The sequence below is a fragment of the Phyllobates terribilis genome, unplaced genomic scaffold, assembly GCF_046119375.1.
Source record: "Phyllobates terribilis strain yellow unplaced genomic scaffold, ASM4611937v1 Scaffold_7__3_contigs__length_470593459, whole genome shotgun sequence".
Classification (NCBI taxonomy): domain Eukaryota; kingdom Metazoa; phylum Chordata; class Amphibia; order Anura; family Dendrobatidae; genus Phyllobates; species Phyllobates terribilis.
In genome coordinates, this window is record NW_027362767.1 from 298,204,310 (window position 1) to 298,265,257 (window position 60,948).

Consider the following 60,948-nt stretch of genomic DNA (forward strand, 5'->3'; position numbering starts at 1 on the left):
CTGCCATCCCAGACAGGGGCGCAGCCCCCCGGAATATCCAGAGCGCCATCCTCTGCCAGGTGTCGATGGGAATGGTACCCCACGCAACCCCGCCATCGTCCTCAGAGCGTTGGTGGGCCTGCAATGCCAGATAGGGGCGCAGTCCCACTGCAGTCCGGATCAGTCCAGGGGCAGCCCCCCCCCCCAGGTGGAGGCACAGACCTGGCAGTAGCAAGAGATGATAGGGTTGCAACCCCAGATAGGGGCACAGCTCCCACTGCTATCCGGTGCAAAAAAAGATGCTGGGCATTCCCCAGATAGGGGTGCCCTCACATAGCCGACGCTGGAGCTGTCGATCCCAGATAGGGGCACTGCTTGACAGCCGTCGCCACATTCAGCTTCGTACAGAGATCTTTCATGAGCCTGCTATAGGTTCCTCCATCAAGGACAGGAAACCAAACTGAGGCGAGAGGGCCGCCCCTTTTAAGCCTGAAGGTTTCCTGTCCTTGGTGGGCAGATCCCCTCTCTCATGGTGCGGTCATGGTCGACCGATAAAGTATAATAGAAGCATGTTACCACTTCTGTATTTATCACCCACTCCTGGTTTTGCCTTACAAATCCCAATGTAAAATACTGATAAAATACAGAACGAGTGAACGTGGCCTAAGAGGATATATCTCGTATATTTGTCTTACTAATTAAAAACATAGGAAGTAATGGTATATACTAAGTCAGATGCCAACTTATGTTGCAGGGTGAAGAACTGAGCACCGTACCCAGCAGATGCTGGCTGTGGTAAACAGCCTGTAACAGCAGTGATTAGAGCCAGGCTTTGATTGCTGCTGCTGCTGTTAACGCTTTATATGCAGCTGTTAATGTGTTTCCAGGCGGTTTGGGTGGGATGTGATGTTCCAAATGTCCATCCTCTCTCACAGTCTTGAGAGATTTAATGGGTTGCCATTGCAATAGGGTCCGGTTGAAGTACTCATATAAAACCCAGCTACAGGCTCTACTTCAAAGGAGACCATAATTTTAGTGATATACAGCAATACTATAGTATTTCAGTGTGCAGAACAAGCACACAGATGATTGCATATCTAAGTCCCCTAAAGGGACTAAAAAATAAACAAAAATGTTTTAAAAAATATAAAAATTAAAACCACCTACAATTCTGCCACTTCAAATATAGTAATAAATAAAGAATAAAAATGTAAAAAACTAAAACATATTTAGTGTGGACACCATCGTACATCGGACCATAATCGTACTAACCTGGAGAATTAAGTTTCCAGGTCATTTTTACCACACAATGACCACCTTGATGACGAAACAAAAAAAAAAAAAAAGGCCAAATTGTATTTTTTTTCTCCATTTCGCCATACATGGAATTTCTTTCTGGTTTCCCAGGACATTGTATGATAAAAAGAATTCTGAAATTCAAAACTACAACCGTCCTGAAAACAAACATACAGCTGTGTGGAGAGAAATGGGGGAATAAAACTGAATGCACAAGAAGCAGCTTTTTTATATACAAGAACCAACATTTTATATCACTCACTACTTAAGATGTGGACATTTCTCATGTGTGAAGGAATTTAGCATATATTGGCTGAAAAATACAAGAAAACCAAAAACATCCACTTAAGTGCTGGATCAAATGATTTCTCTTTGAGTATGAAGATGCTGCCACTCTATTAAATGAATCAGCATAAGACTCAATAAGAGCAGAGGGACGAGGATTGTGATCTTCATTATCCATTTATAGAACTACACAGGCTCATAGGCTCAAGTGCTTTATTTCTGCTCCTCTTCCATTGGACAGCGATATATTGTAACATTGAAGCATGCATCAAAAACCCACAGATAGAAAAGAAAAATGAGCAAATATGGCTGTGGATTCAGGTCTGCCGAGTGAAGTCCAAGATCCTCCAACGTCCAACATCTGTATGAAGAGGTTTCGGCATGCCCCATTCAGATAAAGGGGTCAGTCGCTGGAAGTATGTGAGGCTGGGACTACATGAAGACGTGCCATATGACAGCAATTCTCAGACAAGTCAGGCAAATGAAAATGTGTGCACCGTGTCTGTAACTTTCCATAGCGTAAGGGGTAACGTTTCTCCTTGTGGAGAGTGACATACCGGTCCTGGCTTGCCAGTGTAAGGAGGCTTATTCTCCGTGCAATGCTCCTCTGGGAAATTTAAGCCAAATTAGATCTCATACTTTGCACTGACGAGGGGCAAATATCCCGAAACACTGTGTCTACAAATGGAGATTCTGATTTGGCTTTTATCCTAAGTCATATTGCACGACTTGTTAAAGGGTTGATTGTGACTTGTAGGATTGCTGCTACCAATAGGTGGCGCTATAGAGTTCTAGTCCGCTTCCTCTCTGAAGAGGCAATTTGCATATTACAATAGTGTAAACATTGTTGAGCTGTGATTTTGATGCAAGAAACACATCCAATTTGCAGACTAGATGCATTTGAGACGCAACGAGAGAGAAAAATCTGACAAATTTGGAAATATCAGCCCCTCAATCGTAGGAAGATGCAGGTTGGAATACACGCTGTGATCTCAGTGTGGCATAACACGTTGCTGTGCAGCGCTGCAGCCATTCACTGAGGTCAGCCGTTTGAGCCGTCTATACAGGCAGAGCCACTGAGATCAAAGATTGTCTGCAGCGCTGTAGACATGACACTGCAGTCAACAACAGACACGAGGTCAGCGACGGATCCGGGGAGGGAGAGTCCAGCACAGTTTGTTCTTTGTTTATTAAAACAGAAACAAAAAAGAATTGTGCCTAAGGACAAAAGTTTTCTGAAAAGTTTGCTTTTATTGAGCTGCGATGTAGCAGCCATGCCTAGCAAATTTTGGCTGCACGAGTTTTGTCGTGGCATAAGTCACATACCAAGATACATACAGTATATAGTAACTTTGTATTTTGATTTATGCCAATTATTAGAAATATGAAGAGGATATGGTTTGAAGGGACTGTCAGCAGGATTTCACCCCCCCCAAACTATTTATATACACGAGTAGCTCTTTCAAAAACAAGACCAGCAAAATCTTCTGTTCCTCCATTACTCAGAAATCAGTGTTTAAATTGATATGTAAATGAGGCTGAAGAACTATTTGTAGATCTGAAGCCTCTGTCACTCCAGCTCTAATCCCCACCCAGCGCCGCTTCCTCCTGCTTGACAGTCAAATGCCTCTCTCTGAAGTCACTCAGCATAGAAGCTGTCATAAGTAGGAGGAGGCAGCGGCACTGGGCGGGGAATAGAGCTGGAGTGACAAAGGTTTCAGATTTACAAATAGCTGTTCAGCCTCATTTTACATAGCAATTCAAACAATGATTTCTGAGTAATGGGGGAACTGAGTGGCCATGTAAAGAGATTGCTGGACTTGTTTTTGAAAGAGTCACATTCACATATAAATAGTTTGGGGGGTGAAATCCTGCTGACAGATTCCCTTTAACCCCATAAAGATGTATCTACCTGTTAGAAAAACACATATAACACATCCAGGTGAAAGCCATAATATTAACGGTGCTGTATGCCGGCTAATTATATTACATTTCTATAATTTTGTCTATTTTACTACCTTTACATAATGAAAACCAGTATTGTGTTCTCACAATCTAAGAGCCTTGTAAGGGCTTATTTTCTGTGGGACAAGTTTGGGTTTTTATTTGTACCATTATATTTTAGTTCATTGGACGTGAGAGTTTTACTTTGTAATACAGTATCTCTATATCGCAAAATCTACCTGTAAGTGTTAAACAGGCAGAGCCCAGAATGCTTACACACGGCAGACCAGAGGGGGTCCTCTAGGCCACTATGGCATGCTGTGTTTGGGAGAAAAAAAAAGTTAAAAATGGAAATAACCTACATAAAATATACAGTGTGCAGCACTTTTTATATCTCCCCTTACAGGTGGCCACAATGTTCTTTCTGTCACTAAAGAATCCTAAAAACCTTAGGATGATGACAGTAGTGCGGCGCTCTTCTGAAAAACATCATGCCAAGGCATCCAATAGATTAAAGAATGTGGCCCTGAGTGATGCACAATTCATGTAAGAAAGGCAGCTCTTGATGGTTGTCTGTCTGCTTTCAACCCTGGTGAAACCACTGAATAAGGAATCATTCAGACATCAGTAATTTTTCTGGCATGGAAAAAATAACCAATTTTCATCAGTGTGGTGGATCAGATTTTCATCTATTCCCTGAACATTCCCTTGAGAAAGCAGTGACGAGAAACGCGCGTCGGGTCGCAAAGAGGGTGTTTCTGGTCTAGGGACATCATGGCTAAGCAGCATTTATCTCTATTCTGACACTCTATCCTAATAACTGTATTTCATCGTGGGGAACCAGATTTACACATTTATGTGTTTGATGTAAACAATAGTGTTATACATGTGTTGGGGTCCCCATGCACTGCTCCAAAATCCCATACTTTGACCCTAGCCTCCTTTTTGTGTATGTTTTTCATGTTTCCTCCTTATGAGACCTCAATATTGTTATGGTCTATATATTTTTTTTAAAGGATTTTCAATAAATTTGCTATTTTTATCTCTACTGCTGTCAGGAACACCATTGTTCTAACAGATTTTCATCTATGTCTGGTCTGTGTGTCCATTTCTACCAGCAGTATTCTATCTTTCTTTTGCATTTCAGAAGGTTTCCCAAGCTTCTATTAAACAAACATAAAATTGGGAAAAAACTAGGATGCAACTAGGATGGCGTCAGATTGCAGTCTGATTTTTTCCCCTAGACTTCCATTGCCGACTTTGATCTATGACATGGATCAAAATTGGACATGTCTCCGTGGTTTGGTGCGGACCACTGGGTGGGGTCTGCTGCAAATTGTGAAAACTCTATACTGGGTGTATACATGGCCAGTTTGCAATTGTCAAGTATGTAATCTGCAGGACAAACTGGATGTATCCAAAATGCACATGTGATCGCTCCCTAAAGAGGCTGCTAAATTGTGGTCAAGTCTCAGCAGATGTCCCTATCTAAACCCATAGGGTTAACCTGTTCCTCACCGTGCTCCATTCATCATGATCATATCATGTGGTCAAACACCCACTCACTGCACTTACAGATGTGGCAGAGCAGAGTTTACCACGTTGTGGCATCACCATGTGTGGTCAATGGTTTGCATATGACCGTCAGTAAATCTAAAGATGCGATTAGACTGTGTGATGCCGGTCAGTAATCCTCTAATATCCTATTTACACAGGCCGACCCCGCTTCAGAACGATTGGTAATATATCGCTCAGTGCGCATAGGCTGCCATTATTCAGCATGAATTCTGTTTACACAAAACGATGCGCTGCTGAGAATTTTTTTTGTGCAAACCAAAAGATAATTTTGCCCGACGAACAAGCGTTTTACTTGCTCATCTGGTGATCAGCAGCCTGTTCATGTTGCGAGATTGTCATGCACAAGCATTTCTAGACTCACGATAATCGTGCAGTGTAAATGGACCTGATACCTGCAATGTGACAGATGCAGAACTGCTGCCGCTATTTCCAGTGCACACTGCACTATGAAATGTCTTATCAGATTCCCTCTGATCAAGCTAAAGTGGGAAGATCGCTCTTTATGCGCTGCCTGGGTCTTCCGTGGCTGCATACTCCTGAGCCCGTCCTAGACTGAAGATCCGGTGAGGTGCCTCATTGGGGACAGTCCTGTCATGAGATGTCTGGTCCCTGTACGTCCAGTCCAGCTACCAGTTATGCCATCTTCTCTGCCAGGTCTATCAACCACTAGTTGGCATTGTGCCGACGTCTTCAATGGGAAGGAAGAGACAACCTTGCCTCCGCACGATGGTTCTTATTGACCTGTCTCCTCTCCCTCTCAAGAATGTACCATCCCAGAACCCGAATTGAAGATGGACCCAGAGAAGGTATCTTCAATTCTTTCTCTAGAACAGGTCTTCTCCCCTACTCCTGTGTTCCTGAGGCCTCTTTATAGTGCCGATCTGGCAGTAAGAAGTGGTAGATGATATTCGTACAGCTCTGATTGCCGACACAAGGGTTAACTTGCGGCACTTGTCAGTGGCCAAATGAAAGCATTGTGTGGGATGCGAGTTCAATAGAAGAGGAAGAGTAATGAATTCCTATTGTAAAAGAAGTGGGATGGTTAAGTGTTTGTGCTGCTGAAGATAAAGCTGTGCAGCGTCTTCAGTGTTTGCTCAACCCTAGACACAGATCTGCAGCATTCACATCAAGTGGCCAAACAAATCTACGTCAAGTCAGATGTGCAGCAGAAGCCGGCATCTGCCGTAATGGCACAAATATGACTGTAAGAGTCCGAAAAAGGCATAATAAAGCCCACCTAGCCAGCACATATGCCGGATTCAGACCAGAGCACACAAATACTAGAATCTGGCTGCTATGAACAATACAGACATTTCCTTTTAAACAGTTGCATGCATAAGTGCCAGCACCTGCGACACCCTATAGCATAACTAATACATGGCACAGTCTGGCCAGCCTCTGTATAAAGCATAATCCTTTCTTATACTGTCCTTTATGTAATCGGTCTTTCTTAGTTAATAAGGCATTAAACTCGTCACTGCAGCAAACAGTGTATTGGCATAAATCTCCCTAGTGTGTTGGATGCGTCTCAGTCGTGTATGGACTTGTCAGAGTGAAACAAGCAGTGCGAGGCTCAAGCCCCGGGGACTCGTGCCTCATTGTACAGCTCATTACTACGCCACAAAGCAAAAGGAAGAAACACAAGGCAAATATCTGAGAAAAAAACGCAATTATATTAGTAAATCTAAAATTAAATACATATAAACATCAGTATACAGACATCACAAACCAGATGGGAAGACACCTGGGCAAGAATGTACACCCTGCAATTTCAATGTCAACCACAAGAAGGCAGTGTATGACCACAAGTAAAAAGAAAAAAAAAATTTATAAATATATATATATATAATTATCAAGCTGTCAAGGAGAAATATGACAAATAACTAGAGGCTCATATCACCTGGCTTTACTTTAACTCCAAAAACACGTGGAGTCCCAAAATAAGCCTACTAAAAGGCTGATGACAGTAGCAAAAGGGTAGTAAACACCCTTTGAAGGAAGAACATAAGCAAACAACGACTTACCCTGGGAATTCAGTCAAAGTGACATAAGGTAGATCATCAGGGACCCACCGCACCCAACCAGTATTTAACTTGGAAAGCTTCATCAGAAGTTGGAAAGCATGTAAAGCTTACCCCAGGATAAAGCTTTTCAGGCGAAACGCACATCAAGTTCAATGGGTCGCTGACTCCGCTGTTTTACCTTTATGTCACTCTGACTGTATTACTAAGTGATAACTCTTAAGTGCCTCCTTCAAGGGCTGTTTTCTCTTTTTGCTAGCAGTAACAGCCTTTATGGGAGGCCTATTTTGGAACCACACACGTTTGTGGAGTCAATTAGCAGTTTATGCCCTCGGCTCCACTTTATTTTCCATGTTGTTTCTCAATGACAGCATGCAACTATTTTTGGGGGTCTTATGCGTATACACTGCCATCTTGTGGTAAATATTGAAATTGCAGGGCAAACATTCTTATCCAGGTGTTCTCCTATCCGGTTTGTCAGTTCATGTGTTGCCTCTATACCAATACAGTTTGTGCCTTTTATTGTGGTTTTCTCTCAGATATTGGCCTTGCACTTCATACTTTTGATGCATGTAGCCTTCTATGGTGCTGCAGGCTGATACATGTAGGTACATGGATGGTATAGGCTTACTACACCAGCCAGGTAAAAACTCTGCTTAAATAGGTTTTTCCATATTGAACATGCATAGGATATGCCATATATCTGACGGATATTGGCCCCAGACACAAATCTATCTTTTGTCTATTCTTTTCATGGTTATGTTTTCAAATATTCAATTTACTGTTTGGTCCACATATAGCTGAGCAGGCAGATCAGAGACTATACAGACTGACGTGTAGCAGAAGTGACGGCCTATGATAGGGCTAAATGTACAATCGCTGAGCCCTTCCGCACGACCCATACCAACACCACTGATTGTATGGCAGTGTGCTTTGTTTTAGGCAGCTCTCTACAATGAATATGCTGCCCTTGATTTAATAACCAGGAGGGGTGCCCTCATACTTCGGCCATATAGTGTAATCAGAGATTAAGGGCTCATTCAGACGTCTGAACAAATCAGTCCAATCACGGCCTGCAATGCACGGACTGGCCGCAGCTCTCCTGCCAGCCTCACAGAAATATACGCAGCTGTCCTGCTCCGGTCCGGAGCTCTGCGGCCAGATCGGATGTCTGAATAAGCAGTTAGAAATCCATGTAGAAGCAGAGAGGAGCACACACCAAACCATTGGGGTGTTTAGGATTTGTCTGATGACAGATTATCTTTAGAGCACAGATTTTCTGCTGCGGAATTTCAGGAGGATTTACGACAAACTTGCATCCAAATCTGTGAGCGCTGACGTAAATAAATTGACAGGCTGCAGCTGTTAAATCTGCCCTGCAGTTTAAAAGGAATCGGTCTCCAGGTTTTCGCTACCCCATCTCAGAGCAGCATGATGTAGGGGCAGAGACCCTGATTCTGCTTGGACCAAGATACACATACTTCTGCATGAGCCTGAAGTGACACATCGCTGAAATCAGGGTCTTTGTCCCTACATCATTCTGCTTTCAGATTATGTATCAAAAACAGTGACAGATGGCCTTTCATATCTATTTTAAGAATGTGGTGAAAAATGAAAAAGTCGTCATGTTGATCTCCAGTTTAGCGAATAAGGTGTTTAGAGAGCCCTCTACATGAGGCATAAATACTTCAAAAAAATTGCCAAACATTTTTAACAGTTTTCAAGGACTTTTAAAAATTTGTCAAAGTGAAAGGATCATTATAAAATAAAGAAAAAATATTACTTACTATTCCACCCCCTGCCATGCCAGCAACAGAACTCCAGTGTTCTTGGCCCATCGCTGGCCTCTGCTGACAGGTGCCTAATGGATGGGATGTGATCACTTCTGGCCTTGGTAGAGACCACCAGAGCAGCTGCACTGAATCGATAAGGGTGATGGCAATTCCTACGTCTTGCTTCATGTGCCAAAAATGCCAACCGCTGCGATGCCCAACGTCAGCATGACTGTGAAAGCAAATGGTGCAGCTATTGGGCATCGCAGTTGGGCTGAGTTTTTAACATATGCCACAAAGCGCAATCAGCCTAAGAGATCGGAGTGGCAACAATTCTTTATTTCTCAACAATCCCTTTACTGTAAATCCCCCTTAAGGGATAGAGGAAATTTACTGCATAAAATAGACTATGATTAGTGCAAACCTTCAGTACCAAGTAGGAAATCTCACCATGTAGTATCACAGGAGTGGCAATAGCTCAGAGGTCAAAGACAGGGTGAATTGGCACAAACATTACACTCAACTCCGAGTAAGGATAAATGGGTTACTTTATTTAGAGGATTTTACACTATAAACCTTCATCACCTGTCTCGTTATATCTGAGGTTTATGGACAGCAATTGCAAAAAGCCTAGAGAGCAAGGACTCTGGAATCCAGCAGTAAACTTTTTTTCAGGACCGAATGACAGGAGCATGACTGACAATACCGGAAAAAAAAAAATCTCCCTGTGACTTGATCCTGAAAAATCCCAAAAAGGAGTTCATGATTGCAGGCAGAAACCCTTTAACAGTTTTGCACTCTTGTCAGTCTATGTCCATCTCTGCAGTAGTATTTTCAGAGGACAAATTGATCAATTAAAAAAGGTGCTAAAATTCAAAAAAAATATATATATATTGAAAAGAAAAAATTAAATAACAAAAAATAAAAAAATAACAAGTGATCCCATTATTTAGTGTGAAGTACAGCAGCTTCTTAACACTCACTACAAGGAGCGTTACAGCAAAACGTCTGGAAAGTAGGAATCACCGAAGATGGTGCAGGGACGTGTGATATGAAACGATGATTCCTTCTGATGAATATCATTTTTCTCAAATGGTGACATTTCTGATTGAGAATGAACTGAGCATCAAACCACGGCTGTCCTCTGTCTTACAAAGTGCTATCTTCTTAGCTTGGGTCTGGCAGACTCATTACTGTCAATGGACACCAGTCTTCTCTTCAGTATACAATTCCTCTTCATCCCACAGAGACTTTGGAAAGTTTAGACTTTTGGGTAATGGAAACCCCTACACCTGGGTATGAGAGGACAGATTAAAGTGGAGGAGATCTGCTTTGTACGGCAGAAAGCAAAATCATCCGGGAACTGAAAGTGGATATTGGCGGCAGCCGTTATGAAGGTCTCCCCTCATCTCCATACAGGACATTGATCCCTCGTCCACTGTCCAACAGTTCGTCCTTCATGAATAGGAATTTTCGTTAACCCGATTCTGGGGTTCAGTCTCTTGATTGGTAGAACAGGATATATCCTGACTCTGAGTTTTTGGAAATGTCTGATGTTAAACCGTAGAACTCTTCAATGGCTTGGGCGTCAATTTTCTATTGGCAAAAGGGGAGAAAACCCATGCATAAAATATTAGATGACGATTATCAAATGTAAATCTGTGTGTAATATCTCATATCTGCATTATCCCCAAAATGTGATAAAATCAAAATCAGTATAGAGAGTGAAGATGCATAGCCAATTAATGCTTTGTATATACCCGTCATAAGTGCAGGCAATGTAAAGCTCCATGATGGATATAGGTCATGCTGATCGGGCTCATACAGATCAGATGCAGGACCCCAAATGATAACAAAGCAGCGATCTGTCTGACGTTACGGGGATCAGTGAGAACATCCCACATTCTCCAGAAAAAGCCCAGGATCCATCTGCCATGCTGCCAGCATTTCTGGTGTAGGCTTATATACATGTCATCCATATATCTATCCCCATAGCTTTCTATCCAGCATTTCCCTATGGCTACATTCTGGCGCCCATGCACGTTCTGGCTCAACAGTGGCTCTAATGTCCATTATTACAAAGAAATAAGCCCTCGGCTGTAAACACTGTGGCTCTCCGCTCTGACCACGGCATTGCCACTAGACTTTTCACAGGCCGCAACACTCATTGAAAATGGCAAATTTTTTAATTTATTTTTTTAAAATATATAAAATATATCCCCCCGCCACACCCCCCCCCCCAAAAAAAATGTTAAGAAAAAGCAAGACAAAACCCAACAAACCTCTACAATGTCATCGTCAAACAGCAGCCAGAATCCATGACTCTTCACGATGGTGATGTAGTGTCCACGGTTCGGGCCACTGTGTTAAAACGGAAATTGTAAAATGTTATTCTCTTGGTTTTGGGAATAAAGCGCTGCGCTCCTTACATGAGGAAGCTGGTAACTGTATAGTAACAGGACAAACTTGTAAAACAATGAAGGTCCCTAATACATGACAGGAGGCAATGATCTCAAGAGCTATAAAAACCGATCCAAAAAAATGTTCTCAGTGGAATAAGGAACAGGTGTTACCCAAGAGGCACATGTCTATGGCAATTCAACTATTACAGGGGTCAATCCAGAATTACCTGTGAGGCCATTTCCCATTTACATCGCATGTAATCTAAAAGTATAGTCTGATTTGGGAGCGCTGACCGACTGTACTAAGTCCCAGGTTTGTATCAGTAAGGGCTCATTCACACGTCAGTCATTTTTGATCAGTGGTTCTGATCAGTTTAGTCAGTGTCAGTTATCACCATCAGAGTTTGGTCAGAAATTCATCAATTTTTCTAGGATGAACTGATGGAGGTTTCTCAAGTTTCTCCTGTCAGACGGCAGAAAGGTGGCCTCCAAGTGATGTCTGATTTAACGGATCCATAGACTTGCATTGGAGAGTTTTATCCAACACTTGGATCAATATCGGACCAATCTCTGTGCTTTTGTGCAGATCTCTTAGGAATGAATAAAAGAAAAATTAGACATCTGAACAACCCCACATTATCATAGGTACGAGTGCCATCTGTAAAAAACATGGATCGCATTCGCACAAGAAAAAGTGACGTGTGAATGAGCCATAAAGTGAGGACTCTAAGAGGAAGACTTAGAAGAAGGCCATTTGGGAATACGGCATTACTGTGCCGTTAACAGGGGGCTGTAAAGGAGGGATCCATCCTAGAATTTCTGCTATAAAACTTAACTCTTGCATCGTTTACCTCTTTTTTGCAGAACCCTCTTCTTCCTCCAACATTGCATTTTGATTCTGTTGTGGGATTTTAGCCTCAAAGGCTGACAAAGGTAAGGGAACACTGAGAAGCCTTTGCTATCCAATAACACAGTGACTAGCCCAGTCTATTTCAAGGATGACTGGAGGTGAGGCCATGATTTTATTAATTTTCCAATACTACGTGTTATCGAGGGTTAAAGGTATAACATATCCCATAGATGTCTGCTGATAGTCTTCTACCAGTCATATGAATTGACCTGACATTTACCCACCTGCCACAGTGAACCACCACCGCTACGAGGTCATACATTCGGTCAGGGTTAGTGGCATCCCCAGAAGTGTTGAAGAGCCGCAGTTCAAGTGGAAAGACCACGCGGTAGGAGAGTTTGGTATATCGGTGCAGCTGGTCCATGTATTTAAACCTTTTCAAGTGCAGGGCTAAGATCATAGGCAACTTCTTCACTCTCATCCTGCCAACAGAGTTGAAGCACACTTAGCAAGCACTTCATGGGATTACTCAATAATAGTTTTCGGAAAAAAAGGAGAAGGTCACCGACACAAAACTTGAAAAGAAATTAAAAGAAACAAAACTGAATCCTCCTCAAGCACCAAGTACAAGCGCAGCAATGTAATAGACTCCCTGCTGTGCGGTTGGAGACACAAGAAATGGCTTGTCTGCTCAGATAGAACAAAATGTGAGAAATGCAGTGTTTTATAATAAAGATTCACAGCAACGTCCTCAGAATAATGAGTGACAAGTTAAAATACATAGAAGACGTACAGTCATAATTAGAAAGGGTAACGCATTTTCCCATTTTTGTTACAAAGTGAATTATGTCTCCCCCATGCAGCAACCTGTTGCCAACCGCACATCTAAATCTATGTGTATGAGGCGCACAGCTTAGCACACTGTGGAGCTAATCCATGGAAGAACTGGGTGTTCCAGCCTTATTTTTGCCATTTCATTATGATATTATGCCAATGGAAGATTAAAAAACCTTAAAAGGGCTTCTCTGGCGCCTCTCACTTCTGCATTGATGACGTCTCGGATGCATGCACGATATCTGGAAGACTGAAAGAGATCCCAGGCTCTACCATCTTATGGACATCCTGGACGTCCATGCGACTCTGAATCTTGAAGATATCCCTGGACAGGAACATGGCATGCTCTTTCCTCTGATGGAGACTACCACAGCTATGATCTCCTCAATATTTTACCTATCATTACTTAGAGCTCTGGACACTTTGTGCACTTACCTGAAGAAATATTATAGCTATCCAAACCAATAATGAAGTACTGTGTGAGAGTGACTGCAAATCTTTCCGGACGTAAAGGAATAAGAAACTTAGAAAGCAATGATAAAAGGAAAAAAAGAAGACGCCTGCGCTGTTTATTAGTCCGCACAATTTTTGCTTTTTCCTGAAACAGTTTTAGGCTATGTGCACCTCAAGCCTTTGTTTCGCTGATGCAGCCAAAGAGTTTTTCTCGGCGAAACAGCTTCAGGAAAAGCCAGGGGCCTGTCTCCGGATGCTGCTTTGATGGCGGCTCTACAGTCGTTTTTTCCATCATAGCGTCCCGAAGAATGAACAGGGTACTCTTTTTAACCGCTTCACGGTTTCCGAACCCTGAAGTGGCTAAAAGAAGTGACAAAAGACTGAAGAAATGCACAACAATGTGGTTTTTACATCGCTGTGCTTTATGTACATTGCTAGTAGAGGTTTCGCTGTGCTTTTTCAGGCAAGTGTACTCTAGTGGGAGCGTGGAGCGAGTCGCTGCCAGACACCTATGCCAGGGTTATCTAGCTAAAGAGAAAAAGGATCAAATGTCTGAGCTAAAGCGGTTTATCCATGCACATCAGATGGTCAGCCAAAATGGCCAGATTGGGTTGGCTTGGCTTTAGTCTGGCCTATATGGCACCTTTAGAATATCTCTTTCTTATAAGACCTTGACTATAAAATGACATAGGGCTACATAAAGATAAAGATTGCAGCAAGACCTTCACCAATTAAGAAATAATGTTTTAAACCACAATAAGCAATACAATGACCATCAATATAGTAAAATAAATAAGTCTCTTCTCACCTCTTCTGTCCTTCCTGTTTGCTCCGACACTGCTCACAGTAATATTTGTACTCACTGCATAGTGTTTCTGTATTACTGAACCCCCTGCAGGAACATAAGGAAAGCTGGAGAAAGTCTGGTAGCACACGCCATAGTTAGCACACTTCCACAGCAGAGAATTTGTGAAAACAAATTATAGGACCAGATTTTACTTTATTTAATTCATATTGTTTATGGCTTGAAATTATAAGGAAGTAGTGAGGACATCTGTTGCGGAGTTCGTTATCTTCCAAACTTAAAAAAATAATAAAGAAAAAAAATCTGTCACGACTTTTAGCATTTTCATACCAGTTTTGGCCAGCTGTGGCAAAATGGGCGAGGTTGGGTTAGGGCAAGGCATAGCCTGGTCAGCAAATTAATGAAAAGTTGTAGCACATCTTACACTAGAAATAGTCCAGTCCCTAACTTGAGTAACATCTCAGACGGAGGAACACACCAGTTGTAACATGCAGCTAATTCATTAAGTGGCGAGCACCTCTTAAAGGGAATCTGTCAGCAGGGTTTTGCTATGTAATCTGAAGACAGCATGCTGTAGGGGTTTAAACACAGATTTCAGTGATGCCTCTCTTATCCAGCTCTGTGGTTTTGTTTGCTTGCAATGATTGTTTTAGTACCAGGAGCTTATTATTGCAGGGACACAGCAGAGTGTATGTGCTAGTCAGACACGCCCCCTCCTGTGATAAGCAGCTCACTGGCTATAGACTTTGTACATACAGAGTCTGGTGTGGGTGGGGTTAGCTTCCTCAGCTCTGCTGTATTGCTAAATCTAAAAGCTCTGATTGTGTGAGAACTACTTCACCCAGTTAGTGATACATCGTTGGAATCAGCTTCTCTTTGCTTACATTACGCTGCTCTCAGATGAGGTAGCAAAAACCGGCTGACAGATTCCCTTTAATGAATTCGGTGCTTCTTACTTCAGCACAACCATCATTACGACTGGCGTGTAATAAATTGGGCAATCAATGTTTTTACTAATTTATTCTTAAAATATGCTGTCTATAGAAAAATTTATTGCAAGCTCCTACAGTACTGCTCACCATTATTGGCACCCCTTCATTTTTTTCATAAGACTGTACAATATCTACAAAAAGAAATGTACCAAAGTTTTATCCTCAGGATTTTTTTTAATTAGTGGTCTGAAGTAATACAACAATAAAACATTTTTCAACTTCCATGTTGCAATTTCAAAGAAAAAAACAGAACAAACAGCATGTGCATCAATAAAGGCACCCCCAATTAAAACTTGGTTGCATTCCCTTTGGCATTGCTGACAGCCTACATCTATAAGCTTCTTGCACTTCTCAGCTGGAGTTTTTTCCTACTCTTCCTTTGCAGTTTGTTCAAGTTTTAAAGGTTTGCAGGGTTCTTTTTCCCAATGGCAGATTTCAGCTCACCCCAAAGATTTTCAATGGAATTGAGGTCAGGATTCATTGCTGGCCATTTTAAAACAGTCCATTTTTTTTTCTTTTTCAACCATTCCGGTGTACTTTTGGATGTGTGCTTTGGGTCATTGTCTTGCTGGAGGATGATCCTCGACTCAAACCAAGTTTTCTTAAATTGGGTAGGACATTTCGCTCTAAAATCTCTTGATAATTCTCTGATTTCATGATTCCTGTGATATGGTCAAGGCCTTCAGTACCAGACGCAGGAAAGCAACCCCACAGCATTATGGATCCTCCACCATGCTTAACTGTTGGTAAGGTGTTCTTTTCTTTATAAACTTCATTGCGCAGTCTGTAAACAAACTGTTTTGCATTGCCAAAAAGCTCTATTTTTGTTTTATCAGTCTACAGAACATTGTCCCAGAAGGATTGTGGTTTGTCAAGGTACTCTTTGGTAAAAATCAGTCGTTCCTTTTTAGGTCTTTTCTTCAGCAATGTTTTCTTCCTTGGCCTTCGCCCATAAAGCTCTGCTTTGTTCAGTGTGTGGTGTATGGTACTTGTTGAAACCAGGACCCCAGACTGTTCCAGGTTGGCCTTCAGGTCTTTGGATGTTTGACGTGGTGTTTTTTTCCACCATTCGCACCAACCTTTGAAGACATCTCTTGTCAATTTTCCTCTTTCCCCCACATCCAGTGAGGTTTTTGATGGTTCCCTGCTTGGCAAACTTCTAAATAACATTGCACACTGCTGAAACTGGGATACCAAGGTCTTTGTAGATGGCCTTATACCCTTTGGAAATTTTGTCTTTGCTAATAATAGCAGTTCTGATGTCCTCAGACAGCTCCTTTGTCTTCACCATTGTGACAAAGGAACAGGGCCTACCATGAGGCTTTTTAAAACACTAAAGTCATCATTCATTCTATAATTCATGTCACCGACAATTAATCACAGGTGAATCTTTTTTTTGTGATTTCCACAGGCAAGTCAAAATGTGTTTCCATACTAAATTAATGCCAGTACCAGTGTCACAGCAAGTTTTAGGCTTTTCTAATTTTCCTCCCGTTGTTTTTTGTTTTAAATTACTGTTTATCATTTGCTCTTTTGTATTTAACATGAGTGCTCTATACAAAAAAAACTTTCACTTGATTCATTTTTTTTCCAGGAGATACTCCACATTATGTACTTAAACTTCTTGAGTGCCAATAACGATGAGCAGGACTGCAAAAAGAAAGATTATTCACAATGAGGCATAGCACATTAGTCGGCTAGGACCTATTTATTGAGTTTATGCTAATTCCAGCACACACTTATTATACATAAGACTAGTGATGACATTACATAGCGTCTGAAAACTGTGCGAGTGATGCCCATTACATAGTCTATACATAGTAATGTTTTACTCTAAAGCTGGTGGTGGTGTAAAACTGTTTTTTATATAAAAGAGCCCCTGTGAGCTCTGACATGTCTATTTTACTATATAGTTGTATTTCTCATGAAATTTTTTTTCTTCAAACTCTGCATCTTTCTGTTCCTCTGTAATTATTCCTGGAAATGTATGAAAAAAGCCTAGGATGGGCTGAAACATCGGATGACTTGTATGTTGAGACAACAATAAACGGCTAATTATTTCACGTGTGAGTGCCGGGATCCTACTTGGTTTGATCTAATCTAATAGAAGACCCTATAAGAAAAGAGCAAGAGATGATCCAGATAGGAAGGGAGGAAATACTGATTCTCATTGAAGAGATTCATTTCAGAATGGAGATCAATTTCAAGACAAGGCTCCATGGGAAAGAAAACATGCAAAGCAGCTCATACCAGCCACCAATCTGTAGACTGCACTGTTTCAGGGGATTTGCCCCTCATCAGTTTGTGTGCAGTTAAACTCGACATCCACACCAACTAGACACTTATACTCCAGTTGGAATAAAGTTGGCCAATATTAATTTTTTGGGGGGTGAAAATTATTTATTTCTTCTACGTAAATGTGAACTTCAGGGCTAAACAAGACATAAGTCTACATGAAAGTATCAGAGGACTGTATAAGTACTTATTGCTCAGGACAAATCTATTACCGAAATCACTCCCGGTATGGAGGCTCCATGATAAAAAAAAATACAGGGCTGTGTTATACTGATGCAAACCAACCAGATGGAGGCCAAAAGGACACTATTCATCTCCATAGGACTAATGTAACCCTGCTGACATGTTCAGAATACAGACTCGCTTGTTCAAAGAAATGGAGTTTAATAGCTTGTAAAAAAAAATCCCTGAGCTTCCTTGATGCTGCATCTCTTTTCAGTCTTGTGCAGCGTCACTCCATTTCAGAGATATTCATATTTGTTTATTCTGGAGTGCAGTATGTGAAATCTCTGTTTGGTTGCAGTCCAACTGGGCGTTTCCTCAGTCTTCTCTGGAGGTGTGTGCTTTCAGCCCTCACTCATAGACACAGCGCGGCAGCGTATGAGACTGTTAGACCAGCTGCCAAGCTGTGATTGACAGGGTCTGGGAGGGGCAGCTGAAAGTGCGCGCCCCCATAGAAAACTTTGAAGAAACGCCCAGTTGGACTGCAAGCTGAGATTTCACATACTGCGCTCCCAAAGAAATGGATGTGAGCAACTCTGCAATAGAGTAATGCAGCGCGAAATGGAAAAAAACAGCGGCAGAATCAAGGAAGCTCAGGGATTTTTACAAGGTATTTAATGCCATTTTTTAAATATGCGACAAATCTTCTTTAAGGTACATCACTCCATAGGCTCACAGTGAAAGGAAAAGAGAAGATTGAAAAGATGAAACTAAAGCAAATTAACGGTCCAGATACCCGTTATAACTCAGCCAAAAACCTTATAAAATTAGGCAAATGAGGAAAAAAAAACAACACACACACCACCATCACAATCTTTATGGTTTGTGACTATGACTCACCTTAAACAGTGTGTAATGGAAGTATTTTGTTCCACATCCACTGAGAGATCCAAGAAATCTTCATCTTTGCTACTAACCTTGAAAAGCAGATAGAAATAAAGCAGTGTAAACCTTGTGACATGGAAGGTTAATAGCATCTCAATTTCAAGAGTTATACATTAAAATAAGGGTGAACACGGGGGCATATTAGTTCACACATATCCTTATATTTAGTATGTGTGGAGGCATCTACTGCAAAAATAAAGGAATGAACAGCAATGCAGCAGAGACCCAGAAAGAAATCACGCTTTTGCTTTGCGTTAAGGTTTGTTCAATGTGAATGTGCCGCAAGACATCTGATGCATATTATCATCAAAGGAGAGGCCCTTCTGTAGGAGATCACATATATAATCCGAAGTGTGTATCAGCCATTACATAGACAGCCATTAATCTGAGTGACTACTATTTAGCACTACATCCCCTGCAGCTGCCACTGGAGGTGAGCCGTATGGCGCAGCTGATCATGGGTGGTGTTAGAAGCTTTTTAGGCCATCTTTATAGCAGCCCACCACTCTGGCTGGTAGCGGAAGATCCAGATTTCTGTGCTCGCCATCTCATAGCTCCAGTCCACAGTAATGGGTATATTGCAAGGTACGTAGACATGCATGGGAACTATAAATAATAGATTGTCCAAAAAAAAATTGAAAGAGCAGAAAATTTACAGAACGACTAGTACGGTAAATAGTTGTGGCTACCTAAAATGACAGCACAGTAAGGGTGCACAGATTTTTATTTTTTTATAAGAGAAGAAACATTGATCTTGTCTAAGGATAATTATTGTGGCCAAATAATAATGTCTTATAAAAATGCCACAGAAGTTGCTAAGTGCCTTAGGAACTGCTACTGTAGATGTACACAGTGACTCAAGCACAGAATTTCTTGGAAGCTTTATGATTAATATTGCAGTTTGGAACAGATGGGAACTACGAGTTACTGTGACCTGCAAGAACCAAAAATAAAACGCAATTTACTCCTCCCTACTTCAGAGGGGCGATCACAAATGTCACCGCTGATCATATAAAGAAGGTGAATGAGTTCTGGAGGTTTAGCGCGGTGCTACATTTTAAAGGGAATTTGTCAGCAGGGTTTTTCTACCTCATCTGAGAGCACTGTAATGTAGGGAAAGAGACCCTGAACCCACTTTGTTTACTGGGTGTAGCCATTCTGACACAGAGCTTTTAGATTTAGCAATACATCAGAGCTGAGGAAGCTAGCCCTGACCACAGGAGGCTCTGTATATACAATGTCTATAGCCAGTGAGCATCTTATCACAGAAGGTGGCGTGTCTGACTAGCATGCACTGCTGTGTCCCCTCCTTGTGCTAAAACAATCATATCAAGCAAACAAAACCACAGAGCTGGATAAGAGAGGCATCACTGAAATCTGTGTTAACCCCTACGGCATGCGGTCTTCAGATTACACAGCAAAAAGCTGCTGACAGATTCCCTTTAAATCATGCTAGGCTTATTTTTTTGCATCTGTCTTACTGTACAAACCATCCTGTCTACCGGCTAAAGGGGGGCGAGATGTTGACGGATACAGTAAAAAGCATTGTGGAAAATGGTGCAGAATTTGCTTACAATTATTAATTTCAATTGCACTGGATTTTTCATTCTGCAGACAGACCTATAGGTGCCACAGCTATCTCTGAGGAATCCCCCATACATTTGAACACTGCGCTGGATGTTCATGTGTTTTCTAACAGATACCTGTTGTGGCTCCTCTTCCCTGAGGACAAAAGAATTGGGCACTTACACTAAGGCTATGTGCCCACAATGCAGAAATGCTCCGGATTTTTTCCTGAGCGTTTCTGCATCTCCCTGGCAGAAAAAAACACATGTGGATTGTACATGCGGATTGTACATGCTTTTTCCTGCCAGGGACAAGCGGAAGTGAAGCGTTCTTCACATGCATTTCCGCATGCGGGTTGACAAGCGCTTTCCAAGCGATTTTAGCATCACTTGGAAAGTGCTTGTCAACTTGGTCACACTATATAAATCCATGCAAACGGCATGGATTTATATAGTGTGACTGTAAAGAATGGTAAAAAATAAATGTTATACTTACTTTCTGATTGCCCCCGATGTCCTTGTCTCGGCTTGCGGTAGACTAAAGGACCTGCCGACGTCAGCGTGCGCGTGACCCATCACATGACTAAATGACATCACCGCAGGTCCTTCAGTCCACCGTGAGCTGCCGGCAAGCCGAGACAAGGACACCGGGATCCATCAGAAGGTAAGTATAATATTTATTTTTTATGTTCTTCTTTTTTTTACAGGTACTATGGTACCCGGGTCCGGAGGAAAGTCTCCTCTTCTCCAAACCCGGGTACCATCCGCACATTGAAACGAATGTTATCCGCATGTACAGATACAGTGATGCGTATTCCATGTGTTCCAATGCAAGTCAATGGCGGCGAAAACGCAGCACTTCCGCAAAATAATTGGTAGTGCTGCGTTTTTTTCCGCAATGATAATCTGCAGCGGAAATTTCCGCAGCATGTGCACAGCACATGCGGATTATCATTGGGGAACATGGCAGGCCTTCTACCAAGTGTTTTTTAAGCGTTTCTGCAGTGTTTTTGCCGCTGCGGAAACGCTTAAAAAACGCATTGTGGGCACACAGCCTGAAACAGACTTATCCTTCTCTGTCAATAGCATAGTGGTTAGGCCAGATCTGTATGGGATTACTGACCATGCCCGTGGCCGATGCCATTTTTACAATTTAGTCCATCCTTTTACATTCAGAGGTGAGTAACTCTGCATGTCTATAGGTCTTAGTATCTGTTCACATGTCAAGTAGTTATTTACATTTTTTGGATCTCTTTCAGGATCATAAAGATGAAAATAAAAAAGGTTTCAGGACAGGATCCATGCATTTGAATGGAAACGGAAATTCTGGAGAAACTATTCACATGGAGACCTAATCAAGCTTGACTGCATAAGATGACATATAAATATCCACACAACCCAAGTGATATTCATAACTTGAGCACATGAAGCGCTATCTGTGGGCAGCCTGATGCAAAGACAGAAGATAAAGACAATGATACTTTTTTTGGATAAAGATTGATCTTATGGATTTCAGTGAGTGGTAACCCTGGATTTGTGTGTCTAGTGGGCGGTCCCATTCAGTGATTGACAGATACACCTGCATAGATGATGCACCCGCTGGACTTACTCAATGAGCAGGGGTGTAAATAAGTAAATTCCAGCTATCAATCTGCTCAGCTCCTCCTGCCCTGTAATATGTGACAGGCTCCCTATGAAGTAACACAGGCTTGTCTCCTAGTCCAATCGATCATCTATAAAAGTGTAATGAGCAGCTGGGAAGGGGGACTCTTGCTTTGAGAGATTGTGGTTATTCATTGAAGTTAACAGACACCCACTGATCTCAGTGGGAGCTCGCAATGCTTTATTTAGCGAGTCTACAGGGAAAAGGAGCATTCAGCGAGCGGCTCTCCATAAGGAGGGATAAGATATGACTACATGGTTACACTCCGAGCATTAGCAACATTCACTTTAGTGGAGAGCTCACGGTACCTGGGCTGCGACATGAAGAATCCCCGATGGTATAAAATAAAGGTATTTGGTAAACAACGCGTTTCGGCGCCTTTTTTCAAAGTAAAAAAACAAAATGTTTTCTCCACTAAAGTGATTTTCTATCTGGAAGACTTTTTCCTCCAGACACGCATCCTAAGGCCCTTATAGGTGTTGTGGCCGTACACAACCTCCCTCCCAGGTGAGCACTACCACCATGCTCGCAGTGTTGCCTTATTCTGTCCTAATCAGACCTCAGCATTAGGAGCAAGTGCTTGGTCTGGTAGACGTAACTCACAGTTTCACAGTTAAGACATCTGGTTTCATTGGTTAAAGTTCCCTGGAAGATCTCGTGGACCCAGGTGAGGTCGGGCTTCTCTGGCTCCTGCAGCTCTAAGCTCCCATTCTGCAGCTTGCCGTTCTGGTTCTCCTGCTTCTTCTCTTCCTGCAGCAGGTCGGCGATCGTGTTGAGAAGGTAGTTCAGGAACTCGTGGGCGTCCTGCTGCATGTAGTTGTCAAACAGTTCTGTGAAACAGAAGACATTCATGGTATCATAGTGAAAGCCCCCATCCAAAAAGACCATATAAATTCAGATATTTCTATGGCTAGCCCTAATAACCCATTGCCATATTTAGTGAATGGGGCAAAGCAGGGATACATAAAGCTGCTACAAAGTGATTGGGCACCATTCACACCAGACTAGGACGACGCTGAGGACAATCTGAAGTCCTTATTTCAGACACAAAAACAGATCAATTTGATTGGAAGCTAACTAATCTCTCAGAATAGGTTTGGGGTGTGAGAAGAAGTCTACATATACACAAGGGGAACACGGAAACCACATGCGGATATTGTCCATGGTCAGACCTGGACTTGAGAACCCAGCGTCGTAAAGCCTGCTGTGTGCTAACTTACCATGCCACCCTACCAAATAGTGTATACCACAGCTGTGGGGGGTTGAATGGCTCTATAGGGTCATACAGGCTTTTTCGACATGGAAATCAATAAGGGAGCAAAAGTATTAAAAAAATGTAAAAAAAAAAAAAAAAAAAAGACTGGTCTTCAATAGGTCTCAAATTATTAAAGATTATATTTCCCATCTCCCGCTTCCAGGTTGTAAAATGTAAATAAATCTTGATTAAATACTAGGGGTTTTACGGCCAGCACACATTAGGCCACCAGATGGCGATGTCACTTATCTTGTGAAACAAACCTGTGTCTCTCAAGATGTCTCAGCCATATACCCCTCAAGTCAATGAAATCTGAACCAAGTAAGGCCAAGATCACACTTGAGATAACATCTACTAGGAGGCTCTGTTACCAGTTCCAGTATCTTTAAGGGAAGGGAGATTGCAGCACACTGTGCTATTCTTAAAATTACTTTTATTCCAAAGAAAACTAAACGGACCCCATTATAGTCATTGGGGTCCATCTGGTTCTTGTAGGAGCTGTGATGTTCCTAGTGCTAACCCTATAGCCAGAGTCAGTCATGAATTTGCAGAACTGACATTCTGCCGAGGCTATAAAGGGGGTGTTCTCAACACAGAGATATTAGATACATTATCACCCCTACAGATCGTGAAAATAACAGGGTTGCAGAATGGATTCCTGTCAATGTAGCTCTGCTGCAGATCCCTGCACCAGACAGCCAGGAGCTTGGTCACCTTTTTCTCAAGGCCATAATCAGCTGGTCCCATGCTGATGAAAAAGTGATGCCATACATAAAGTGTCTGAGGTTTTGATCACTTTGGGTCCGGGTGCTGGCACTTATGCAAAAGGGGTAGAAGGCTCAGTCCAAGCTTTACGGAAGACAAGCTCAATACTAAGTCTACAAGCCTGCCTCCAGTCTAAGAGGAGAGCAGCGCTCCTGCGTGTTAGCGATGGTGGGGGGCCTCCGTTCCCAGACCTCCAATGATCAAAACTTCATAAAAGTCTCTCTGATATGTCAAATGTTCCGTAGAAGTGCCGCTACTCTATAATCTTTTTATTCTTCAGACAGGAATCTGACTGCAGAAAACATAAAACAAAAACAACACTCGCTGCCAGTTAAATCACCCGCTGCTCTGGTGCCAATGGTTCAGTAGTCCCATCTACTCCCGCAGCGATGACATGCCACACATGCACATGACCACTGCAGCCAATCACTGGCCTCAACGCTGATGCCAGCATGTGTTTGCTCCTGGAGAATAAAGACCGGCAGGGACCAACAGAACATCTGCCAGGGCGCGGCATGGGTTTTAATAGGTGATTAATAGGGACGGGAAAATCAATCTGCAGGACCCCAGTCCAGTGGCTAGGTCCATAATCTGTGCCGCTGGATGGGAAGCCTGTGAATCTCATTAACTCCCGGAAACCTGGCTCTTTTTATGATTAGCCCAGCAGGAGCAATGTCAGAAGAGGAGGCGGGAATGCTAGGAGGAGAGGAGGGTCACAGGCTTCCCATCCAGCGGTCACACATCATTCAACCTGGCCCATGGACCAGAGTCCTGGAATCAAATAGGTTTGTGAAGGACATTTGGGGACTAGTGACCCCAGACACGCTTTGCGGGAAGCTTTATTATTAGCATACCATTTTCTTTCCTCAACCTGGAGATGAATTTCTTGGGCGGTATAACCCCCACTTTCTTCTTCTGTGTGGCAATGCTGTTAAACAGGTCGGCCAGGCATGTGAGTAAGCTTTCCTTCTTCCGTGGCTGGACCTTGTATGCCAGAACTTTTTCCCGAAACGGACGACAAAAATAAAGTGCTTGTAGAACAGAGTTGCAGTAGCAGGTGTTGCCGAACTAGAAAGTGAACAGAAAAATAAGTAAAATCGCAAGGCGACATGCGTACATGTACAAACATCTGCAGAAATCTGGTAGCTAGTGGGTGAAAGCCGCGTGTTCTGTATTTAGAGTGCAGACGTAAAGACACTAAATAATCAAAACTCAAACCACAAGAAATCAGAAGAGACAATCACTACATTTCACCATATCCCTTTTTAAAGTTATGAGTAATTGTTTGGCAATTCAGTCTCTTAAAGGGAATCTGTCACCAGGTTTGTGTTTACACATCTGAGAGCAGCATAATGTAGGGGCAGAGACCCTGATTCCAGCGATGTATTACTTTACTGGGCTAATTGCTGCCATTCTCCTAAAATCCCTGTTTTCTCTGCTGCAAATTTAGCAGTGCTCTGAACGTTGAGCCCTGTATAAATCCCACCCACACCACTGATTGGCAGCTTTCTGTGTACACAGGCAGAAAGCTGTCAATCAGTGGGGTCATACAGAGCACATGAATATACAGGACTACCTGGCAGAAGATTTACTAGTCCTCTAGTCATAATCACCTGCTGATAAAACTGTGATTCTATCAAAACTACAGCAAGCAGCCCAGTAAGTGTCACATCGCTGGAATCAGGGTCAGTTATGGTTTCTTCGGATATTGGCAAGAATAATCAAGTTCCACGCAGCCCTGTCCTTTCCATCATATCTGCCGATCATCGCCTGAAAGGAGTCTGACGGCAATGTGACCAAGACCTTACAGCCAACTAATAAAAGGGCCGCCTGGTAAATAGATATTGATGACGTGTAGATTAGGGTGGGTTTCAGTATCAAATCGGTGTGGGTCCAGATACAAGTCATCTTCACTTATCACCCAGCAGCAGAAGGATATAAGATCACTGAACTGCACAGCTCTTTTCAGTGTGTAGTGGCTCCTCCTGGGTATTGTAGCTGTTCTGCAGTAACTAGGAGTGGCCGCTACATAGTGCATGCAGCTTTGCAGTGCAGCTCTGGTCAATGAGCTTACATCCGGCCGCCAAAGCTTATAACAGCTGATTGTGGGGGTGGCAAAATGTAGGACAACCCCTAATCTGATACTGATGACCTATTCTAGGGGTAGATCAGTAATATATATTGATTGGGCAATCCCTTTAAAATACAGATGACATTCACTTTAACAAATATTTAAGTTGGGGTGTAAACCTTCACCTGCCACATGGATCTAAAAATACCAAATATTAGTGCAATTAGCCTATTTCAGCTTGGTTTTTGGTTTTCATATGAAAAGTCAGTATTTCTATGGCCATTGTTCTTGTATGGAAAGTGGTCGTGACAGAGATCACAGTAAAAACCTGCAATAAACTAGGGACTGAACAATGGTTTTCTAAAAATAAATGTAATACGAGAGTTACATTAACATATAATAAAGCATTAATGTGAGTTATACAAGTGGAGAAGCAAACACATCCTAGAAGAACATGAAAAAAAAACAAAAAAAAAAAAAACACATTCACATTCAATTGTTCGGGAATATGCACAAGATAACAAAAGGGCATCTAATAGAGCACAGCCGAAATAGAAGGAGGCGCTGGTATTTTTAGCATTTCTATTGATAGCCCAGTGAGAACGTTCGCTCCCCATGTGCAATCTCTAGTCTTTACACCAGTCACAACTCACACAAAAGGGAACTGTGCAGGGGAACGGTCTGCAAAAACCACAGAACCTGCCATTTAAAGAAGACCGCTCACACACTTTGACTTTATAAACGGTACATTACTGCAGATAGCAGCAGGAATGGAGACAAAAAGGGGTTTTTCCCAGCTCCATTCTGGAGGTACTGGGCACCAAAATTACTGGTGCAACATGTCCATTTTCTAATTCAACAGTGTAAAGGCGCCTTTAGCCTTATGCACCCTAGCCCTTGCAAATAGGATCATTAGCCAGGTAAGTAGAAAAAGTGCTCAGTGCATATGAATAAATAATATACCCATTACATTATCCTATCAATGCTAATAAATGCATAATAGATGGGAACATGAAAAAAGAGAGCTCACAAAAGTACCAACCTCAGCATCTGACTATAACAAGGGCACATGCAAAAAGTGTGTGCCTCTCATTACACTGAGGATTGTAGTATATGTGCATTTTCTTGTAACCGACGCATGTTCAGTATCAACCATCACCACCATTCACCCAACCGGCAGATGCTCTGTATCGACCATCGCCACCATTCTCCCAGCCGGCGCATGCTGAGTATCAACCATCGCCACCATTCTCCCAGCTAGCGCATGCTCCGTACTGACCATCACCACCATTCTCCCAGCCGACGCATGCTCCGTATAGACCATCACCACCATTCTCCCAGCCGGCGCATGCTGAGTATCAACCATCGCCACCATTCTCCCAGCCGACGCATGCTCCATATCGACCATCACCCCAGCCTGCGCATGCTCAGTATCGACCATCACCACCATTCCCCCAGCCAGCACATGCTCCATATCGACCATCACCACCATTCCTCCAGCCTGCGCATGCTCAGTATCAACCATCACCACCATTCCCCCAGCCAGCACATGCTCCATATCGACCATCACCACCATTCTCCCATCCGGCGTATGCTCAGTATTGACCATCGCCACCATTCTCCCAGCCGACGCATGCTCCATATCGACCAATTGCCACCATTCTCCCAGCCGGCATATGCTCAGTATCGACCATCACCACCATTCTCCCAGCCGGCACATGCTCAGTATAGATCTCTCTCATTATTCAGAGCGTGCGTTGGCCTAGCCGGGGCACTCTCAGTATGGACTTATATAGTCCTGGCAGTTGGCTGATGAAGCAATATGCGAAACGCACGTCAGGTCTTGGGTTCCTACCCGATCTTCAGTATTCCTTTGCTTTGGTAATATATATCTCACTGCTTTTTCTCCGGTACACAAACTCTTTAATTGACTTGCTGTAGTATCACTCAGGTCCATTTGTAGTCTGTACCTGAATCTGACTACTTGTGTGTATTTCCATTGATTGTGGTGTACTCCGATCGGGCTGCATCTCTTTTTTCTTATGCTTGCGTAGTGTCATTTTTACATATTTCAATAAATATCATTTTTTTATACTTACGTTATTGATTTTGTGTCTTAAACCATTCATTGAAAACTGTGTAAATGGTGATTGTTCACTTGTTCAACGATCAGACCGACAAAAGGGAGGAATCGCTTCTGGTATTTGCATGTTGAACACATCTACAGATCATTATATAACCATTTCATTCATGGTTCTTGCCCTGGATACGCACTTGTCTGACATCCTTTGCTGGTCGTGAGTAACGATCGCATCGGTCATCACTTAAACGATTATCTGCTTGAGTAACGAACCCTAAGAGAGGCTCACTATTGTTTTGCTTGGGAAGGAGTAGTAATTATTCACTAAAGCAGATGCTGGGTTTCAATAAACACCATTTCTTTTTAAGTTTTTTGGCAGAGCTGCAAATCCTTCCTTGTATACTATTGATGAAAGTCCTTGGGACCAGGCTTGCTCTTTATCAATGTTCATTTCCACCGTCCCCAGCACTGTGATTTACGCCCAAGACCTGAAGTCCGGGCAAACCTACAATGTTCCATCAGCGATGCAATGGTCAAAAGTTTTGATACTGAAAAATCACTGATGTCACAGCTGTAGAATACAGCACTCTATACTGACAGGGGTGTAAAATCACCCCGTCAGTATACACGCTGCAGGAAGTCACTGGGGTTCATCAGCTGAAGATCTGCTGACGTCACCATTCACCTGATGGTCACGCGACCATCAGCTGACGTCACCGATTAGCTGATGGTTCAGGTGATCGGTGACGTCAGCAAAGGTCCTGGTAGCGCAGTACACTGCTGGGAGCGAGCCCACTCCCAGCAGTGTACCGCTGGCCGCCGGGAGCATCGGATCTCCGCTGGGGGCCGCCGGACAGGTGTAAGTATACAGGTTTGTTTTTGTTTTTTTGTTTTGTTTTTTTTACTTTTTCTTTTCTTTACTACCGAGGGAATGCGGGCTGGGAAGAGCAGACTGCTGCTCCTCCCATCCAAGATGCTCTCGCTGTTATCAGCCAGAGCAGCGGTTGAATGAAAGGAGTAGCAGCCTCCTCTCCCGACCCGGGTACCACCCGCAGCACGATTCCGGCGCGATTTCGCATTAAAACCGCATCGTGTGCACATACCCTTAAATGCTGATAATTGTACACAAATAACCCTAGAAGCATCTGTTATTAGACAGTGAACCTGCTGCTGGCAGTTGGGCTCCATCTTGAAGCTGTCGACTACTTGGACAACTCCTTGTCATACCCCACCCTTGGCCCCAATAAAATAATAAAGCCTATACTTACCTTCCATGCTGGTGCCGTTCCCACAGTGTCGGTACTTGCTCTATCTGGGGCTCCCGTGCTGTTGTTGTGACACGTGACCCCGGAGCCCAATCAGCGCTGGCGTCACTGCACGAGAGCCCCAGGACCGCGAGTGCTGACACCGCTGGAATGGCAGGGGAGGCGAGTATAAGCTTTTTTATTTTATTGGGCCAAACATTTTGATCAAGAAGGGGTTGCCCTAGTAGTGGACAAACCCTTTAATGTAGTGCTATGCAGACTGCAGCTTCTACAGAACAGGTGCCAGAATTCAGCAGCAGGACAGTGAAAAGAGCTTGTCAATTAAGTGGGTGGATATTTAGTTTGCAGCTTAAAAGGAATCTGTCAGTAGGTTTTTGCTACCTCATTTGAGAGCAGCATAATTTAAGCAAAGAGACCCTCATTCCAACAGTGTATCACTTAGATTACTGGGTGCAGCCGTTCTCACACAATCAGAGCTTTTAGATTTTGTACATAGTCTATAGACAGTGAGCTGCTTATCACAGGAGGGGGCATGTCTTGACTAGCATGCACACTCTGCTGTGTCCCAACAACAATAAGCTCCTTTTGCTAAAACAATCATTACAAGAAAACAAAACCACAGAGCTGGATAAGAGAGGAATCTCTGAAATCTGTGCTTTAACCTCTGCAGCAGGCTGTCTTCAGATTACATAGCAAAAACCTGCTGACAGATCCCTTTAAATACACTTGGGCCCTGATTAATCAAGATTGATCATCAAGACTGGCAAGCAAAACACCAATGTGCTGAAGATGCACCAAATTTGTGAATTTGGTGCATCTTTTAACTGCCTGTGCCGCTGTAATAAATGTACTTCAGTCGGTGCTGGAATACATTTCCGCTGTCATTTATGTCATCTTCGTGCCGTAAAATTGTGATGAATTTGTTGGCTGCGCTGGGCCACGCCCCTTTCCTTGCTAAGCTCCACTCAATTCAAAAAGTTGCAGGAGTTTGTGGCGACAGACGCAAAACTACAAGTTAAAGATTATGTTGTCAGATCAGGTGACAGATCCTCCTTGTATATTCAGTATTGTGAATTCTGGCGATAGATCCGATTACGTCACCTTTTGACTGAATCGCTTGCGATTTAAAAATCAGTGATGTAGGGGAAGTCAAAGGGAATTTGTTACACATCAAATTTTTAGGTCATTACTAAGATGTAAGATTCCAAATGACTGATATTATTTTATGTCTGTATTTTCAGCATAGTAAGTATTGCAGGTTGTGTGTATCTTATGCACAACTGTCAGAGAAATAGATTTATGTCAGAAGTATATTGCCTCCTCCCCACCAGGGACCAGCCAGCATTGTAAGAGCATTAGCTGAGCCATCTTACCTTATCCGTCAACTGTACAATAGAGCCAATATCATGTATATGCCTCCCAATAGAAAGGCAGCCTAAAATAGGGACAGAGACCTCGACCGCAGTCACTTACAGGGCTACCTGCTGCAGTTTTGATCAGGGCTGTGGAGTCAGTAAGCCAAACCTCCGCCTCCTCAATTTCCATAACTGTGACTCCCTCATACATGGCTGATGTTTAAGTGATAACTTTACTGTAGCACAGATTCATCTCAGCTAAAAGTCTAGACGTTTATAGGACATTTCATAACTTTCCCAAATTCTTATGAAAAAATATTCCCCACAAACTGCATTGAACTACTGTACCCAATTTATTATATATTTTAGGAGTCGGAGTCGGTCCATTTTATACCGACTCCACTGCCCTGGTTTTGATATCACAATTATATCTGCTACTTCTCTCACTGAGGAGATCTGTATAACCCCGTCCACTCCATTGATTGCCAGCTTTCTGCCAACATTGTGCATAGGAAGAAAGCTGCCAGAGCTCAAGAATATCAAGGACTACGTAGCAGGAGCTCATCACTGAAAGGACTAGCAGAGAATGAACCAATGTTTTATAAAAACTACAGAAAGAAGCCCAGTAAGTGATACACCACTGGAATCAGGGTCTCTGCCCCTACTTTATTCTCCCTACAGATGGGACAGATAAACTTGGTGACAGATTGCCTTTAAATCATCTATCTTCAATTATGAGAGGATTCTGCTCATCTTGTCCCATCCTACACAGCAAAGCTGACAGAGAACATGAGACATAAGCCAGTGTGAAAATTACCATATTTTTCACACTATAAGACGCGCTTATTTCCTCCAAAATTTTGGAGGAAAGTAGGGGGGGGGGGGGGGGGTGTCTCATAGTCCGAAAAATACGGGCATGGAGAGCACACTGTAGAAGCAGCGCGGCTCCTGCAGCGGCCGGCGGTCTGTGTGCCCACTATTAAAGCTCATGAATATTCGCTACAACCCACTCCCATGGGTTGTAGTGAATATCCATCGTCTTTAATAGCAGGCACACTGACCACAGAGCGGCAGCAGGAGCAACGCTGCTGCGGTACAGTGTGCCGGCTATTGAAGAGAGTGAATGGTCACTGCTCCCCACGCACACACAGTCCCGGCGCGGGGGAGCAGCGAGTATTCCGGCACAGCACTTCACTGTGTGAGGGCGCATGGCAGGGACACCATGTGCGGCTCACACAGTGAGATCAGTGTCAGCAGCAGAGCGGGACAGCGCTGGAGGAAAGAGGAGGCGAGTATGAGTGTTTATTTTTTTGTGGGCAGCGTGATGGGGATCAGGGGGTGCCGTGCATGCCAGAATCAAGGGGTGATGCCGTGCATGCCAGAATCAAGGGGTGATGCCGTGCATGCCAGAATCAAGGGGTGATGCCGTGAATGCCAGAATCAAGGGGTGATGCCGTGCATGCCAGAATCAAGGGGTGATGCCGTGCATGCCAGAATCAAGGGGTGATGCCGTGCATGCCAGAATCAAGGGGTGATGCCGTGCATGCCAGGATGGGGGATCAAGAGGTGCCGTGCATACCAGGATGGGGGATCAAGGGGTGCCGTGCATAGCAGGATGGGGGGGGGATCAAGGGATGCCATGCATACCAGGATGGGGGATCAGGGCCACGTATACCAGGAAGGAGGGGCCATACATATCAGGATGGAGGATATTAACAGAATTGGGGGACATTACCCCAATACCAATGTCAGCAGCAGACCCTCTCCCCCATAATAGAGCATCATGACCACATTTTTTGCTTACATTTTTTTTCTATTTTCCTCCTCTAAAACCTAGGTGCGTTCTTATGGTCCGGTGCATCTTATAGTCAGAAAAATATGGTACTATTTCAAAAGTCACCATTATTTGAAATGTATATATTAAACCAAGATTTAACCCATTATCTACCAATGTCCTTTTTTTATGGAAGCCTAATTTTTTGCTTCTAGCAACTAAGATTTTCTAATTAGGTCCAAAAAAAAACAAAAAATGAAAATTGCTAATTTGGCAAGTAATGGGTTAAGTAGGTTATTCCTGACAAGACATCGCCTTTAAGATCCCTGTATGAGCTTACTGTGCTATGTACAGTGATTTTTTGGCAATAACGGTGCAGAATTCTGATGCCTGAATGTCCGGTCCTTGGACTTTTAACGGAAGATCCCCACAGTCTTGTCATTCTGGTGCATCCTCTACTTTTACATCATAAAAAAGAAAATTATATATTTCAACACATAACGGAGGTAAACTTACATTGACCAATCCGAAATAATGTTCATTTACTGGAAATTGCTCTGGGCCTATTTCTTTTTCCAATGTTGAGGCATTGGTGCCCTGTGGGAACAAAAATTAAAACATATAAAATGTTACCGTACACAATGCAAGGGTCATACATGTAAACCATGTGGAAAACTGGTGTAAATCGCCATGTAAAGTGGCAACATTTATTTTTTTGCAATGTGGAGTTGTGCAAAAATGTTGCAAATGTTGGCGTTCTCAAGCCAGTTTGAAGCAGCTCTGCCAATATGGGTGGCACTAGAGAGCAGATGGGGTGGTACAGGGCTGGCAACACCCACCCATCAAATTCAGCAAAGTGCCAGTGTTTATTATGCCAGAAATGTTACTCCAGACGTTCATTGGTTCACGCCAATAGGATCAAGTTGTGTGCACCTCTTAATTCGGTGTATTATACTCTTGTACGCAGTTTTTACCATCAGTAATTTTTACATATGTAAAATAATTTAAAAAGTTCCTGCCATTTATTGTAATGGTAACGGACTGCACAGACCCATAGACTCCCCATCCGTGCTTTTCATAGACCCATGCACCTCTATGGCTCATTTTGATCTGTTACTCTGATCAAAAACAGAAGTCTCCATGATTTTTTTTGCAGACACACTATCCACAAAAAAAAAAAAAAAACGTGCTGTCTCAGTGAAAATCATGGATAGAACATGAATGCGAGTCACGGATGTCTGAACGAGGCCTTAGAGACAGATGTGACTTCAGGACCGGTCATCAAGGGAATGCAGGACTGGAAAGGAGCCGCAGGCACAAAACCATGAGCGATTGGTAGTTCAAGTTGTAACATAATCATGCATAAACAGAGATGATTTAGGATATTTTTGGCAAGTTTCCTTTTATAGAATAACCCTATAATAGGCCATTTACTAACCGCAATGTTCTCTTACATCGGCTTGTATTTGCACTAGCAAGGAGCACTTTTCTTCCCCATGTTTGGTTATATCCCAGCATAACTGGAACAAATTAAAACCAACATCATTACATCCAACAGTGTGTTCATAGCACAAAGTACATGGGAAGCATTAAGCAGATAATCTCTGATGGCAGTTTCACGCACCCGTGATACGTGGACTGGTCCTTCATCCCCACCTGAGCTGTCCCCACTCTTAGGCTAAGTTTCCATAAGGAGTTTTCCTCTGTGTATTTTCACTGTAGTGTCTTACAGTTCCAGCAAAGTGGATGGGATTTAAAGAAATCTCACGCCCACTGGGATTTTTTGGCGTAGAATAAACTGACCTGCTCAATTTTATGGGCCGATATTCCCCATAGAGTGGTGGGAAATCCACAGGTAAAAACCACATAGGTGTTTATAGAGCATTTCCGCTGTGGGAACACTTCTAACGCATGGAAACTACACGATTATGTCAATAAAGTTTTAATAACGCCCAATACCAGGAGGTATCATAAACAAAGCATCTTTAATTGAAACATGACACCAAAAAGACAAAAACCTAAGCATCAAAAATTAGATAAAAATGTATGAAAAACAACGCAAGTAACCTAATAGGCGCAGAAGTGCTGCAACACCAAAATCTCACCGACTGCTCATCGTGGGCACATAGCCTTTGGCATATATGAAGCCGTTCGCTCAGGTCAGGAGATGCGAGAATGTTCTGTATTTCACTGTGTGTGAACCTGGACTTACTGCTCATTTAGGTACTTGTGGGTCATAATTATTCTAACCAACAGCTGGTCTGAAAAAGCAGAGCTGCAGTGTAAAGTAGCAGCCTGTATTATAATTAAAGAGGATGTCAGACTTCCTCGGATTGCCCTGCAGACAGGCGCTAATCAGAGGTAACAGGTCAAAAGCAAACATTTACACACAGAAGGATGACATACAATGTGACAGTACCACGCCTGCAACTGCTGAGAGGTTCAGTGCAATCTTTCTTGTTGAATTCTATCACATCAGTTACAGAGGAAACCATCCAGCTTTCCAAGAATACTAAAGGGCAATATCTAACGAGCTGAGCATGAGCAATAACACTGTGCATGCTGTCAGGATTCACCGGTATTGCCAATGAGACCAGGTGGTCATGTGACCACAAGCAAGCCAATTGCATACAGGTGGTCACATGCAGACTAGACTTTCGCGGCTGCTCTCACTTCACTTGTAGTGAGAAAAGAAAGCATATCTAGTTGGAATATGGCCGAAAATATGAAAAATTGCTTACTTGCGGCCACAATAAGAAATTATATGCTCTGTTACATTTAGAGGAAGGGTGGGTTTAGAAAAGTAGAGAGAAGATCAGCATTTACAATTATGTCTTGCTCCAAACAAGACCAAGTGTCACCTCCGTGACTCCAATGTTTGCAGGTATTAGGATGTGAAGATGTGTCTATAGTGTATGTAGACACAGCCATTAGTGAATGATATGCTGGGATAAAATATCAGAGGATTATATAACCATTTTGACAAGGATTTTCAAAGTAATTACACCAGCCCCATCAGTTCTAAGATCCATTTAATAATGAATGCAGTTTGTATTGTGAATCTGGTAATGGCTCCTCATGCAAAAGAACAAGCAGTTACTGGCGCTCGTAATTTTAAGGGGGAATATTGAACACTTATGGCATACTCACATCATATACAATAAACACACAACAGGCGAAGGTCCCTTGCAGATCAGTGAGGTTCTGGGTCTTAAGACCCCCACGGATCGCATGGGGTTGTTCGGACACGAAGCCCTACCAATGTGCTTGTAATCATTAGGGCAATTAAATGTGGGAAAAAAATGTAAAAGGTTTAGTTATTCTTTAAAGGGAACATGTCACCTGGTTTTTGCAATCAAATCTGAGAGCAGCACAATATAGGGGCAGAAACCCTGATTCCAGCGTGGTGTTGGTGGGGTTATACAGATCTCTGCATTCAGAGAACTGCTAGATCTGCAGCAGATAAAACACTGATTTTAATAAAAAATGCAGCAAGCAGCCCAGTAAGTGACACAGCACTGGAATCAGGGTCTCTGACCCTAAATTATAAATCTCTCAGATGGGGTAGGAAAAATCTGGAGACAGATTCCCTTCAAGGCATAATGTAATGATTATCTGCATACATTTGTGTGACTGGAGACACTAAGAAATGAGAATTCGTATACCATCCATAGGCGTAATGACATATCGTTCTCGGTCAGCTATTTGCCATTATGCAATAGAATTTAACGTGTGTAAATGGATATAAACACAGACGTATCTGGCAGATGGAGTTCATATCAACACGAACAAGATTTGTGCTCATTACGTGAAATGTGACCTTTGTGAGCAGATCTTTATGTCTGAGCCACATGTACACCACGTCCCCACAGCAAGAGGAAAAGAAATACATTAAAAAACACACTAAAGTGATGCGCCCCACACCTACACCATCAATAGCCCAAAATGTAGCCTTTCACCTATGGGCAGTGTCGTCCAGCTCCTAAAACAAAGTCGTTTTCTGTTTGTTTGTTTTTTCTTTTGCAGTAAACTTTGTCGAGAGATATAAAAAAATATATAAATTAAATAGACCATTATACAGTAGAAAATTATTCAGTGGTTGGAAATATTCCCCATTTGCATTCACATGTACCTTACTTTCCTCAAATACTCCATGTTTAACCCTCTTCGCGGCACGCTGATTTTTTCCAATTTTGCACTTTTGTTTTTACTTTCCCTTCTTCTAAGATCCATCACATTTTATGTTTCAGTCTATATTCCCATATGAGGGCTTGGTTTTTGTGGGCCGAATTATAGTTCTGAATCACACCATTCATTTTACCATATCATGTACTGAAAAATATGGGGGGAAAAATCCCGGAATAAAAAGTGAGACAAAATTGTGAAAAACAGCAATTCTGTCATTTTTTGGAGGTTTTGTTCTTATGACTTTCATTATGTAGTGAAAGTGGCAGAATTGCAGTGATACCAGAAATGCGATATAATGTAAAAAAGATGAAGACAGCACTCTTTTCTGGAAAAATAGAAATTGTGCCCAGCTTTTCGTATCATAATATATTTTTTTTATTATTATTATTTTTTTTTTTTACCCATCAATATTGGTTTTATATAGTTTTAAACATTGACAAGATGCTTATGGACGATACCAAACATGTTTTTTATTACTTTAATTGTTATTTTAAAACTGAAAACATACATTTTTTTACATTTTTTTTTTTCTTAGTCCTTCAGGGGATTTTAACCTGCAATATAACAAAATATTGCAGTATACAGTGTAACTTGTGGTTTTCTTAGGAGCTCAGTCCATAACTCTGCTTGAGATTTAAAAAAAATGACAGCGACAGGGGTCTTCTGAAAGTCATGTAAACCCATTGGTCTCCCATGATCCAGTCACAGAAAGCCTAAAATTTACCAGTGAATGACTGTGACCTTTAAATAACCACATCAATCGTCGCTGTTTTTGGGCAGATGCCAACTATGCATTATAGCCGATCGGCATTAGTCCTGTATGGAGAGGGCACAGCTCCTGAGCAGCACCAGTCACACGCACCCTGACTGTGATATTCATGCACGGCAAGGTGCGCAAAGGGGTTAACACAAAAACTAGGTTACTTTCGATGATTGTCTTGTTGCAGACCACTCTTTCTTTTCTTTACAACCCCCCAAAATAATTTAAAATAACTACTGATGGTTTAGTTTCTCCTTACCCATCTTAAGGTTTCATATATGCTTTTAATAAATGTCCTCAAATCAGGGAATGTGACAAACCAACAACTTACTCATTACCCGCCTAGTAAATCCTGTCTCTCCAGTGGTCCTACCGCACTGGTAAAGGTGTTGCGGAGTTTTCTCTGTAGTAATGGTAAATGCATGTGTGGCAGATTTTCTGCAGCATTTGCACAACAAAATCTGCAAGTAAGAATCGCCATGCAGCAGTTTTCTAAATCTGCGCAACATGTCAACAATTTTTCAAGAAGGTGGCGTGGAGATCAACTGATTACCACTGACCTACCATCTCCCATTTTACCAATCCAAGTGCGGTCAAGAAAGAGTAACAAAACAAAACAATTTGTTTCTACGTTGCTCATTGTGCTGTAAAAATTACCTGGCAGTATGACTCTCCAGGTCATTATGATTATGGTGATGCCAAACAAAGTGTTGTAAAAAATTGGGTTGGGTTAATTACAGGTACATATTTTGATAGAATGGGCACATCCGTACGGGTCAGATCTAAGTTTTGTTGCCCTTTTTCATCTTTAAAATGGAGAAAAAGAGGGATGAGATATATATATATATATATATATATATATATATATATATATATATATATATATATATATATATATATATATATATATATATATATACACACACACACACACACATACAGTACAGTACAGTACAGACCAAAAGTTTGGACACACCTCATTTAAAGATTTTTCTGTATTTTCATGACTATGAAAATTGTACATTCACACTGAAGGCATCAAAACTATGAATTATATACTTAATTATATACTTAACAAAAAAGTGTGAAACAACTGAAAATATGTCTTCTATTCTAGGTTCTTCAAAGTAGCCACCTTTTGCTTTGATGACTGCTTTGCACACTCTTGGCATTCTCTTGATGAGCTTCAAGAGGTAGTCACCGGAAATGGTCTTCCAACAATCTTGAAGGAGTTCCCAGAGATGCTTAGCACTTGTTGGCCCTTTTGCCTTCACTCTGCGGTCCAGCTCACCCCAAACCATCTCGATTGGGTTCAGGTCTGGTGACCGTGGAGGCCAGGTCATCTGGCGTAGCACCCCATGACTCTCCTTCTTGGTCAAATAGCCCTTACACAGCCTGGAGGTGTGTTTGGGGTCATTGTCCTGTTGAAAAATAAATGATGGTCCAGCTAAACGCAAACCGGATGGAATAGCATGCCGCTGCAAGATGCTGTGGTAGCCATGCTGGTTCAGTATGCCTTCAATTTTGAATAAATCCCCAACAGTGTCACCAGCAAAGCACCCCCCACACCATCACACCTCCTCCTCCATGCTTCACGGTGGGAACCAGGCATGTAGAGTCCATCCATTCACCTTTTCTGCGTCGCACAAAGACACGGTGGTTGGAACCAAAGATCTCAAATTTGGACTCATCAGACCAAAGCATAGATTTCTACTGGTCTAATGTCCATTCCTTGTGTTCTTTAGCTCAAACAAGTCTCTTCTTCTTGTTGCCTGTCCTTAGCTGTGGTTTCCTAGCAGCTATTTTACCATGAAGGCCTGCTGCACAAAGTCTCCTCTTAAGAGTTGTTGTAGAGATGAGTCGGCTGCTAGAGATGAGTCGGCTGCTAGAGATGAGTCGGCTGCTAGAGATGAGTCGGCTGCTAGAACTCTGTGTGGCATTGACCTGGTCTCTAATCTGAGCTGCTGTTAACCTGCGATTTCTGAGGCTGGTGACTTGGATAAACTTATCCTCAGAAGCAGAGGTGACTCTTGGTCTTCCTTTCCTGGGGCGGTCCTCATGTGAGCCAGTTTCTTTGTAGCGCTAGATGGTTTTTGCAACTGCACTTGGGGACACTTTCAAAGTTTTCCCAATTTTTCACACTGACTGACCTTCATTTCTTAAAGTAATGATGGCCACTCGTTTTTCTTTACTTAGCTGCTTTTTTCTTGCCATAATACAAATTATAACAGTCTATTCAGTAGGACTATCAGCTGTGTATCCACCAGACTTCTGCACAACACAACTGATGGTCCCAACCCCATTTATAAGGCAAGAAATCCCACTTATTAAACCTGACAGGGCACACCTGTGAAGTGAAAACCATTTCCAGTGACTACCTCTTGAAGCTCATCAAGAGAATGCCAAGAGTGTGCAAAGCAGTCATCAAAGCAAAAGGTGGCTACTTTGAAGAACCTAGAATAGAAGACATATTTTCAGATGTTTCACACTTTTTTGTTAAGTATATAATTCCACATGTGTTAATTCATAGTTTTGATGCCTTCAGTGTGAATGTACAATTTTCATAATCATGAAAATACAGAAAAATCTTTAAATGAGAAGGTGTGTCCAAACTTTTGGTCTGTACTGTATTTTTTTTTTTTTTTTACCTTTCCGTGATTGGTTGATCAACTATATTACATACCGGAATATTATAGCATTGCAGGATATACTAACACTTACAATCTCCTAGGAACACTAAGCAAAGGCACCCTATCGGCATCCCGCGGTACACACATTTTAAATACCACCGTCAGAAAATGACAGCGGCATTTAAAGGGACTATGTCAGCAAGGAATAACTGTTCAATAAGTCCAGCCACTCGGTGCTTCATGGCACGTCCAATCATTTATATACACTTCCCACCTGCTTGTTTTTCATCTATCCCCCCCCCCACCCTCTTCTTTGATTGACAGCTCTGGCTTCAAAGAGCCAGAAAAGGGAGGCGATAGATGGAAACCAAGCAGGTGGGAAGGTGTAGATAAATGATTAGCCCTGCCATGATGCACCGAACTGCTTGACTTAGAATGAACAGTCATTCTGTACTGACAGTGTCACTTTAAGGAATTACCAGCAGTGGGTAGAGCCGAGCTCCCCTCACTGCTGTTAAAGGCAGATGAAGGCATTGATGCTGGCTCAGCTCCTTTACCTGAATCAAAGACAAGGACCAGACTTGTGGCGTACTATTACATCATATGTCTAGAAGGGATTAATGGAAGTTTTGGTCTGTGGTTATAAATCAGCTAAAGGAGTTTAGAAAAAGTCAGATAAAAGAGTTACAAACTGACCATCAGACCATCATAGCAAGCTCACCTACTGATTCTCAGTCAACTTATTCTGCAGCCAGCAATAGACATTACAACACAGAGGTTAAGAAGGGAAATGGTGCAAAATTTGAAATTGAATGAAACCATCCAACTGAAATACTGATTTTTTTTTTTAGCACCAATTTTATGCATTTAAGTAAAAAATAAAAAGTGGTGGACAACCCCTTCTACAATCAACCCGTATAGCGGGGGAAGCTAGAGTCATAGGACTTCTATCCCTGAAACATGGCATAAACGTGCCGAGTCCTACAAGGACAGCGCTCTTTATTTATTTGGCGGAAGTGTCTGGCAGCCCCCTGGGCTATTGAAGATGACACTTTACACACAATGATCTCTCGCACAGGATGTGACACCAGCAGATATAGAGAAGGCTGCTCCTCTGCTCTCTTCCATGGAGGCGTTTTTTTCCACATTAACATTCTGATCTTAAACAGCTTTGGATGGCAGTCAATGGAAAGGAGGCTCAAAAAACCTTATTAGAAAAAAACTAAACCAACAGAGGAAAGCTTTGTGAATGTAAATGGCACATGTACGATTAATACTGATCCTAACCTCCATTTCAGTTTGTTAGCAGCAGTCATTATTCTAGATGGAGACATCAGAATCACTGAGAACTGAGCTGCAGTACCTGAGAACAGCCACTACACGGTGTATGGAGCAGTGGTGGTCCAGCTCTATTCACTGCGTACTTTCGGCAGTAATGGGACTTGGTAATAGCTGATCGGTGGGGGTCATGGATATTTGATCGTCACCAATTGTATACTAGTAACCCATCCTAATGATAGGTCATCAATATCTTAATCCTGAACAATCCCTTTGAATGCAAATCATTTCTTGAATTAGCAGGTCCATGAGGATATACTTCATTAAAGAGGTCAGTGTTGCAATCAGCTGATGGCTGAGGGTCTGTCCTCCACTCTAATGATCAGTCCTTATAGGGGTTGCCCCGGCGTATGATATTGATGACCTCTTTTTAGTCACATGCCAGAAACAAGCAGCCCGCTAAGCTCCACACTACATCCATACTGATAGCATGGAGGGTGATCAGGCCTTAAAAAAGGTAAAACAGATTGTAAGAAGAGTTGAGCGAACCTGAACTGTGAAGTTCGGGGTTTGTTCTGGAGCGTGCACGAATAAGAGAGCGAGAGCTGCAAGAAGCGATACATAAAAGGGATGGAAGAGCGAATTAGAGAAAGCCCAGAAGCTCACCACCTACCGGTCACTGCGGAGGGACTACACTTTGGCCCCATATCTGGAGAGGTTACGCCACCCCAAAGACAGGCAGACCCCGAGTCTGTACAGACTGAGTGCCCACAGCTTAGAGGTTGAAACAGGGCAGCACAGACAGACATACAAGCCACGGGAGAACAGACTGTGCCAGCACTGCCAGCAGGGGGCCCTGGAGGACGAGGCGCACTACCTGCCACTGCCACAAATACTCAGCAGTGAGGGCCTCCCACTTCCAGAGACTCCACTCACATCCCGGATTTCCCATCTATGGACGAGGAAAGGAAACTCCGCATCCTACTGGGGGAAGAGGAATGAATGAAGATTGCCGCCCAATATGTCACCACATGTCATAAGCTGAGAGGAACGCAAGACTCCCGAATGGACTATTACTGCCCAAATTGTGCCCCCCAACCCCGATCTCCTCCCCTGTCACACTTATTTTTTCTTGCTTTGGCAACACTAATTGTATTTTGTACCTGACAATAAAGCCTATTTGGGGGGGAGGGGGACAATTGTTTTCTATGGGATTCAGGTTCAAGCTCAGGTAAAGTCCTTTGGACCAAAATTTGGTTGAACTTGAACTTCCACAGGTCCGCTCATCCCTAATTGTGAGAGGAGTCGACCCTTTCTCAGCATGTTACAGTCCCATCAGAAGAGCCCCTTTCACTCAGTAGTATCTGATCACCCAGGTCCTGCTCTAAATACATTTACTAATAATCTGTAAATTACTCTTGCTGTGGAGAAAGACGCTCACACAGACTGACTGCCAATAAACCTTGTCAAGAGACAGCCGAAGACGAGCGGCTGACAAATCCCCGGCCTGACAAGAGCACACTGGTGGGCAAGTGGATATACGCTGGATGATGAGCGCAGATCCAAGGCACCGACGGATCTCACCCATTACCTATTCACGCCACAGGTAACGTCATTCATGCAGGGATTGTGACAAGTGCCAACATGTTCTCGACATAAACTCAATAGGAGATGCCAAAAGCAGCGAGAGCATTCCTGCTGCTGAAGGATCTGCATGTTACAACGTCTGGACCTGTTCGATCTGTGATATTCATGTACTGATTATACTCTATGTGACTGATCACATGTTTTTTTGGCAAACCCAGTTGTCTGCAAAATAAATAAAAAAATGGAGACCTGTCCATTTTTGTTCCAAATCACAGATCAAAATTACACATACAAGTCTTTGGGTCTGAAAAAATCTCTGATAGCACAAGGATGCCATACATGTGCTGTCCGTTTTTAATATTGTAGTATTTTTTTTATTTCATAGAGGAAAATCACTGATGGTAAAAACTGACACACGGACCAAACACCAGTGAAGATCTGATACAAAACACTGATGTGAACATTGTGCCATTTTTTGCATAAGAGGAAAATCACTGACGTCTGAATGAAGTTTTAGGCTGTATTCACACATCTGTGTGAACAGTCGGGGTGCTGATCCTTTTTTTTTTTTTTTTAAATTGGAGACTATACAGACCAATTGAGTATGTCCTATTCCGATCTTCGAAATTGGATCAGAATAGGACATGCTCGGAGTTTCACAAATCTCATTCTCAGATCCATCACTTTAACGAATATCTGAATAAATTTAACTTAATGAGTATGGGAGCTGTCAGAAAAAAAAATAATTCTGCACTTGGACATGTCACACAGATGTGTGAATGCAGTCTAAGGCCACGGCCCCACTATCAGTATTCGGTCAGTATTTTTTCTCAGGAGTGGGAGCCAAAACCAGAGTGAGGAACAATCAGAGAAAAGGTATAATAGAAACAAGTCACCAATTCTGCATTTATCACCCAATCCTGGTTTTGGCTCCCACTCCTGAGAAAAAATACTGACCGAATACTGATAGGGGGCCGTGGCCTAACAATGAGATCTCAGTAACTGCTTTCATACCATTAAAAGTGTGCAGTCTCATACAATAAGTGATGTGTAAAATTACGCTGGGTAAGTAATTACCGTATTTTTCGGACTATAAGACGCACTCTTTTCCTCCAAAATTTTGGAGGAAAGTGGGGGGTGCGTCTTATAGTCCAAATGTATACCTATATATATATATATATATATATATATATATATATATATATATATATATATATATATATATATATATATATATATATATATTGTATATATGGTGGCTGTGGGTGGTGTGGGGGAGCGGCAATGGTGTTGGAGCGGGCACAGGAGGCTGGAGACGCCTGCTGCAGCCTCTGCTGAGCCCACTACTAAAGAATATGAATATTCACTGCTCCCCATGCCCATGGGGAGCACTGAATATTAATTTTTCCTTAATAGCCGGCACATTGCACTGCAGCGGGGCTCCTGCAGTAGCAAGCGGTCAGCGTGCCCTCTATTAAAGTCCATAAATATTCACTACAACCCATGGGAGTGGGTTGCAGTGAATATTCATGAACTTTAATAGCAGGCACGCTGACCGCCAGCTGCTGCAGGAGCCGCGCAGTGGTACAGTGTGCCGGCTATTAGAGAATCAATGGTCACTGCTCCCCAAGCACACAGTCCAGGCGTGGGGAGCAGTGACTCTGCCGGCACAGCATCTCTGTGTCAGAGCGCATGGCGTTATCGCCATGCGCGGCTTACACTGAGATCAGTGCTGGCTGCAGAGGAGGACACAGCGCTGGAACAGAGGGAAGAAAGGTGAGTAGAACTATTGTTTTATTTTTTTTGTGTGCAGCAGGGGATTAGGGGATCAGACATACCAGGAAGAGGGATAAGGGTAACCATACATACCAGGAAGATGGACCAGGATGGCCATGCATACCAGGAAGAGGGACCAGGATGGCCATGCATACCAGGAAGAGGGATCAGGATGGCCATGCATACCAGGAAGAGGGATCAGGATGGCCATGCATACCAGGAAGAGGGATCAGGATGGCCATGCATACCAGGAAGAGGGATCAGGATGGCCATGCATACCAGGAGGAGGGATCAGGATGGCCATGCATACCAGGAAGAGGGATCAGGATGGCCATGCATACCAGGAAGAGGGATCAGGATGGCCATGCATACCAGGAAGAGGGATGAGAGATGAAGAGTGCCATGCATACCAGGCTGGGGATGAGGGGTGCCATGCATACCAGGCTGGGGATGAGGGGTGCCATGCATACCAGGCTGGGGATGAGGGGTGCCATGCATACCAGGCCGGGGATGAGGGGTGCCATGCATACCAGGACGGGGATGAGGGGTGCCATGCATACCAGGACGGGGATGAGGGGTGCCATGCATACCAGGACAGGGATGAGGGGTGCCATGCATACCAGGACAGGGATGAGGGGTGCCATGCATACCAGGATGGAGATCAGGGGGTGCCATGCATACCAGGATGGAGATCAGGGGGTGCCATGCATACCAGGATGGAGATCAGGGGGTGCCATGCATACCAGGATGGAGATCAGGGGGTGCCATGCATACCAGGATGGAGATCAGGGGGTGCCATGCATACCAGGATGGAGATCAGGGGGTGCCATGCATACCAGGATGGAGATCAGGGGGTGCCATGCATACCAGGAAGGAAGGGCCATATATACTAGGATGGAGGATATTAACAGAATTTGGGAGCATTACCCCTATACCAGTGTCAGCAGCAGACCCCCTCCCCTATAACAGTTCATCATGACCACATTTTTTGCTTCAATTTTTTTTTCTATTTTCCTCCTCTAAAACCTAGGTGCGTCTTACGGTCCGGTGCATCTTCTAGTCTGAAAAATACGGTACTCCATCATTTACAGAATAAATCAGTCACGTTAGACAGCCTTATTTGATAGAATTAGAAGATCGTTGCTGTTTTTTCCCCATTTTTGACCAAAAAGCAGTATTTACATCCCTCTGCGTTGCAGCAGGGCTACTCAGATTGTTGGAAGTACTAATATTACAGCACAGACATTAAAAAAAATCTGTTATGAAATATACATTGGTCTATCTATTTTGTGTACACGCCAGAAGTATACATTGGGAGTGTTCCCCAACATATACAGTCACTGTGTTATTGTGTCCACTCTGGGAACCTAATAACACATGTATACCTTACAATATATGTTATGCATATTTTTCAATGTGGGCTTACCATCCCATAGTAAGCCTACACAGTGGAATACATTGCAGAGTTTGTCAAGGGTGTGACTTGAAGGCTCAAACCTAGCAGTGAACTGAGCCCCACCTGAAAGATCCAGCTCACATGTCAATACATGCACTGGACGCATGTGCATCCCAAACCGGCAGATCAATGTCACCTGTCAGTCATTTAGGAAACAGATGGGCACACACAATTTGATCAAAATTTGCCTGAAATGTATAAGTTTAGTTTGTTTGTATGACATTATGAAATAGTAATAATAGAGATGCATATGAATACATGCTTCAACAACTACTCTATGGGCTATATGTGTTGGTTTGGGGGATCTGTGCAGGTCACTTAAAGTATTGTCCACAATTGCCGACATTTCTTACTCAAAACTGAAATGCATGTAATTGAGGCTAACTTTTTTTTTTTGCAATTGGGTTTCACTAACAATTTTGCACCTTTTACTTTTTATGGCCTCTGTGTTACACGATCTATTAGTGATTGCAGAATGAGTTAACTGAGAATATGTCAGTCAGCCTGCTATAATGGTTAGACAGGGGTTTGTAACTCCCTAGCTGTCTTTTTCGGAGCTCCTCTCAGTGGTGCAAAATTTTTAATTAAACCACATTGCAAAAAAAGAATGATTTCTAGCAGCACATTCATTAATTTAAAATAAAATAAAAACAGAGAAAGCATGTCCCCAAAGGAGAACAACACCTTTACGTTCTTCCACACTAAAACACAAGAGCCAAAGCTATAAAAAAAAAAAATAAAAACAAAAACTGACTTCATCTAACATACTGCCAGGTAGTAAAGCGTGATTCTTCACTCCGGAGATCGCTTCCACTGTTCCAGTAAGTGACTAAACAGACAATTCAGGACGCAGCCTCGTAGATACCTCCGCTTCACAATGACCACACATAAAGAGGACCTTTCACAAGTCTGAGAATGTTAAACGGACCACGTCATGGAAAAAATGGCTGCAGAGCTGAACCGAACATATTTTAATTTTCTGAGTTCTCATCGCCATTGCAGAGTTATTAGCTTAAAAAGTTTATATGCTAATTTATCGCTAAACCCAAGGGGTTGTTAACAGAGATTCTTCACTGGGGGGGGTGGTTGTTTTTTCCCTGCATGACACTGACCAATCAAAACCTGGCAGTGTCATACGAGGGGGGGTTACATGACCCTAGAGAGGCTTAGAACAGACTTCCTTTGTAAAGACAGACTTCTCCTCACTGATCTAACTGCCGGTGATTACTGTGCAGGGGGGAGAAAAGCTGTATCATTATAAACACCGCTTCCTGCTCTCCTCTACTCCCCCTCCTCCCACACTAACTGCAGTGGATTGACTGTTGCAGAGGTGTTTGTAATGACACACAGCTCTGCACTACTACCACTCTCCGCTTGCACTTACAGAATGGGTTGGCGGTGAGATCAGTGGAAAACAAGAGCAGGGCTCTTGTCATGGCAGTGAGTGTGGGAAAAAAGGGTGGAGGAGGGAAGTAGAGCAGAGCTAACAGCATTGTGGGAGAAGAAGTGTTTGTAATAACACACGGCTCTGCTCTCCTCCCCTATATAATAATCATCTGCAGATAGATCTGTGTGACCTAGCTGGCTCAGTCTTTCCATATCACAGAGACAGCCTCAGCTGAGCTTTTCTGGAGGCTTGTTCTTTTCCTCTTGTATGATGCCTCATGCTTATAATTGGACAGCTTCCTACAGGGAGGAAAGTAACCGCCCCCAGAGAAGATTATCTGCTTCTGCCCCCTTGGTCATAGCAAAAATTAAAATATGAACTTTAGAAAGAACAAAAAAAGACATTTTATTCAGCTCTACAGATACTGTTTTATGATGTGGCCGGTTTGACATGGTAAATCTGGTGAAAGGTCCTCTTCAATGGCCATTTGGAAGAGACGTTTTTTGTCCACTAACGAGCGGCAATCAATGAAGTACAAGTCATTTGGCGCTTGTTTACTGATCAGAACAATAATTAATATGAGCGTTCTGTCCACATACAGCGTCATGTTATCTGCAGGACATCTGTTTACACGGAGCCCATTAAAATCTAGATATCCAACAGAGGCCTCATGCATCTCCAATGGTACGGTACAAAAAAGGAGCATAATAAGGCCGTGTACATGAGCTCTAAAGCTGAAGCGGGTTGTCTCATGGAAAGTGATGTGTAATAGGGTGAGGGCGTCCAGTAACAAAAAAAATACCAGCCAGATACCTACAGTCATTCCTGCCGTGTCAGCACGTCATTTGCTACAAAGCTCAAATGAGAGAATAGCTTTAGGGATTAGGGATAATGTATGTGTGAGAACGCTCTGCTTACTGAAGTGCCCTCACCATGCCTCTCTGAAGTCAATGCACAGCTATTTAACTCTTCAGTGCTGGCCCTGACAGGCCGCTAGGAGAGCAGACATGCTTTTTAAGGATGATTTTTACGGATACACTGCAGTTCTGTAACATAGGAAACTGTAAATGGTCATAAATTATTAATAGCGGTTGCTGTAAAAACGGACTGTATACAGAAGACAAGCGAGAAAAAAAAACTCACTTTTCTGGATGAAACGCTGAACGATTTTTTTTATACCCCCATGGGAATCCACCCAAAATAAGAACGTCTAGTCACGCCAGGAACGCGTTGGAATGGACGTTTGCTTCTTTTACAATATGACCTAATAAAGATTCAAAGATTTTATACGACATTTCTGTGAACTGGATCCATCTTTTGAAGATTAATGAACATAATCTGCTTTGGAGGCTCCTCTGATTCCTAAAACTGTACACAGCTCTCAGTACTGAATGGATGGTATAAAGTCCACTGGTGGAGCAACGGTGCCCACCAGAGAGACCCCGCTATATGGTTACTAGAAGAAACCGAACCAACAAAAGTTGGAAAACCAGGGTACAAAACTAAACAAAAACCAAAAGAAGACCCTTAAAAAATACCTTTAATAGTTTCTTTTATAAAAAAGATACTCAGTGGTACCTATGGAACAGAGTATACAAACAAAAGCAAATATATACTTTGATATACTTAAATTATCATACAAAGGGAGGGATGTAAGACAACGATCCAAAATTGCCCTAGGTCACCCTAGTAGTAGATAATAGCCCACCTAAAAGCCAAGTATTCAGTTCACCCTAAGGGTTCAAATGATGTCCCCACTCATCAGTGGGTAAAGCTAAACTCTCCCTATATCCCCATGCACACACAAGTGAAAAATATATCAAAATAAAAAATATATTGCAAGGCATCAGATACAGTAACAAGATGCCAGTCACATACAGTATCAAAAATGGACTAAATAAAAAATAGCCCGTTATACATGGCAATCGACTATACAAAATAGACTTAATCAACTATCGCCCGCAAGATACCAATCACATACAGTATCAAAAATGGACTCAATTGAAAATAGCCCGTTACACGTAACAATCACATATACAAAAAAATGGCTCAGTAAACTAACGTCCGTTTTTTGAGATATCAGCTAGTACTTGTTAAAAATATAGCTTATGGGACCTCAAATTGCCTGGGATCATGAAAGAAATAATCAATTATAATCAAATACTAGAAAATTCAAAACTTAAAGTACTAATTAAGATGTCAAAGGAAAAATACAGATAAATAAACATAATGCAAGAATAAACTTAATAAAGGATGATTCTTCTGAGATGTCCATCAATACTCGTCAATATTATAAACCATAGGGCCACAAAGAAATGACCCAAACAAAGATCACTAATGAAAGGTTATCGATGAATGTCTCAAATTGTAATAATCCCTCAGAAAAAATCAAAAAAAGGGAGACACAATATCATTCATAATGTCCCAGGCGTCATCAAATAAGATAACAGTTATCCTCAGGAAAACATGACAAAATGTCCATTATTAATGTCCCAGCATCCGTAGTTATGCAGCATGTCCTATCAAGGTGGTTGTAAAAATTAAATAAATGGACTTATCCTTAAGTGCATTTCTTCTGAGATGACAGATGATATATTTCAAGCAATACATGTATCCAATTGTAGTAGTCCCTCAGAAAAAATACTGTCCCAGCAACAGCAATTATGCATCAATTATCTTCGGAAAAAATGACAAAGTGTCCATAATTAATATCCCAGCATCCGCAGTTATGCAGCGTATCCTATCAAGGTGGTTGCAAAAAATTAAATAAATGGACTTATCTTAAATGCATTTCTTCTGAGATGACAAATGATATATTCCAGGCAAAACATGTATAAAATTTCTATAGTTCCTCAGAAAAAATATATCAAGAAAAGAAATGAAGCGACCATTCATACTGTTCTAGCATCAGCAATTATGCAACAGTTATCCTAGCAAAAAATGACAAAATGTCCACTATTGACATCCCAGCATCTGCAGTTATGCAGTATATCCTATCAAGGTGGTTGCGAAAATAGACAAATGGACTTATCTTAAGCGCATTTCTTCTGAGATGACAGATGATATATTCCAGGCAATGTTCCTAGAGGGACCATGGAGATCAACCAGCCAAAAAGAACAATGGATTTCCGATAAGGGGTTGTCAACAGGTACGCCCATTCAGGTTTATCCAAAGAAAGTCCATCAAAAGATGTCCCAAGGTGATATGCCAAACATGAGGTCCCATTGACCTAGTCCCAGTCCCTACGCGTTTCACCCCCTCCTCAGTGTGGGGTTCATCAGGGGACAGATCCCTTTTGGCTGGTTGAAGTAAAACATTGTTTAAAAAAAGGTAGGGACATGTTTTACTCACAGAAAGAATCAGCTGTGATCCCCTGCTGTAATGTCTGTATACTCTTTTCCTTCCTCCCGTGCCCAGGAGCTGTGGTATGATCAGACCATGTCCCTGCAATGTCAGGCACATACAGTACACAGCAGGGGCACATTTATAAGATTATCTCAGCACAGAGACATTTCATTTAAACACATCCAATTGTGGAAGTTATTATTATTCCAAGATTTATTGATTAAAAATCAACTTTTGTTTATGGGAAAACCCCTTTAAGTCTTACTTCTGGCACAACATACCGCCACCATCTCCCTTCCTTCAGAATGCAGCGACTTCTGTCTGAGCTGGAGGTCACCGACTGCTCCAAGTAATGCCAGCAACCATGAGCTTCTCCATCAGGGACTTTCGGCTGTGTGCACACGTAGAGTTTTTGCTGCGTTTTTTTTAGATATGTCACAAAACCAGAAGGTTTCCTGATTCGAGCAAAATGAATGAGAATCCTGAAGTCTCGTGCACACGTTGCTTATTTGTGACTTGCAGATTTAAATCAGCAGCATGTCAATTTTTTCAGCGTCTTTGTGCAGATTTCACCCACACTAATAAGTGGGGGAAAAATCTGCACCAAAAACGCACATTTTTCCTGCCAAGGGAGGCAAAAATGGTGGAGAAATTTCTGCACCAAATACTTAACATGTGCACAAACCCTTAGAAAGAACAAGTGGAAGCAGAAAAAGGATGGACCAGCAGAGAGCACATTACAGACGTCCTGCTACAGATAAAGGACCCTGCTGTGGACGAGCACGGAGGAGCGGTGCTGCTACAGGAGTATAGAGTGGGGTCAGAGAACAGACCCTACAGCTATTAGTACTGGGGAATAGAGGAGCCTCCAGCTGCTGCTGCTGCTAAATGGATAGAGGAGACCATGCTAGAACTACTACTAAGAAAGACTGGGTGGTGACCATGCCTCTAATGTTACTTCCAGGGGTAAGCTGCCACTTGGGTGGGGGGGGGGGGTGGGACGACAAAAAAATAAAAAATAGTGACCATGTTTTGACTACAAAGTGAATAGTTAGTGAGGTTTTAACACTGGGTATTTTTGCTGAGCAGAAGACACGTCTTACAGTTGTAGCAAAGTAAATGGGATTTATAAAAATTCTCATGCCAGTCGGCCGGCTCTGCTTTTTTAATTTTTTTTTTAGAATCAGCATAAACTGATCTGCAGCCCGTGTTTGAAATCTGCAACATCTCAATTTCTCTTGCGGGTACGCTGAGTTTTATATGCGGAATTTCCCCATAGAATTGCATGGGATGCAGAAAAATCACAGGTAAAAAAAAAAAAAATACACATACAGTGAAGGAAATAAATATTTGATCCCTTACTGTTTTTGTTGTTTTTGTAAGTTTGCCCAAAGACATGAACACAGGGCTGTGGAATCAGTAAGCCAAACCTGCAACTCCTCAATTACCTTGACACCAACTCCGACTCCCTCATACATGGCTCATGTTTAAGTGATAAATTTACTGTAGCACAGATTCATCTCAGCTAAGGCTATGTGCCCACGATGCAGAAATGAAGCAGAAAATTTCTGCAGCATTTCTGCATCTCCCTGGCAGAAAAAACGCATGCAGATTGTGCATGTGGATTGTACATGTGTTTTTCCTGCAGAATACATGCGGATCCACATGCGTTTCCGCATACAGATTGACAAGCACTTTCCAGGCGATAGCATCACTTGGAAAGTGCTTGACAACTAGGTCACACTGTATAAATCCAAGCAAACGGCATTGATTTATACAGTGTGAACCGTAAAAATAAAATAAAGCTATACTCACCCCCGATGCCCCGGCGTGTGCTGCAGCGCTCCTTCCTGGCTGGTTCCCGGCTGCCGGCATATCGCGAGACAGAGCGGTGAAGGGCCTGCGGTCACATGACTGACGTCACCGAAGGTCCTTCAGTGATGCTGGCATTCAGAGAGAAGCCTTCGGAAAGGCGAGTATAAACTTTATTTATTATTTTATTCTTTTTTTTACAGGTACAATGGTACCCAGGTCTGGATGAGAGTCTCCTCTCCTCCAGAACTGGGTACCATCCGCACATTGAATCGCATATTATCCGCTTGTCAAATGTAGAGACGCGCATTCTATGCGTCTCAATGCAAGTCAATGGCGGGAGTTCCGCTGCGCTTCCGCAAAATTAAATGACATGCTGCGGATTTTTGTACGCAGCATAAACGCTGCGGAAAAATCCGCAGCATGTGCATAGAACATGCGGAATCCCCTTGGGGACCATGGGGTGCGGATTACCTAGCGTTTCACAAGCGTTTATGCTGCGGAAATTCCGCAGCATAAACGCTTGAAGAACGCTATGTGGGCACCCAGCCTAAAAGTCTAGACCCTTAGATCAGGAATAGGACAGACATTTATAGGACATTTCATAACTTTCACAAATTCTGATGAAAAAATATTCCCCACAAACCGCATTTAACTACTGTACCCAATTTATTATATATTTTAGGGGTCAGAGTCGGTCCATTTTATACCGGCTCTGACTCCACAGCCCTGCATGAACAGTCTATAATTTTAAGGGTAGGATAATTTTAACACAGAGATAGAATATCAAAAAAAAAAAAAAAATAATAAATAAATCAAGAAAATCACATTGTATAAATTAGATACATTTATTTGCATTTTGCAGTGAGAAATAAGTATTTGATCCCTCTGGCAAACACTTAATACTTGGTGGCAAAACCCTTGTTGGCAAGCACAGCAGTCAGACGTTTTTGTAGCTGATGATGAGGGTTGTGCACATGTCAGGAGGAATTTTGGTCCACTCCTCTTTGTAGATCATCTCTAAATCATTCAGATTTTAGCGCTGTCGCTTGGGAACTCGGAGCTTCAACTCCCTCCATAAGTTTTCTATGGGATTAAGGTCTAGAGACTGGCTAGGCCACTCCATGACCTTACTGTGCTTCTTTTTGAGCCACCCTTTTGTTGCCTTGGCTGTATGTTTTGGGTCATTGTCTTGCTGGAAGACTCAGCCACGACCCATTTTTAATGTCCTGGCGGAGGGAAGGAGGTTGTCACTCAGGATTTTACGGTACATGGCTCCATCCATTCTCCCATTGATGCGGTGAAGTAGTCCTGTGCCCTTAGCAGAGAAACACCCCCAAACATAATGTTTCCACCTAAATGCTTGACAGTGGGGATGGTGTTCTTTGGGTTATAGGCAGCATTTCTCTTCCTCCAAACACGGCGAGTTGAGTTAAAGGGGTTGTACACTACTATTTAATATATGCCTAAGCGTCTTTATGATGAAAAGCAGCTTCTTTGTAATTACCTCCCTTTCTATCACTGGCCGCTCACAGGTAGCACGTGACCCCCTGCTGACGTCCCGTCTATTGAGGCGTGACTCAGCGCTGGGCTCCCCGTGGTGGCTGCTGGGTTGTGGGCGCGGTTAACCCCCCCCTCCCTGCGTCACGCCCAGCATTCATTGCGCGCTTTCCCAATGAATGGGGAGAGGCAGAGCACGTGGCGGATGCCGGGCGTGACGTGGGGGGGGGGGTAACCCCGCCCACAACCCAGCATCCACCGTGGAACACGGAAGAGAAAGACCCCCGGCTGCAGCCTGGACTTGTCGTGACGTCAGCGGATGTCAGAGTCGGCAGCAGCCGGGGGTCACGTGATGCCTGTGAGTGGCCAGTGATAGCGCCGCTCACAGGCAGAAGAGTCAGAGGGAGGTAATTACAAAGAAGCTGCTTTTCAACATAAAAATGCTTTGGCATATTTTAAATAGCAGTGGACAACCCCTTTAATGCCAAAGAGCTCAATTTTTGTCTCATCTGACCATAGCACCTTCTCCCAATAACTCACAGAATCATTCAGGTATTCATTGGCAAACATCAGATGGGCCTGCACATGGGCCTTCTTGAGCAGGGGGACCTTGCGGGCACTGCAGGATTTTAAACCTTTAGGGTATGTGCCCACATAGAGTTTTTCAAGCGTATATGCTGCGGAATTTCCGCAGCGTAAACGCTTGTGAAACGCTATGTAATCCAGTCCCCAAGGGGATTCCGCAAGTTTAATGCCCATGCTGCGGATTTTTCCGCAGCGTTTATGATGCGGGGAAAAAGTCCGCAGCATGTCAATTAATTTTGCGTTTCCGCAAGCGGAATTGCCTTTGCAATACAATAAAAAACGCAAGGCAATTCCGCATGTGGAAATCGCGCGATAAACGCGTGCGGTATTCCGCATGCGTTTATCCGGGAGAGGACATGCAGAAATGAAGCAGAAAATTTCTGCTTCATTTCTGCATCGTGGGCACATAGCCTTAAGGCGTACTGTGTTACCAATGGTTTTCTTGGTGACTGTGGTCGCAGCTGCCTTGAGATCATTAATAAGTTCCCGTGTAGTTTTAGGCTGATCTCTCACCTTCCTCATGATCAAGGATACCCCACGAGGTGAGATTTTGCATGGTACCCCAGATTGATGTCGATTGACAGTCATTTTGTATTTCTTCCATTTTCTTACTATTGCACCAGTTGTCTCCTTCTCAGCCAGCATCTTATTTAGGCTTTTGTAGCCTATTCCAGCTTTGTGCAGGTCTATGATCTTGTCCCTGACATCCTTAGAAAGCTCTTTGGTCTTGCCAAAATTAACCTACCCTTAAAATTATAGACTGTTCAAGTCTTTGTCAGTGGGCAAACTTACAAAAACAGCAAGGGATCAAATACTTATTTCCTTCACTGTATGCCTTTTTAGTGCATTTGTGCTGCAGAAACGCACTAAAACGCACCTGATTAGATCAATAAAGTTCAGTCAAAGCCAAAAAACTCAAAGTATCAAAAACAAAGCAACTTTATTTAAAAAGTAACACAAAAAAAAAAAAAGAGAAAAGCCGCAGCATCAAAAACACAATGAAAAAATTTAAGTCATATAATAATAGATGCAGAAAATCGGAAGCATCGAAAACTCACCAAAAGCTGGGAATGTAGCCTACAGCTGGATTCAATCTCACTGTTTCATGGAATTTTTTAAACACAACTCTGCAGCCAAAAGTTATTTTAAAAAATACAAAACATTTGTGTCATATAGGTGTCAGTAGAGAGGTGTTTCTCCCAGACATAGCATGATCTTGGTACGGTGAGGTCACTGGTTTTCCTATAGCATTATCTTTAAGATTTCAAAAACGATAGAATAAAAAACAGATCCAAACAATAATAAAAAAAAATAAAATGCACTACAAAACTGCTAGTGAGAATGCTACTGAGGGGGAATTTTAGGGCCTTGCTGCTAATACTCCTGGGAGTTCACAATAACACAGAACTTAAAGAGGTGGTCCACTACTTTTACATTGATGCCCTATCCTTAGGATAGGGCATCAATGTCTGATCTGTCTGATCGGCCCGGCCGGGGTCTGGCACCCGGTACCACCACCGATCAGCTGTTATCAGTGGCGGCGGCCACCGGCTGGAACTACTCACTTGTCAAGCTACTCAATCTACTTGTAGTGGGCGCGGCTTGGTACTACACTTTTGCCTCCTATTCAAATCAATAGGTGGCGGATATTTAGTATCCTGTGGCAGCAGCTACAAGTAGCCACTACTTCCATCCGGCGGCGTCCAACACCGATAACAGCTGATCGGTGAGGGTGCCGATCAGACATTGATGACCTATCCTGAAGGATAGGCACTCAATGTAAAAGTAGTGGACAACCTCTTTAGGACTAGTTATGTCCGCAAATTAGCTCCATGTACTTGTCCACATAGTGGATGGGTTCTGGAGCCGTCTGCCATTTACATGCCCAAGTTGGGTCTTTAGATGAGACTAGGGCATGGTTCACGTAAACCTGAAGCTGTTTGAAAGCAGGGCTGTGGAGTCGGAGTTGGAGTCGGTGTCCATTTTGGTGGAGTTGGAGTCGTGGAGTCGGTGTTGGTATAAAATTGACCGATTCCAACTCCTAAAATATATGATAAATTGGGTACAGTAGATCAATGCAATCTGTGGGGAATATTTTTTCAAAATAATTTGGGAAAGTTATGAAATGTCCTATAAATGTCTGTCCTATTCCTGATCTAAGGGTCTAGATGTTTAGCGGAGATGAATCTGTGCTACAGTAAATTTATCACTTAAACATGAGCCATGTATGAGGGAGTCGGAGTTGTGGAGTCAGAGTCTGTGTCATGGAAATTGAGGAGTCAGAGGTTTGGCTTACCGACTCCACAGCCCTGTTTGAAAGATGCCCATGTGCAACTGGTCCATGTGTTGTTAGTGTGGGGCTCATTGTTCACACAGACGGCACGCAGACAGAAAACGCTTGTGTGAACGCACCCTAAAGCTGGGATCACCAGTGCCAGTGTAGAGAAGTTGCTTCCTAATCTGCCGGCACTGACTGACAGCAGCTCAGCATTAGACCCAGCTGTCAGTCAGTCCTAGGGCATGGCTAGAGCAGCTCCTCACTGTACACAGAGCAGTGACTGAAACCACGCTGGTGCAGCCCCTATGACTGAAAGAGCAAAGCTGCCAGTAGGCATAAAATTTATTTCCTCCTGGCAGCGGGTCTTTCAGTGCCACACGATGTCAGAACACTATCAAAATGCAGATTAACAGTCTTATTTTACATGACAGATTCCTTTTAAACGGGCTTTCCTAAAATGTTTTCCAAATTCCGTGAAGCCCAATAAAATCTCTAGCGTAACCTAGCTGTTACGCTAGAGGAAGTCTGGGGGATGTAAGTTTTCAGGGGGTGATATTTGGAGCAGCGAGAACTTTTCTAAATTGACTGCCCTTTCAGGATTGTAACCGATTGATAGTGTGGGAATAACCCATTAAGTGCTGTCATTTTAGTGGCAGCCACTGGACACCTGGTACATGAGAAGCTACATCAGCCTAGCTGTCACCACTGATGGAGGTATACTATGGGAAAAAATTCTGCACTAAAATTGTGCAAAAACATCAACCCAAAACATCCAGAAAGTGCATAGTAGTGTAGGGAGCAGCAGACAGCGGGGCTCGTATCTGCGAGTTCTCCACTGTGAAATAACCCACAAAGACCACACAGTGTGGACGTGAATTCATTGTGCGTCGGCTAATCTGCCCATACACGCAACAGATAAGGGATCTGAAAAGACCATTTTAACCATCATTCTGAAAAGAAGAAAATGACTGTGATGGCGGACGGCAGCTGCAACCAAAGGTCAGACGTCAGGTTGTATTATTTAGTTGTTATCAGCTGAAAATCCAAGTAAATGACAGGACAGGAGACCGTTAGACATCACTTGTCACTTTACACAAGGGTTACTATTTTTTGTTTTAACCTCTCGTCCTGATCTGTGGGTTCAGCATGGGGACGGTCCGATCGGCCTGGCACCGGGGGACGGTCCGATCGGCCTGGCACCGGGGGACGGTCCGATCGGCCTGGCACCGGGGGACGGTCCGATCGGCCTGGCACCGGGGGACGGTCCGATCGGCCTGGCACCGGGGGACGGTCCGATCGGCCTGGCACCGGGGGACGGTCCGATCGGCCTGGCACCGGGGGACGGTCCGATCGGCCTGGCACCGGGGGACGGTCCGATCGGCCTGGCACCGGGGGACGGTCCGATCGGCCTGGCACCGGGGGACGGTCCGATCGGCCTGGCACCGGGGGACGGTCCGATCGGCCTGGCACGTGATGTATGAATGATTGGCTGCATGTCGGACAATGCCTGCCTGTGTGAGCTCCATTAGGGTACAGCAGGGGTGGCTGACTTATGCACAACACTGAGCACCACCACAAGTCTGGGGAGACCCATAGGAACAGGCGGGACCTAGAAAGTCACAGGGGTCTAACCTGGAGAAGCACAGCCACCCACACAGGAACAGCCAATATGACCAGCGCACCTCACAGCCCTGCTCTGCCACCTGAGGCTCTCTAGCTCCAGGCATTGCTGGGACTTGTAGTGACATACCAGCTGGACTGCAGGTAGGTAGGTAGGTATATATATATATTTTCTGTATATACTGGGGGTGTCCCCCTATGTATACAGGAGTCCTCTTAGCACCTCACCACCTATGTCCCTCCTCGCCCCCAAACCCAGGGCAGCTTCCAGTCACCCAGCAGGGCGGCCCCCTCACATCCCTGCCCCGGACACTCACCATCGTACAGATCGAGGCGATCTTACGGACGGTCATCAGTACGTCCATCCGCCCTCCTCCACCGTCGCCATGATGAACCGGAGCTCGGCCCTTGACAGCCGCAGCAGGGTCACCGGGAAAGCGCTCCGCCCGCTGCTGTGCTACATTGATAATGCGCCGACCGGAAACACACAGAAATGAACTTTGGTTCCTTGTCCAGACGTTCCGCTCAACGAAAGAAGGAAAACCTGGCGTCCAGCAGATAACGTGCACCGGTCCTGCGGAACGTCTCTGTAGCCGCTTATGTGGGCGACTATCAGGCCCCGGTGAGGGCTACAGTGGGGTCTGGAAGGGAGCTGCCATGACGTAGCAGTCATGTGGTGCGGGCTGTCACGTGACTCCGCTCCAGCTCCTCTGGCTCCGTGGCTTGTGCTCTGTAGTCAGGGGGATTGGCCGCTGTGTGTGGACAGGTCCGGGCGGTAGAGCTCACCCGGGTGCGTTATTCCCCGGTGTCAGAGGGGGGTTCTGATGGAGATTACTGCAGGAAATGCTCCTTGTATGTCTTACTTTTCGCCAAGTGTTTTTTTCTAAGTCTAAGGCCTAAGCTTCACACAAATGTTCTGTTTCTGAGAGGATCAACTGTAAAATCCTCCTCCCAAACACGTGAAACCTGTATTAATTTCTACAGAAATACACTTTAAAAAAAAAAAAGTTTTATTTTCCTAAACTTTTTTTTTAAGCAGTTTTTGTTCACTTCTACTAAAATGGACGATCAAATCAATATTCCGTGAATTGACTCTGAGTCGAATTTCATGAGGTTTGCGGAATTTGAACTATTTGCGATTGAAGTCTCACGGATTGAAAAATAAAATAGTGTCATTTCACACATTGCCATAAATTGCATCAGCCAGAGAGTGGGCTCACGTGACGTCAAGCGTGGCCTTGCAGCTATCAAATCACATGGTCTAGGGTAGCCAATCATTAGGGACTTTCACCGCCACTATAAAAGATGAATAGTCCAAATAGAAAGACTGGGCTCACTATACAAAGTAGGTGCCAAGAACAAAAAAAATTAACATAGATCAGAATAAGGTTCTGGCACTCAAAAAACACAATAGCATTGAGATCAAAGGTTATGTATGTCCTTTTATTGATGGACATACAGCAAAGTCCAATTTAAAGGAAGATTTGTGCCCAACATTTCAACCCTCACGGGTTTTCCTCAGGGGCTTCAAAAACTAGTTCCATAGTATACATATGTGACACATCAACTACATTATTAAAATAGATAACGTTTATTGAATAGATATAATAAAATATACATGGAAGGATAAAATAGGGAAAGGATAACACAATGAAGAGGTTACTGGGTAGGACAATACTTAGTATATGATTGATACATTATATACTCAATCACTATATACCATATAGAACAATATATATGATACCTGTGTTTAAATGAAGTCCACAATAAAGTGCATAGTGCTAATGATGGACTCAGAGAATAGGAATGAAAAGTGCTACATCATGAATAAGTAAATATGGTATACAGAGACAAGGTGCAATAATAATAAAGTTTGTACTAACCCAGATAGCCAAATCCAACGCGCATTTCGCCAGGGGGCTTTGACGAGGATGTGATGTCAGAGAAGGAGTAGAGGATATTTATAGGGGGCCGGACCAATGAGTGATGTGTATACTAGTTGAATTATGTATGTAATTTTGAAACATGGCGCCATGTTTATTATGCCGTGCACCGCTGCCCCGCACTGAGCTGCGACTCCTGGGAGCGCAGAGCAGGCAGGGGAGCGAGGTGCCGGCGTGCGTGTCAGCGTGGAACGCAAACCGGAAGTGATGTGATAAACGTCATGTGAAGTGAGTGAAACAGGAAGTGCGTTCCACGGTGGAACGCATACGTGATTAAGAGTGCCAGTGTAGCGATGGGGATGAGAATCATCAGGATAAAGAGAAATAAAAATGTGAAGAGGTGTGGATATATGAGTGTAAAAGGTGATGTGAAATGTGAGCTAGTATGATAAATGG

The 60,948-nt window shown here is 43.1% G+C and overlaps 1 protein-coding gene across 1 annotated transcript; it reads right to left on the reverse strand.

Annotated features, from left to right (window-relative positions):
* Positions 1 to 9,435: 9,435 nt before the first annotated feature.
* On the reverse strand, positions 9,436 to 59,300 carry LOC141154699 (ubiquitin carboxyl-terminal hydrolase 12-like). Its single transcript, XM_073641035.1, has 9 exons — positions 58,927 to 59,300; positions 32,923 to 33,003; positions 24,716 to 24,929; positions 22,445 to 22,671; positions 18,569 to 18,645; positions 14,223 to 14,306; positions 12,412 to 12,609; positions 11,158 to 11,236; positions 9,436 to 10,471 (listed from the first exon to the last, which is right to left on the reverse strand). Exons 1-9 carry the CDS (start codon positions 58,972 to 58,974, stop codon positions 10,370 to 10,372), a joined length of 1,110 nt encoding a protein of 369 aa, XP_073497136.1. The 5' UTR covers positions 58,975 to 59,300; the 3' UTR covers positions 9,436 to 10,369.
* Positions 59,301 to 60,948: the final 1,648 nt, after the last annotated feature.

Bases quoted from the DNA above. Each gene is read 5' to 3' on its own strand.
- LOC141154699 (XM_073641035.1), bottom strand. From the start codon at position 58,974: ATGGACGTACTGATGACCGTCCGTAAGATCGCCTCGATCTGTACGATG. The intron at 22,672-24,715 runs GTATGCTAATAA...TCTGTTTCACAG, and splicing joins CAGGTTGAGGAAAGAAAATG to AACTGTTTGACAACTACATG. The intron at 14,307-18,568 runs GTGAGTCATAGT...ATGTTCCTGCAG, and splicing joins TCCATTACACACTGTTTAAG to GGGGTTCAGTAATACAGAAA.